Source organism: Arvicola amphibius, chromosome 15 (assembly GCF_903992535.2).
Source record: "Arvicola amphibius chromosome 15, mArvAmp1.2, whole genome shotgun sequence".
NCBI lineage: Eukaryota > Metazoa > Chordata > Mammalia > Rodentia > Cricetidae > Arvicola > Arvicola amphibius.
This window is the reverse complement of record NC_052061.1, coordinates 43,153,962-43,224,932: the sequence shown is the minus strand read 5'-3', so window position 1 is coordinate 43,224,932 and position 70,971 is coordinate 43,153,962. Positions and strand designations below refer to the sequence as shown.

The 70,971-nt window shown below is 50.0% G+C and overlaps 1 protein-coding gene and 1 long non-coding RNA gene across 2 annotated transcripts; one reads left to right on the top strand and one right to left on the bottom strand.

The window, feature by feature from the left end:
- Positions 1-12,951: 12,951 nt before the first annotated feature.
- Positions 12,952-70,025, top strand: Pkd1l2 (polycystin 1 like 2). The gene is made up of 32 exons (XM_038312686.1): positions 12,952-13,033; positions 14,094-14,204; positions 18,436-18,583; positions 22,292-22,521; positions 25,137-25,541; positions 26,126-26,203; positions 26,984-27,033; positions 29,398-29,515; positions 30,457-30,664; positions 33,460-33,577; positions 34,329-34,470; positions 35,773-35,949; positions 38,777-38,922; positions 39,488-39,679; positions 40,743-40,874; positions 42,361-42,543; positions 44,306-44,430; positions 45,932-46,058; positions 47,398-47,529; positions 48,344-48,563; positions 49,976-50,169; positions 51,225-51,455; positions 55,283-55,384; positions 55,680-55,858; positions 57,512-57,658; positions 58,590-58,789; positions 59,595-59,809; positions 61,332-61,548; positions 63,390-63,618; positions 66,257-66,461; positions 67,912-68,005; positions 69,732-70,025. Exons 3-32 carry the CDS (start codon positions 18,495-18,497, stop codon positions 69,932-69,934), a joined length of 5,088 nt encoding a protein of 1,695 aa, XP_038168614.1. The 5' UTR covers positions 12,952-13,033; positions 14,094-14,204; positions 18,436-18,494; the 3' UTR covers positions 69,935-70,025.
- LOC119801921 lies at positions 15,716-18,986 on the bottom strand. Its single transcript, XR_005283324.1, has 3 exons — positions 18,773-18,986; positions 17,890-17,966; positions 15,716-16,287 (listed from the first exon to the last, which is right to left on the bottom strand). It is a non-coding gene; the product is annotated as an uncharacterized LOC119801921 (long non-coding RNA).
- Positions 70,026-70,971: the final 946 nt, after the last annotated feature.

The following is a 70,971-nucleotide window of genomic DNA, read 5'->3' as shown; positions in this document are numbered from 1 at the left end:
ACCGGGCTAGAGTGTCTGTGGGCCTGGTCATGCTACACTCTCTGAGCCTCCTTTTCCCTCACTATGAAGTAGGGTGCAATGTCATGGGAATCCCAAAGCCCATTATCTTTTCTGTCTTCTCTTAGAAAGCATTTCCCTCTGTCCCACATTTCCAGGAAGTCCCTTGATAACCTATCTCTTTTTGCTGCTGTCACGTCCAAACACATGAGTCCACGCCAGAATTATTTATTCCAGGCTGTGAAAGCGGTATCCTTCCTTGTACAGGTATCTGGGATGCATCAACGGATCAGGGGAGAAATGACTCTACTGGGGGAGAAGGAGGAGCTTCCGGTTAAAAGATAGAGGACTTGGGTTTGAAACTCAGCCTGAGATTTAGTAATTGTGGCCCTGGGCGTAGTGATATTTCATTTGTATTTTAATAAATAAAGCTTGCCTGAAGATCAGAGAGTAAAACAGCCACACTAGTTAGCCTTACAGACCAGGCAGTGGTGGCACATGCCTTTAATCCCAGTAGCCACACTAGTTGGCCATAGAAACTGGGTGGTAGTGGTGCATGCCTTTAATCCCAGCACTAGCGAGGATTATAAAATGGAAGGAGACAGCTCTCAGTCTCATTCTGAGATTCCTGAAGGCAGGATTGCCATTTCAGACTGCGGTCGAGGTAAGAGCCAGTGGCTGGCTGCTTTACTTCTCTGATCTTCAGGTTGAACCCCAACATCTGTCTCTGGTTTTTTTTTATTAATTGTGCTACACCTGGGAGAGCAAGATGACTCAGTCTGTAAATGCTCTTTCCTCCAAGTTTGATGACCTGGGTTCAATCTCCAGGACCCCATGGTGGAAAGAGAGAACTGACTCCAACAAGCTGTCCCCCCGCCTCCGTATGTGCCCTGCACATGTACACCTGGGAAAGGAGGATAAAAGCTGAATTGACTGCTTATTACCAAACAAAATTCATACACAAATATCGCAAGACAAAATGGGGAATCCAAACTGAGTCACCAGCAGTCACCGCCGCCCTGTGTGTGTGTGTGTGTGTGTGTGTGTGTGTGTGTGTGTGCATGTGTGTGTCCCATTTCATGGGACAACCTATCCCACAGGATGGTTTCATGAGGCTAACATATAGACATGGCGGGCTGGGGAGATAACTCACCTAATTCAATGTCCAGAACTCGTGTGAAACCAGGCAGTAGTGGTGGTGCATGCCTTTAATCTCAGCACTAGGGAGGCAGAAGCAGGCAGATCTGTGTGAGTTCAAGGCCAGCCCGGTCTACAGAGTGACTTGCAGGACAGCAGGAGGGGCAGAGATAGGTGGATCCCTGGGGTTCACTGGCAAGCCAGACTGGCCTACTTGGTGAACGCCAGGCCAAAGAGACCCTGTCTCAAAAATCAAATGGAACCTCACCTAAGATTGATTTCTGGCCTGTACATCCATGTACTCACTCATACATAAACACATACATGTTGCTAAAATTCCTTCCATGAGGGAGATGCCCACAATGGGGCTGTTTCACCCTTATTCACTCTGGGGAGCCAATGAGTATATCAGACTGACTTTCAGAGCATTGGGTGAGGGATTACAGTTACAGGCAGGAGGGTGGGTGACTTAAAGTGGCCACCCTAGAAGGTCTGTCCTCAGGGTGATGGAGCTGTCTCCTCTAATCCCCACCTACATCTTTCTGCCCTTCTCAGAGACCTTGAGACCCTGTTCAGTTAGGGCATAATTGCACCCAACTGGTTGGGAGGGGTGGCTGGATACTCAATTGAAGGTGTCCCAACCCTTCCTGTCCTCTCCTTCCAAGAAGGGACATTGACAGTCAATAAGCCCAGCTGTGATAATCTTTTTGGGAGCAGGCCCATTCGGTGGCAGTTGGACTCAGAGGGTAGTCCTGTACAGCAACAACAACACACAGACACACACCCACACACAGACACACACACACGCAAAGTAAAAGTTGAAATCAACAAAAAATACAAATTGTGTTATAAAAAACCCAACAGTCTTATTTTGCAACTCTGTATCTCTTGCCAGAAGTCATGGCCCATCGCGAGTGACTGTTTCCCAGTAGGATATAGTGTTATCATATCTAAATTACTTTGCAGTTTTCCAATTAAGTTAAGTTCTAGATGGTGCTGCTAATTAGCTGGGGCGATAAGCTGGGGAGATAAGGTCCACATCTTGGTTTTCAGGTTTAAAGGTGAAAGGCAAAGTCCCCGCAGAGGCAGCAGTGGCCCCTACGGAAGAGAACACCGTGTGTGGCACACGGTAAGTATTCTGTAGCTACACAGTGAACAGACACGCGTGGATCTCATCTTGCTGTGGCCACTGCACTTGGGTCCTTGGGTGTCCCGTACAGAGCACCCCAAACTGGTCAGCTTAAAACCAGGAAATGACCTTCTGTTCTGGAGGCCACACACTGGAGATCAAGGTGTCAACAGGGCTGTGACCTTTTGGAGGGCTTTGATGATTGGCCTTTTTGTGTCCCCCCGGTTCTGCCATGTGTATGCGATCTTGGTGGTCCTTGGTGTATAAATGCAGCGCCGACACACAGGGACGGTGTGCCTCCATGTCCCTGTGGCGTTCTTTCCTCCATGTCTTTATGACCAAGTTTCACCGGTAGGGCTCTGGTCACTGTGCTAGGGCCCATTCTACCCGCCATGGATCCTCATCTCAGCCCTGATACCATGGCAAAGCTGGCTCCAAATGATGCTGCACTCAAACGGGCGACCATCCAGCAGATCTTTTTGAGGGATGCAGCTCAACCCACGACAGTGAGGAAGCAAAGACAATGTAAAAATGGATGAAGGCAATTCTAGATTCATCCTCACAGCCAGATGTTCTTAGCTTCTCCATAGCTCTCTCCTGTCCTCTTTGAGAGCTTGCTGATGCCTTCGAGTCATGCCAAGATGGAAGAAGATCAGGCTGCTCAGAGGACGGGAAAGGAGAGTCAGTTAGCTCTCGTAAGACCTTAGTAGGCCTGGGGGGGGAGGGGTCAGTGTTGGAGCTGTTCTGGAAAAAGAGCATGGGTACACAAGGATTTGAAGAGACAAAAGGAAACAGCCTGTCGAAAGGCTGGGGTGGGGCTGTGCAAGACAGACCACTCTGTGGGGGGTAATTGGGGTGCCTGTAGGTTACGTGGGTGCTGGGCTGCTAACGAGAAGCAAGGCTTTGGCACTGTAAGGTGCTGCCAACCTCCACCTTTGTCACATTCCCTGTCTCTGAGTGTGTGTGTGTGTGTGTGTGTGTGTGTGCGTTGCACACATGTGTGTACAGGTAAAGACCAGAAGACAACCTTGGATGTCATTCTTTAGGTGTTCACCACCTTTATTTTTGAAACATGGTTTTTGTCTGACCAGAAACTTGCCAATTTTGCTAGGCTTGCTGGCCAGTGAAAGCCAGAGCTCTGCCTCTCTGGCACTTGAATTACAAAATCCTCACCACATCCAATCACTGTCTGATTGGTCTTTCAAAGTCCAGGTTACCCTGTGAAATCTGCCAGCAAACACATGCCAGCAAGCCTGAAGGGTTCATCTCTACACAGAGGTCTTAAAAAATCACAAAGCCAGGCAGTGTGGCACACACCTTTAATCCCAGCACTTGGGAGGCAGAAGCAAGAGGATCTCTGTGAGTTCGAGGCCAGCCTGGTCTACAGAGCTAGTGCCAGGACAGGCTCCAAAAGCTACAGAGAAACCCTGTCTCGAAAAACCAAACAAAACAACAGCAACAACAAAACCACAAGAGGGCTAACGGCTCTCAGCCACCAATGGCCTGAGTGTGTCCTCTGGAAGAGAGAGACAACTCCTGTAAGCTGTGCTCTAGCATTCATATATGTGCTATGGTATGTGCACACACATGCACGCGTGCATGCACACACACACATTGCACTTACTGTCCTAGAACCCACACGGTAGTTCATCACTACCTGTAACTGCAGTTTGAGGGGATCTGATGCTCTTTTTTGGCATCTGCAGGCACCAGGTAAGACACAAGTGTAAGCAAAACACTCATACACACACAACCAAGATATGGCTTCTTTACATGTAAAAAACAATCAAGCGAATTTCACCCATCATTCCAAGGACTGAGGTTGGTACTCGGTGCTCCTCAGAGATGGTTCCCAAATCTTGAATCAAAGAAAACAGGAGGGCACCCCAAACACTGCCCCGCTGAGAAGCATGCTTCCCAGGACTAACCTGCCAGGGGGAGTCTTCAAGAGGGATTGGTGACCCAAACCACTAGGGGAGGTTAATTAGTTTAAGTGGAGCATTGAGTTCATGGTGAGAATCACAGGGCATTCTAGCCAGGTCCGTGTGTCCCAGCTCTGGCAGTAGGCCTGTGTGGGTGTGTTACTCTGTTCCCTGCCAGAAACAGCCCCCAAAGAAGGAGATTCCTCCAGGAGATTCCACGAGCGGGCATTGTGACGTTAAAAATGGCCTTTAGAAGATGCTGTCTCTAAGACGTTGCAAATGACAATGGCAAGAAGGGCTTAATGACACATTGTGAGGCCCATATATAACTCAGCCTGGCTGGGGCACGCCTGGCTCTGGAGCTGTGTATGGGCGTGCCTCAGGTAAGTCTTGAGGGGGTGAGGTTGTATTAAGTTCCCTTTCCCATGGCTGTGATGAAATTCCTGGCAAAAGGATCATGGGGAAAGATGTGTCCATTTTGGCTCACAGTTGGAGGGGTGGGGAAGGCGTGACTGCAGCAGCAGTTGGTCACATGATGACCACAGTCAGGAAGCAGAGAGAGGTGAACATTGGTGTTCAGCGAACCTTCTCCTTTTCATTCGGTCCTGGAGCCCAGCCAATGGGACGGTGCTGCCCACATTTAAATTGGGTCTCCCTCCCCTGTCAATCAACCTAATCTAGATAATTCCTCCCAGATACAGCCAGAGGTTTGTCTCCTGGGAGATTCTAGACCAGTCAAGCTGACACTATTAACCGGCACACAAAGTAACTGCCTGCCAACTCTGGCTGGTCGTATTGCGGTTTCCTGAGAGATGCTGACTCCTGATCGGTCCATTCTGTCACACATGAGGAGGGAGGCCAGGAACGCCAGTGCTTGACTGTAGAAGCCTCCATAAGGATGAAGTTAGGGTGGGGCCTGACAGAGCCCTGTACAGTGCCCGAGAGATGGATCTTCCCAGGGGAAGGGGTTTGTTAAAGATGTTTGTGGCAGTGTTTCCTAGACAGCAAAGCCAAACAACGAGCAGGTGAACAAGAAACCCATACATACAAGCAAGAGAAGAGAGGCTTGGGCATTACCATGGCAACAACTGTGACTTTGATATTTAATAGCACAAAGAAGGCTTGCAGACTGTGCTGGATGGAAATGCAGAGCACAGTGTGGGACACACACACTCGTGTCTGTGTAGCACCTATTCTCAAGAGCACATGTACACGGATCCCCCTCCCTGGGAGGCAAACATCTTAAGGGTGGGTGGGAGACTCCCAAAGATTCTATGATCCATAAACAGGTTTCTGAGGAGGATCCACCAGTGGTTTCTGGGTCTCCTCCCACATAGATTTCTTGCAATAAATCCTTACTTGTGTTGCCTCTAGGGGAATGAAACCTTGGGGCCATGGAGCGCACATGTTATAATGTTCTTTGTGTGTTTGTGTTTTCTCATGCACATGTGTGTGGAGGCCAGGGACAACGTTGGGTGTTGCCCATCTCTTATTTTTTATCCTTTTTAGACCAGGTTGGAGTTTTCTCACTGACCTGAAGCTCAGGAAAATAGTCTAGACTGGCTGGCCAATGAGCCCCAGGTGTTTGTCTGCTTCTACCTCTCCAGGGTTGGGACGATAATGATGTAGCACAGGTGCGCCTTTTTGACACAGATGCTAGGGACCAAGCTCAGTCCTCATGTTTGTTGGCAAAGCATTCCATCAATTAAGCCATCTCCCCAATGCCTCTTTGGAGTCCTCTTTGGAGACCCAATGTTCCATTTAAAGCAAACATACTTTCTTCTTTCACGTTACTGAGTCCACCGACAGGCTCAGATGGCTGACCGGGTCCCTAGAAATAAGCTCACACGAGGCCAGTTGTGTCTTGGTTTACTAGAAATGTGGGCCTCAAGGACACAGAGGCTAAGGGACATTGAAAGCTGATAAATGCCCCAAGATGAATCCCAAGGCTAGTAGCCTACACTTTATCAGAATTCTAAGAATCTGGAAATGGAATTTAGCCTGCAGATTTTCATGTGCTGTCTGAGGTCCTCAAGCTCATCTCATTAGGAGTATAAACTAAGCCTTTACCCAGGAGATATGCTATCATTGCGTGCAGCCTTTCACATAGTTTACTGATGGAAGTCACCAGAAGTTTGGCCTCTGCAGATAACAGGCCAGTTCTGCCCAGTCTGAATTCCAGCCTCTGAGTCACCCAGTGACACCACATCCTGCCCTGCTCCTGTCTCTGTCCCTCCTCCTGTGTCTGGCAGCACCACTCCTAGGATTCTGCGAGGTTTGAAGAAATGGGGGTGGGAGGCAAGGATCTGCCCCAGAAACTGACAGCTGGGGTCAAGCGGACATCTGTTTAATCCTCCAACGAGCCAGTCACAGGATAGATGAAGTGAAGCCCCACTGTCCCTCCCTGTAAGGGTTGCAGAGACTTAAGGAGAGCAGTATGAGGTGTGTCAACAGTGGCTTGGGCTGGGAGCTCCCAAGGACAGTTATGAATGTAGCCCAGCACAGAACCATAAGCTTTGGGGCCAGGGAGATGACCTGAGTTTGATCCCTAAAACCCATGTAAAGGTGAAAGCACACACACACACAGAGAGAGAGAGAGAGAGAGAGAGAGAGAGAGAGAGAGAGAGAGAGAGAGAGAGAGAGAGAGAGAGAGAGAGAGAGAGAGAGATGGAGGGGTGTGACAAATTCCTGTTTTAAAGAAAGATGGGGCGGCAGAGAGCTTGGCAGTCAGGAAGACTCTTACAGAAGACCGGTCCATACCTCCCATCTTGTTGTAGGAGTGCTCGATTAAATCTGCACACTCCCACATCTGGATTATTGCAGGAGTTCTGGGGATAAAACCCAGGCTTGTGTGCTTCTGCTCTTACACACTGAGGCAGCTCCCCAACCTTGGGAATGTCGTTTTTGAGTTAAGCCTTAAAGGGTAAGAGGGTGGGCAGGAAGGGACTGAAACATTGTCAGAGGCCAGACTAAGCCTAAGCAGAGCCTTGTGTACAAAGATAAGATATTTAAATTTTAGCCTCAGACCCTGGACACTTACCAGATGACTCAGGCGATGGTTGAGGATGGGTAGGTCTGAGTTTTGAATAAAAGGTTATAGGATGACGTGAAATAAATTTTGCAGGGATGTTTTATCCTCAAGGAGGTATAAGTGATAGCATGGTGAGTCAGAAGGGGACCCGTATGTGCCATCAGATTCCGGCCACACCAGGGGAAGTTATCATCTGGTCACAGATGCTGCTCCACACAATGGGATTGTATACGGGTACCACTCCGCATGGGTGCCATCCATTACTAACTTTCATGACAGTCTTATCGCAAACCTGCCACATGCTGATGGCTTTTCTGGAAACACTGGGCACTCAGGTAATGGCACAAACAAATGAACAGTAAAGAATCTGTCAAACAGATATCATAGCAACTTTGTCTTTCTCTGGAAGCAACTGGAAAATGAATAGGTTTTTCAAACAGGCATTGAATGGAGTCGTGTGAAGCCAAAACGCAGACACATTCATCCCGAGTCATTTGTCTCATAAACAAAAGAGTTATTATTTGGTGCAGAGAGGAACTGGAAGACAGACGGTGGGTGCTTGTGGGGATGGCAGAATATGAAGCCGTGAGGAACGAGTTCCATGCTGCAACTCCTGCAGTGGTCCCAGGATGAGCTCGGCTCGTGTGCTGCTCCTGGGGCTCGCACTGAGCACTGGGGCTGCTGTGGCCAAGTTAGAAGGAAGCCACCTCTGCTTAAAGAGCCAGGTGTTCTTCAGAGATGCTTGCTATGAATTTGTGCCGCTGGGGCACACCTTCCATGGGGCCCAGGGCTGGTGTGAAGGGCACGGAGGCCATCTGGTCTTCGTTCACGATGAAGACACCCAGCAGTTCCTGCAGAGGCACATCACTCGGGACAGGAACTGGTGGATCGGACTCACGGGAACTTTGGCACCCAATGAGACTATGGCTGGTAGGTGCTGGGTAGCGGTGTCTGATGGGAAGCTTGTGCCAAAAAAATTCTTACCTCTTCTTCTCACCCAGAACCCCACAGGGCAAAGGAACATGTCTGAATTTTTGTGCTCAGGAGACGCTCCTCTTTAGCTGTTTGGTGGATCATGTAAAATAATTCAGGGACAGTAACTAGCACAGAGATGGTCTGAAAACATCTTGTACTCCTTTTGTTCTGGGCTTTAGGCTCTCTAGGGCATGGCAGAAGCCCGGGGAACCTAAGGCAGATACAGATGTGTTTCTCTGCGGGGAAACCTTCCCTGGAAGGTTGTGAGTCTTACACCTAAACAGTTCCAGCCATCTTCTCAAGGCTCTAGAAACTTCTGTATGAACTCTACCCATACCCAGACACATCTACAGACACCCTGCCCAGGAGTCATCTACCCGTGAACATCATGGCACACGCTGGGCTATGCATTTTGCCACACCTAGGTAGCATCGCCTTTTATGGTTTTTTGTGATGGGTGTCTAGTTATGTCTGAGTGTTCAAAACTGATGAAGAGAACACACCCATGCTCTGGTGTGTGAAAGAGAGGCATTCATTGGGCACCCATGGTATACTAGGAGCTGAGTTAGGGAAAGACCTCCACAGAGACTGAGCACCTATGGCATGCTAGGGGTTGAGAGAGGGAGGCTAAGCGGGGACTCCTGCAGGCCAAGCCCTCCTGCACTTTTTCCCATTGCAGGCCCTGATACCTGGCTGGACTCTACTAATGTGAATTACAGCAACTGGCATGGAGGACAGGCCACACGCACCCCAGGGACCTGCGGCTACATCAGGAGTGGCCCTTCATCTCAGTGGGCTGTCTTGAAGGACTGCACCCAGGCCTTTGCCTTTATCTGCGAGTTTGGTGAGCTGGTCCTGTGGGGGTCCGCTTCCTGTCCCCCTCCCCCCGCTTCCTGTCTGCCTGTCTTCTTCTGCTTTTAGTCACCCCTGCTCTAAGCTTCTCTCTTTATTGACCCCCCCCTCATCTCTCTAGCTTCCTACGGTCTTTCGATCTCCTAACTCATCCTCTCCCTTGGGTCTCTTTTCTTTTCTCTCTCTTCACTGTCTGCCTCTCTGGGTCTCTCCTCTCCCTGTTCAAACAACTTGCTTGCTAGGCTTCCTCTGTAACCACCTCATCTGTTTGGGACTTTCTTCCTTTCCACCTCTGGGTCTCCCCCACCCCTGTCTCTGCCTGTACCATTCTCTGTATCTCCTCGGGTCTCTCCTCCTCTCCAGTTGGCCCCACTACCACTGCATCTTTGCATCTCACCATCCTAGCCCAGCACGTGCCCAGCTCATTGTGTGCTCCGAACTTGTCACCTCCCTTTGTTGCAGGGGTTGGCCGCAGCCTGGCTTGTGAGGGCCACAACGCTACTATGCACTGTGGCTCGGGCGAGGTCATCCAGGTCCAGGATGCTTTCTACGGGCGCCAGACCCCCTATTTCTGCACCCAAGGTGTATGGCCTCCATCAGACCTGGAGGGGGAATGTGGCTGGGTCAGCGTCAAGGATGAGGTGGCAGGTAGGATCCCAGTGCCCCACAGCTCTGCCTGAAGCAGAGAACAGTTGCTGGTCTTCTACACATGTCAAACGGTCCTGGAAGGGTCTGATGTTCTTCAGATATGGCATGGGCCTCCTTCATGTGGGGAAGCCAGTTAGTCTCTGCCCACGGCACCAAGTCCTTGAACAGGACACTGAGACAGGCCCACCACGGTCATCCAACCAGCTTCTGGGGCAGGAAGGCTTCTGATCCCCTACCTGTCCTGGGTGCAGAGAACATCAACTTAGTTAACCCACTCTTTAAAGTTACAAAATCTTTCCACCCTACGGAAAGATTAAAGAGAACTGGATTGTGAGGTTTATGTCTGTAAACCTTGCAGCTGGGATATGGTGACAAGAGGACTGGGAATCCTTCAGCTACCTAGCAAGTTTGGGGCCAACCTGGGCTATATGAGACCCTGTCCCAAGCAAGCAAACCAGCAAAGAATGAACAATATTGGGATAAGCTCCAAGGGAGACACTTCCCACCTTTGTCAGATCTTAAGACCATGTAACATTGTAGCATTAGCTTAAGGTTTACTCATGAAGAATTCAGCACAGCGTCAGGGCTCGGTCATGGCCTCCCCGGCCAATTCCTGCTGGATTTTTGGTGTTTACCAATCATACACCTGGTCCCTCAGTCCTGCCTTCCTTCTGTGCATCCCTAACCCTGTGTGTAAATGGCACTGTTTTCTATGCCATTCCACAGCACATTTTTTTTTAACTGTTAGCTTTTTGCAGTGTTGGGCTTAACATTGTTTTGTTTTTGAGATGTGTGGCCCCTCTTGGTTCTTGTTCTAGTGTACTTAGTTTGCCTTTTATATAATTCTTCTACTCCTTGCCCAATCCCCACACTCACACCATGTGTAAAGGTCAGCGGATGACCTTAGGTGTCATTTCTCTGGGCTCATCTACCTTGTGTCTCTTGAGACACAGTATCTCACTGGTCTGGAACTCATTGACACTACATGAGACTAGACAGTGAGTCCCAGGAACTTGCCTGTCTCCACCTCCCCAGTGGTAGGATTATAAATTTGTACCACTACACCCTATTTTTTTTATGTGGGTTCTTGTGAACTAGGGTTCTTGTGTTGGTACAGTGGGCACATCTATGCCTGGGTCATCTCCCCAGTCCTTAAAGCAGAAATTTCTGATGCCATCTCCCACATATGTGGCAGTTTCTCCAGGGCTCCCTCCCTAAATCAGATTAAATCTCCTCAGATCCCTACTTGCTCCATCAAAGGATTCAGTTGCAGGGCTTCCTGGAGCTTCCCGAGGTTTCCTTGTGAGGTCTCCAGATCCTCCCAGGACATCGGGGAATCTGCTGAAGTGACCACTGTCCAGACACCAGGGAATGGGAAGGCTGGTAGCCTTAACTCCTCAGTTAATGAGGACACAGCAGCGAGTTGCCCAGCCTGGGAGCCCTGTTAGCATGTCTCCTCTGAGGATCTATCTCTAACCAAAGACCTGTGATGATTGTGGGGTGCAGAGTACTCTCTGGGCCTCCTCCCTCTGAGGAGATCAAATCTCCTCTCTTGGAATTTCCCCTGCTCCACTCCTCTTTCCCCCAACATGTCCACCTTATTGTCCTTGCCCCACCCCCAGAGCTGGCACACGGTAGAAAATACAGAATCAGCTTGTAGCTCTCAACCCCTATCTTCCAAACTCTGGCACTCCTGAGCAGCGTCCTCCAAGATGGAAGGACCTCAGCTGGACAGGCTGAAGGAGGCTTCCTCCCGACAGCATGCTGCAGCTGGGCAGGCTACTACCCCAAAGGTTCAGCTGTAAGTTTTGAAAACATGATCCCCACACCCCAGAGAGGGCATTGGGAGGGAGACCTGGACCCTACTGGGAAGCGTGAGAGAACCTGGCAGGGCCCCAATATCTGATTGCATTTGAGTGCCCGATCACTCAATCAGCCAGTGGCCAATAAACATTTATTGAGGACCCATAGTGCCATGCACTACCCTGGACTCTGTAGCGATAGGATGGATCAAAGAGCTCAGAGTCCAGAGGGGAGACAGATAAATGCTGCCATGGAGGGGAGCAAAATGCACTGTGCATTGACTCATGTAAAACATGTTTGATATCTGCTACATGCCAGCTGCGTGTGGAAGACCCAAGAGTGAGCGGCACATTTAAAATACTCCTTAGGCCTTTGGAGACTAGCATCTAGGGTCACGGGTACACACGGGAATATGTGACTAGATGGAGGGACATCACCAACTAGGCATCCCTGAGAGTTATGCTGAGAGCTGGGAGCATGCTCAGTGCAGACTCTCTGCCTAGCATGTGGGAGACCTTAGATTTAATGATCAGAAACAGCCGCCACAGCTCCCCCACCCTGGCAAGTCGCAATTCAAAGAAGCAACACTTACGTTTTGAGTTGGGTGCAGTGGTCTATGCCGACAGTCCCAGGAACTCAGGAAGTGGTGACGAGAGGATTGTTTGAGGTCAAAGATTAAGGTCAACCTAAACGGCAAGGTGAAACTCCACCCACCCCCTCTTCAAAAATATGAATCAGTCAGATGTGGTGGTGCACTCCGTTAACCTCAGCACTTAGAAAGTAGAGGCAGGTGGGTCTCTGAGTTCAAGGTCAGCCTGATCTACACAAAGAGTTCTGGCCCAGCTAGGGCAACCTGGTAAGACCCTGTCTTAAAAACAGGAAAGCATAGAAAGGAAGGAAGGAAGAGAGGGAGAGGAGAGGAAAGGAGCAGAGGGGAAGAAAGGGGATGAAAAAGAAAGAAAGGGAGGGGAGGAAATAATTAACCAATCAATCAACTATGTTAGGTCATTCAATAAGGGGGTTTTAATCCAATTTTCCAAAGTCCTGGAAGTTCTGAGAAACTAGACTGCTTCTTGCATGCCCCTAATCCCCAGAACTGTGGGTGTGATGTGCTGGGGCTCAGAAAGTGACACGCGAGACACAGGGACTCTGCAGATGTGCTTAAGGTCACACACACCAGGCCTCTATCTCTGGACGGAAACAGAAGGAGAAGCCAGTGAGGTTCCAGATGTGAGCAGGGCAGCTGCGAGGCAGCTTGAAGAGGCCTCACTCAGGGATGAAAGAGACACTGCCAGCATCTGAGGACTGGATTCGGCCTCCGAAATGGTATTGGCTACAGTGTTTCCCAGATCCCCAAGAATGGCAAGCAGCCCAGCCCAGTCCAGCCCACCCAGATTTCTGACCTTTAGAACAGAGAGACAAGAGCCTGTGTTGTTCTGAGCCACTGTTTGAGCAGCCCGAGATGAACATGTGTCCGCCACATGTGCTTGGACTAGGGAGTCTGGGAAACGAGATTGCTGTAATGCGTGACAGAGTCAGGTGAGGAGATGTGTGGGCGAGGACAAGGGCCCATTGACTCCCCAGGGGAGCTGAGAGGTGAGAGGCTACCAGGAAAAGAACAGGTGCTCGCCTGGGGACCTGGGAAGGGAGTATGCAAAACTACCATTAGAAAGAATTTGGTGGTACAAGGAAATCCAGAATGCCTGGTATGTTTCTGGCACACAGGGAGGCCGGAGATCCAGCCAAGGAGTCCAGAATCCCACCCCCCAGGGATGTATGGAGGCTACTGCACTGGTTGGGGGACCTGGAACTTCGTTGTAAAGCCACCCCAAGCTGCTGTGAGGGCTTGTGTCTAGAAGACAGACAGGAAGGCTGCCGTATGAGACCTAGGCAGGGTAGGCAGGCAGCACAGTGGAAGGTTTGAGGACTGGAGAGATGCTAGATGCAGAAGCTGGCCTGGTGGCATTGCTCACTGGTTCAGGATGCTGTGATGTTGTTGCCTTGGGACTACTCTGGGTTCCGAGGTACATAAGGAAAGGCCTTGTGTGGTGGGCATGTCAACATTGAGACCTCGGACTTGGGGATCAAATTCCTGACGTTTATTCTCTAACAAGTATGTAGGTCAGAACCCAAGATCAAGGTATCAGCAGGGCCCCTGAAAGCTGTGAGAGAAGCCTTCCCAGCATCCTCTAGCTGTATTCTGGTGTTCCTTGGTGTCCTTGCTTATGGGAGCATCATTCTCTGTCTCTACAAGCTGTAGAACAGAGAATCGTGGCCCCTCGGTTGTTTGGAACCCCATGATTCATATAGTGAAGACAGGAGGAATCCCCGCCCAGCATGGTGTCTGGAGACCGAGGGCGGGTAATGTGTCTTGCTGGCTAAACAACCGCACACACATTTAAATACGTCACACCTTAGAGAAAACACAGGTGACTTTCCAGTCCTCTTAGTTCTTAGCCCGGGGCTTGCAACGGCCATGTAGTGGCCATGTGGTGAGTAACTGAGCGGGTGAAGTAACTCATCTGTGATGCTCTGCTGAGCTTATGTCCTCTTGTCTCCCACACCGTTCCTGTCTCCGTGCAATGTGGATGCCTCCCAGGTCAGTGTCAGGGGCTGCAGGCATGCCAGGTAGCAGCAGATGGGACCTACTTTGGAGACCTGTGCCCCACCCAGGGCAGCTACCTGTGGGTGCAGTACCAGTGTCTGGAAGGTGAGTCTCCAACTGGGTGTGGCATGGGAATTTTCTTTTTATGTCTGCTGTATGCCAGTCTGGAACTCCCCTCCCCACGAGTCAGATCTGCTGTGTGCAGACAACTTACCCCACAACAGCTTCCCCGCGACCAGACGTTCCTGACTCCTGGCCTGCTCCTTTGGGGTCATTTGCACACATGCACGCACACAACACACACACACACACACACACTTCCTTTTAAAACCATTTCTTGAAGCATGATTTGTGTGTGTATGAATGCTTTACCTGCATGTATGTATGTGTGCCACATGCATGTAGTGCCTGCACAGGTCACAAGAGGGCGATGGGTCACCTCGAATTGCAGTTACAGATGCTGCCAGCCCACCATGTGGGTGCTGGGAAATGAACCCAGATCCTCTGCAAGAGCCACAAGCGCTCCTACCCACTGAGACATCGCCAGCCTTAAAATTGAAATATTAAAAGTAATGAAATAACCCACGTTATCATAATTTGTAAAAAAAATACAATAAAGAAGGGAAACATCCTACCCTTCAACTTGAAAGCCCTATTCCTCCTAAGGAAACACTATTAATTATTGTGAGAACGTTTTTCTCTACTTTTTAAAAATGCTTGTAGACATGACTATGAGTGATTATATATGCATTTTTAACTAAAATGTAATCATATAAGACATTAATTTACAACTTGGTTTTTTTCATTTTATTTTATTTCCTGGAACTCACTCTGTAGATCAGGCTGACCTCAAACTCACAGAGATTTTGTCTTCCCAGTGCTGGGATCAAAGGTGTGCATGGCCACCACTGCCTGGCTTTGTTTTCATTTTATAATATGTCCCAGACTTGTTTCTAAGTCACTTCCTTATGCTTTAAATGGCTGCGTCAGATTCCAGCATTTGCCTGTGTTGGAGTACCCTTATGTGTGGACATGTAGCCTGCTCCCTGTTTTTCTCAGTTTCTTTTTACACTGCAAAGTCCACCATTGTGCACACCTCTTTTTAAAAAAAAAAAAAAACAGTTTGTGCCGTGTGCTGGTGGCGCACACCTTTAATCCCAGCGCTTGGGAGGCAGAGGCAGGTGGATCTCTGTGAGTTCGAGGCCAGCCTGGTCTACAAGAGCTAGTTCCAGGACAGGCTCAATAGCTACAGCAAAACCCTGTCTTGAAAAACCAAACCAAACAAACAAAGAACAACAATAACAACAACAATAACAAAAAACCCCCACTTTGTTAGCCTCCTCTGGTCACCTTCACCCCCGTTCTCTTTTACCCCCTCCTACTCTTTCCCACCCTCTTTTGCCTCCCCAAAAATCCTCCTCCACGTTTATGCCTTTACATTTTGGGGGAAGGAGCGGCTTGGTTTTGTGACCCACTGAGTTTAACCAGGGCCTTCGGTGTGAGTGGAGCTGTGGTGCTGTCCACGGAAGCACGGGCAACTCAACAGTGGCTATACCACCTGGGCGACAGTGTCTCCCCTCCCCCAGCCGCCTTCCCCTGTCCGTGGCTCCCTAGTAAAGGGTGCGGCCCCTTGAGCCTCCCCCACCCTATGATTGGATGCTGCTCAGACCCAGTGTCGTGCAGGCCGCTGCTGCCGTGCTTGTCTATCTTGACGTGAACTTAAGATCATCTTCAGAGAAGAAAATAATCTTGCTAGTAGTTGGAACGCTAAGTGCATTTTAAGAGGGCTGGGAGACAGCGTTAAATCACCCTCCTGAAGAGCTGCCTTAAATCACTTCCCTACACAGAAGGATGAGGACACCAGTTTCCCTTAAGGGTGAGACACTGCATCGTGCCATCCTGTGACAAATGACTCAGAAAAGCAACTTCTGCCCAGGGCGTGAGCCACAGGGACCTGCGGGGGGGAAAAGATGAGTCAGAGCTGGCAGGGTTCCAGCGGCATCCGGCAGAGCAGAGTTGAGGCTGGAGGAGGTCAGGTACAGGAGGAGAGGGTGGCAGCCGACAGGCAGGCTTTACCCATGGCTTCGGTTGGCTGGTCTGGGTGAAACAAGGGGGCGAGTTTCCCCCTCTCGGTGGTAGAGAAGAGCAGGGCATACGCTTTGGCATCTCCTTCTGTTTGGTGGCTTTGCTAGTGGACAAAGAGTGTCTTTTGTCAGTCACCGTGTGTGTCACTGAAGCGTGTGTCTTAGGGCAGATGTGTAGGGTGTGGCATTTCATCCTGTCCCTGTGAACCAGTGTGTGCTGTCCAGAACTTTCCTGTGATTCATGAAGACAGAGTCAGTGCCCCCGCTCCCCTACACAGGGATTCCAGCTCTACACTGAGCACCCCCCACGGACCCCACTGTACCCCAAGCTCCTCCTCACGGGTCCCACTGCATCCCCTCACGGGTCCCATTGCACCCAGAGCACCCTCTTGAGGACCCCACTGAACCCCTCACGGGCTCCACTGCACCCCTCCCAAGCCCCACTGCATCCCCTCACAGGCCCCACTGCACCCCTTCACGGGGTCCCACTGCACCCCAAGCACCCTCTCGCAGGACCCACTGCACCCCTCATGGGCCCCACTGTACCCCAAGCTCTTCCTCACGGGCCCCACTGCACCCCTCACGGACCCCACTGAACCCCCTCACGGGCCCCACTGCACCCCTCACGGGGCCCCACTGCACCCCTCACGGGCCCCACTGCACCCCTCACGGGCCCCACTGAACCCCTCAGGGCCCCACTGCACCCAAGGCCCCACTGAACCCCCTTCACGGGCCCCACTGCACCTCTCAGGGCCCCACTGCACCCCCTCACGGGGTCTCACTGAACCCCAAGCACCTTCTCGAGGGCCCCACTGCACCCCTCACGGGCCCTACTGAACCCCCTCAAGGGCCCCACTGCACCCCTCAGGGCCCCACTGCACCCCCTCACGGGCCTCACTGCACCCCCTCACGGGCCTCACTGCACCCCCTCACGGGCCCCGCTGCACCCCAGCACCCCTCACAGCTGAGAGTGAGAGCCTGGTGGCTTTCTGCCTCCCTCCCTAGTCTTCACATTCACAGTGTAGTGCCCAGGCACAGAAAGATGGCAGTGCACAGGTTAGCAGAGGGCTGTTTGGAGCCCCAGCTAATTCTGCTTCTCTCACCCCACTCCACCCCACCCCACCCCACCCCACCCCAGCTTTTGAAGTTCAAGTCTTTTAAAGTTTCATATGCAGTGGCTTACAGCAACTCATTGGCTGCCTTAGCCAAGTGGATTTTCTTGCAGGAGCGTTTGCTTTAGGGGCCTTAGCCATCGTAAAGTAGATCTGGATCCTGGGTGTCCTGGTTAAATAAATTAGGGTGCATTATGCAGCTATTGAAAAGGAAAGCACAGCCCTAGGACTGTCACACAGACCCATCTCTGATCCATTAGGCTAAAAAGTGCCCCGTGCTGGAGAGGAAACAGCTTGTACCATCGGTACAAATAAAGGAGCATGCGCGCGCGCGTGTGTGTGTGTGTGTGTGTGTGTGTGTGTGTGTGTGTGTGTGTGTGTGTGTATGCTTGTGTGCCTGAAGCTCTCTCTACAAAGCAGCCCAGGTGGTGGCAATGGCTGTCACTAGGCAGCAGAACACAGGTCTTGAGGGCTGTGTGTGCTTTTAAGGACTGTCACCCTGTTGGTGGAGTGCTTGCTTCTTATGTGAGAGGCCCTGCGTTTGATCCCCAAACCACATATATAAACCAAGGCATAGTGGTGCATGCTTGTTACCTCAGCATCCAGGAGGATCCGAAGTTCAAGGGCTCCCGCAATTACATATTGCGTTTGAGGGCTCGAATATGTAGACCCTGTCTCAAAAATAATGTTAAAAAAATTAAATGTAAAAAGTCCGAGAGATACAAACTGTAGAGGCTCTTGCAGCCTGATGACCTGAGATTGATCCCTGAAGGCCACATGGTAAAGAGAGAGAACTGATTCTTGCAAGCTGTACATACATGAACATGCATGTTTGTGTATGGACACATGCTCATACACACATACATACACACACACTAAACAAATAATAAATAAATCTTTCAAAAGTAAAAATAATCAGAAGGCAGAGGCAAGAGGATCTCTGTGAGTTTGAGGTCAGCGTGGTCTACATAGTGAGTTCCAGGTCAGCCAGTGTTATGTGAAGAGACCCTATCTCCAAATTAAATAAAATTAAAGGCCTTATATAAAAATAAAGGCCACATGGATAGAGGAAGTGAGTCTTGAGCAGAAACCCACGTCTGTGATTCACAGATTCACAAAGCATCTTGCTTGGGTCTGCAGGCCTGCGGCTGGTGGTGCCCATTGAGAGCTTCATCTTTGACAATGTCACCATCTCCCTGATGTGGCTCCTTTCTCCCTACACTGGAAACCTGACCTGTGTACTCAGCATGGGAGATGGCCACACGTTTGACCCCTACTACCCTCCCAGGTAAGAGTGACCTCTGATCCTTAGTGAAGGTTGTATTGATCAGCTTTGGCCGCATGACCAGCCACCTCCAAACCTAACGACTGGATCCGTTCTTTTCACTTCTCCTGGTTCTGGGAAGGGCTGAGCAGACCTCCCTGCTGGGCTGACCCTGCGGGTGGCAGCTAACCAAGAAAGGCCTCACTCTCTTACCTGTCCCAGGGTCGACTGGATGTCAGCCGAGGGCCTGTGCTGTTCATCATCACAAGGCTGGCCTGGGCTTGATCCCAGTGCTTCAGGGGCTTTCCAGAACTGAGAATTGAGCGTTGTGAGTGATGGCGAGCTTTTTTCTGTCAGAGCAGAGTGATAGCTAGCTCAGCAGTAGGATGCTGCCGGGCACCGTGTGTTCAGGCTCTACCACCACATTGGGAGGCATCTCCACCTGCCTCTGACCACCTGAGCTTTGTCACAGGGTCCTGGTTTGCATCATAGTTCAGCCACTCCCACCCCCAGCCCCAGTCTGTGTGCCTCGGGCTATGTTGTTTCTCTCCAAACCTGAGTTGCTTTGTCCACCAACACAAGATAATAGGGCTGGTGATAGCTCAGGGGTAAAGAACCTGAGTTTGGTTCTCCAGAACCCATGTAAAAAGCAAAAGACAAAACCCAGCCAGGCACAGTGGTCTACCCTGTCATTCCAGGGTCATGGAAGCAGACACAGGAAAATCGAACTAGCCTACTTGATGAATTCTGGGTTAATAAGAGACCCCTGTTTTAGCCAGGTGGTGGTGGCACACACCTTTAATCCCAGCACTTGGGAGGCAGAGGCAGGCAGATCTCTGTGAGTTCGAGGCCAGCCTGGTCTACAAGAGCTAGTTCCAGGAGGACAGGCTCCAAAGCTACAATGAAACCCTGTCTCAAAAAGCCAAAAAAAAAAAAAAAAAAAGAGAGACCCCTGTCTTTAAAAAAAAAAAATAGGTGAACAAGACCTGAAGAATGACATCTGAGGCTTTCCCCTTATACACACGTACATGTGTGCATGCATGTGTGTGCACGTACATACATGTATGTGCATGCAAGTGCGTGTGTGTACATGCACGTGCCATGCCAGCACATCAGCAATGCTTTCTCCCTGACACCTGTCTGGGCCGCAGCTCTAAGCAAAAGTGACTCACATTTTGTCTCTTTTAAGAGAAACAGACGACAACATGTCCCTCTGCCATCACCCCGACGGAGCGATCCAATTTCATCTGCTTTCATAATTCGTTGGACTTTGAAATTATCCAGCTCCTCCGGTCATTTTCATTCATACGAAGACGGTCCCTTCTCATGCTTTCTTCATTTCATTCATACAAAGACGGTCCCTTCCCATGCTTTCTTCATTTCATTCATACGAAGACGGTCCCTTCCCATGCTTTCTTCATTTCATTCATACAAAGACGGTCCCTTCCCATGCTTTCTTCATTTCATTCATATGAGGACGGTCCCTTCCCATGCTTTCTTCATTTCATTCATACGAAGACGGTCCCTTCTCATGCTTTCTTGGTTTTGCCAGCAGTATTAGCACCCAACTCGCAGTATGGATGATGACATGATTTTTGTTCTTGATTACATAGAAGCCAAACTGTGCAAATACCACTGTGCTTGCCTCCCCCTCTTCTCCTTCCCACTCCCTTCTTCTCTCCTTCTTATTTCTTATTTGTACAAAGATTTATTTATTATAGAGGGTCAATGCTTGTGCCATATGCATGTGTGGAGGTCGGAGGACAGATTTGAGGAGTTGGATATCACCATCCACCACATGGGGTCTGAGGATGGAACTCTAGTCACCAGGCTTGACAGCGGGTGCCCTCAGTCACCAAACACCTTGACAGCGGGTGCCCTCAGTCACCAGGCCACATTGTTGTACCTCTTTCTCTCTCTCTTTTTTCTTTTCTAGATAGACTCTCATTCTGTATTCACTGTGCACCCCAGGCTGTCCTTCTAATCCTCTTGCTCATACCAAGGGCTTGAATTATAGGTATGAGCCACTATAAGCATTCCCATTTATTTATTTTTTGCAATGCTGGGTTGTGGTTGTGAACCCAGGGTCTCATACATGCTAAGTTAGTGTGCTACCACTGAATTGAAGCCTCCTAGACGGGCTTAGCTGCCTATTCGTCTAAGAGGTAGAAACTTTAAAACTGAATCCCATTCCTACCATGGGCTGAGGATAGAATTCTGCCTCATGGAGAGTCAGCCTAATAAACCAGAGGATTCACCTTTGGAAGCACCCATTTGATGTTCTTGTTCATACGCACGGCAGGCTGTTTTCTTTCTCTGTCCTGGAAAAACTCCTCATATCTGAGACTGTATTATGGGTATTATGGGACAATTTATATAAGGCCAACTTTATCCAAGCCCGGAATTGGATAACTGTGTGCCCCCTACTGGTGCAACTGGGGATTGACTGTTTTTCTGTCCCCACTGGGAGGTAGGTGCCTCTATATCTGGAATGTCTTGGGGTAACAATTGTGCTGAGAAAATGCCAATACACAAGGAATCAAGAGCCTTGGGGAGGAGGAGATGCACACAGAGCACTGTGAGCCATTGGGAAGGTGATGCTGGGGAGTGCTCCAAAGCTGCAGTCTTTTGTGTTCGGGTGCAGAAGCAGAGGACCTAAAACAATGTTCCCCAACCTCCCTAGTGCTGTAACCCTTTAATACAGTTCCTCATGCTGTGCTGACCCCAACCATACAATTATTTTCGTTGCTACTTCGCAACTGTAATTTTGCTACTGTTGCGAATCGTAGGGTAAGTATCTGTGTTTTCCAATGGTCTTAGGAGACCCCTGTGACAGGTTTGTTTGAGCCCAAAGGGGTCTCCAGCCACAGGGTGAGAAACTCTGCTCGAGGTGAAAGGGACTGGGCCTGATGGAGCAGATCACACCCTGCAAGCCGCCCGCTCTCCTTGCTGCTCAGGGGTCTGAGGGAAGATGAGAATCCTGGAAAGCCCCACAGTGAGCTGGTCAGGAACAGCTGGTAAAACTTTCCCATCCAGGAGGCTTTTCCTAGGAGATGGTGGGTAAAAAGGACTTGTGGGGCCTGGAGAGACAGCACAGCCAGTAAAGATCTTACAATTCAAGCATGAAGACCTGAGTTCGATCCCTAGCACACACATAAAATGCCAGGCATGAGGCATGCTCTTGAAATCCCAGGACTGGGAGGATGAGACAAGAGGATCCCTGGAGCTCACTGGACTCATGAAGAACACCACCCAAGGTTGACCTCTGACCTCCACACACTTGCACACATGACACACACACAAATAAACAATAAAAAAGTACTTGTTTTCAAAGGACTGGCACTGACATTTTCCAAGACTTACCAATGCTGTTCCTATTTCTGAGGTGCTGCTGAGGTGTCACAATGTGGCCTCCCCTGACACAGAGAGCAGAGTGTGGTATGTGACATCTTTTCCTTTCAACTGAGACTAGCCTCAAAATCACTGTGTCAGAGGACGGTCTTGAACTTCTAACCTTCTGCCTCCCTGTGCTGGGTGCTGGATCACAAGTGTGCATTATCACATCCAGCTCATAATGGAGTGCTGGAGATCAAACCCAGAGCTTCACACAAGCTAGACATGTCCTCTCCCCACCGAGCGACACTCCCGGCCCCCCAACTTGCCTTTGCAAAGCATGGGAGTTGTGAATGCATGCGTGACTGCTGAAGCCTGTGTTCTCCTTGCCCCTCACAGTGTGGTCAGTCATGTGACTCACCAGTTCACCGCCCCTGGGGAGTTCACTGTGTTCGCTGAGTGTACAACCAGTGACTGGCACGTGACCGCTCAGAAACAGGTGGTGCTGCGAGACAGGAGGGAGCTACCTCACGTCACCGGGTGCACCAACCTCTCCGGATCTGGAGCCAGTCTTCTCTGTCAGGCCGTCTTCGGGAACCCTCTGTGGATTCAGGTGGATCTGGATGCAGGTGAGTCTGCAGGATGGAACAGGTTGAGGCAATGGGAGGATCAGTCTCCTCTGAATCGATCTAGCGAACTTGAGGCTTCAGTGCCTTAGCTACCATCTGTTCATTTATTTAATGCCCATGGTGTCTTCATTGCTCTAAGTGCTTGACCTGTAATGTCCCACGCTATTAACCTATAATAGACTCCATGTTAATTTGCCGGAAGCCAGAAGGTTAGTGAGTCATTGAGAACCCCCACCTCCTCAAGGCTCTTTCTGCATGTCCACAATCCCATCTGAGAAACAGGACCTCCGTACCACCTCCCACTGGGGGAGTTTCAATAGGAAGAGATGAGCCTGGGAGGGCTGCCAGCTGGGCCCAAACCCATCTCACACAGCCAATGGCAGCAATGAGTGTGGCACCATCCTGTGGCCGTGAGGCCTGGCAATAGTCAGCTGTACACATTGATAGAAGCCTGTCGACAGTTCTGGCTAGGGTCTACTCAGATGGGACACAGTGTCTTCTAATTACTTCAGAGGCCATTTTGATTGGTTACAACATCTACTTTGATCAGCCGAGGTTTCCACCCTGATTGGGCACAGCATCCATTCTAATTATTAGAGAAATCACTCTCGTTTGCCACAGTTTCCACTATTTCTCAGCACACCCGTCCTAGCTGGCTGGTGCTTAGAGGGTTTCCATTGCTATTTTAAGTAGCCGTCTCTTCTGTCTTACTCACAACAGCATTTCCCCACAAGCACAGTCCAGTTGGAGATCTGAGCTCAGCCCTGTTGACATAAATTATGCAACATTGATCTAGGATGATGGTGATGGTGATGATGGTAGTGATGATGGTGATGATGATGGTGGTGATGGTGATGATCATCAAATGAGGAAGGATCTGACTCAGTTTGACCTCCTTCACTCGGACAGAGACTTAATGGGACTATGACAGGCTATGACACAGCACTCATGAGATTTGTTTCTGCCCTTGTGTGCCTATTGCCTTATGAAGGCTGGTATGTGCAGCTGGGGTAAAGTAAAATAGTCTTTCATTGATTTATTTAGTCATTCTACAAATATAATTGCGTCAGCTCTTTGCCTGGTGTGGGGGAAGCAGGAATACAAATGAAATTTAAAGAGCCTGCTCCTCCAGGGTTTTATATTATCACCACCATCACCAAATGATCATCACCACCATTACCATCACCGTTATCATCAACACTGCTTCAGTAAGGATTCCTATAGCATCTAATTGGGGGATGACTTACAGTTTTAGAGGTTCAGTCCATTGTCATCATGGCAGGGAGCACAACAGCATGCAGGCAGATGTGGTGCTGGAGTAGTAGCTGAGACTCCTACATCCTGCAGGCAACAGAAAACTGACTGAGACACTGGGCATTATTCTGAACATAGGAAACCCCAAAGCCCACTCCTGTATGGATGTACTTCCTCCAACAAGGCTATAGTCACTCCAGCAAAGCCACACTTCCTAATACTACCACCTCCTATGAACTTATGGGGGCTAATTACATTCAATCAACCCAACCACCATCACCAAATGATCACCACCACCATTACCACCACCAATACCTTCTCTTCCTTCTCCTCCTCTTCCCCACTTTTTTTCATCCTCATCCAAATAAGAAAGGCATTTGGCTTGACTTCTGCTGAAAAGGATAGATACCATGTGGTTGCATGCATCGTCACATTTTCAGACAACTGCCGTGTTTGGCGTCTAACTAGGACAGTCATCTGCAGACTGCCGGAGAGGACCCACTCGGCAGAGAACAGGTTAAGTTGCATAATGATCGGTCCCAGGAGGTCATCAGTAGATGTTGAAGGAAACACATCCACCTGCTTTGGCTGATAATGAGACTTGAGGTTCATTCTCATGAACAAAATCCCCATGTCTGCCCAGAGACGTCTCTTTGTCAGCTTCCCACCCCAAGAGTGTCCCTGTCATTTAACTTCTATGATCAAGGGTATAAATAAATAAATAACAATGGGTCTGGGGCTGCAGCTTGGTTGGTAGAGTATTTGCCATCCAAGAAACCCTGGGTTTGATGCCCAGCACTATATAAACTGGGCATGGTGGTGCTTGCCTGTGATCCTAACGTTTGAGAGATTCAGACAGGAAAGTCAAGAATTCAAGGCCAGCCTCTGCTACATGGTGAGGTCAAGGCCAGCCTGGACTAAATTAGACCCTGTCTCAAAAATAAACAAAGTAAAAATAAGCAGAGTTGCGTGATGGTGGTGCACACCTTGAATCCCGGCATTTGGGAGGCTAAGGCTGGTGGAACTCTGAGTTCCAGGCCAGGCTGGTTTACAGAGGGAGTTCCAGGACAGCCAGGGCTAGTCAGAGAAACCCTGTCTTGAAAAAATAAAAAGAAAAGAAAACAATCAAAAAATAGGAAGACCCAGAAAGTTTTAAAAAAATTAAAAGTCACTTATTAAGTCAATGTTGAGAAATAATTACAGTTAGCATTTAGGAAATGTGGTCCATCCTTAGATATTTCTTTGGACCCATATCTTCATGTCTACCGCAGAATCTGACATCAGAGATCAGTCTGAACTCTCTTAGAATGCTAGCTGCATAGTTGGTAACAGGCTTCCTGAATTTCCCTTACCCCTCCTAGGAGCCGGGGTGACTTATGCTGTGCTTTCGGGTAATATAACTCTGGCTGAGTTCACCACGCAGAGGGGCTTGAGACCTTACAATCTGACTCTGGACAGAGACACCCAGGAGCTGCTGGGCCCTGGGAAGCACCATCTGAACATCCAAGCTGTGGCCAACAGCACCGCCTCTGCCCCCTCTGGAAGCATCACTATCCACTTGGTGGAGCTCCTGTGGGGCCTGCAGGCCTCCTGGGCTTCCGACCACGTGGAGCTTGGGTGCGACCTGGTGGTCAATGTCTCAGTGGCTCGTGGTACCCTGGAGGAGGTGACCATTGAGGTGGCAGGACTCAATGCAAACTTCTCGCAGAAGGAAGAGAGTGGTGGGCAGTCATCCGGGACCTACCATGTGGCGATTCCTGTTGAAGGTACTGGGGTTGGTAACTCCCCCTTCCAGGCCCCCCCCCTTTTTTATATTTCTGATTTGGTTCCATCAATTTTTCAGTCCTGGGTACAATGACGACTTACTTGGTGACCCTACCCGAGACCCTCCTCAGTAAAGGAATACATACTGTCTGCTACCCTTAGAGTTCCTAGCTGTCTGTAGGTGCTCTCAGCCTGGACGTTTCTCATAGTTTATTTTTAATTCATAGGGAATTTCATATATGGATATAATATATTTGATCATACTCGATCATCATTTTTCTTTTAGTCCCCTCCCAATGCCATTCCTTGTCACAGAGTAACATTCTCTACCTGAGATTGTTAAGTGTCTATGCTGTATTATCTATATTAAGTGTATATGTCTATATTAAGTGTCATGCTCCTTCACCTGTGTTTCCCCAGAGCCTTGCCCCAGGCCTGGTGTATAGTAGGATTCTTCAGTGCTTAAGAGGCCCTGAGATTCCAGGGTTGCCCTCAGGCAACCAGACAGGAGCACCTGGAGAGAGCTGTCTCCCTTGCGTCACAGAATTGTGACAATGTCAGTGACTCTTGTCCCTTTGCATTGCAGGCACCTTTCTGGTCACCGTGCGTGTGCGGAACGCTGTCTCAGACTTGAGCTCGGACGTGGGGAACATCACCGTCACAGGCAAGGCCTTTGTACTCTCAGGGGTCCAGGGCACTGAACCTGCCTGGAGCCAGACAGGGCTCTAAATACAGGGTCCATTCCACAGTCTCAGAACCCTCCGGGTGCTCTGGAGACACAGTCACAGAAAGTACCAGAAGAGCTCTGTGCTTAACGGTACTCCTCAGACGGTGCGGTGATCAGGCGTAACATTCATACGGTCTCAGGCATTCTAACAGAGAGACATCCGAAGAACATGAGGCAGGCTGAAGCCTTTGTCACCTCTCCTGTGATGGCCTGAGGGTGTGGCTCAGCGATAGAGTTCTTGCTTAGCACACAGAAGCCCTGAATGCCGCCCCCAGTGCTGCAAAACAATAACAAAAACATACAAGAAAAGGGCTGCGGAGGGGGCTCAGTGGGCAAGCTGGATGTGCAGGTGTGAGCACCTGCGGTCAGAACCCCAGCACTCAGGCCAAAGTCGGGTGAGGCAGCTGCAGACCTGCCACCCACTAACTGAGCCTTGTCATCTGTGGGTCTATCACCTGCATGGGGCTCTCCATGTTCCTAGGACCATTTACAAAGACATCTTAGGGCACATTCAGCATGATCTTCCTTCGTTTTTTCAGAGTTCTGTTTTCTTTTGTTCTGTTTTTGAGAGGAGTCTTACTGTATTGTCTAGACTTGCCCCCTCCTCGACCCCAAGCTGGGACCTTATATGCCACAACCCTTGCATGACTCTGACTTGACAACTTCTAACAATATTTTCTACTAAAGCTTAATGCTTGTTCTAATTTATGTTCACAGCCCCTTCCAGTCTCCAAGAACCATCTGGAATAAATGCTGAAGCAAAGAATGTGAGTTTCTTTAAAACATTTAAGTTCACAAGAAAAGACATCCAAGCACTGTGCTTTAAGTTTGGGGTTTGGAAAGTTTCTCTACTACCTGGCCCCACAACCGTTCAGTTCCAAAGAAATACACAGAGGCTTATAGTAATTATAAACTGAATGGCCAATTAGCTCAAGCTTATTATTAACTAGCTCTTACATCTTAAATTAGCCTATAATTCTTGTCTGTGTTTAGCCACATGGCTTGGTACCTTTTCTCTGTGAGGCATCCTCATCTTGCTTCCCCTGTGTCTGGCTAGTGATTGTATCTCTGTCTTTCCTCTTCCTAGAATTCTAGTCTGTCTACCCTGCCTATACTTCCTGCCTGGCTACTGGCCAATCAGTGTTTTTTATTAAACCAATATGAGTGACAAATCTTTACAGTGTACCAAGGTATTAACCCACAGCAAGGATACTAACAGGACTCCCAAGAGTCTCCAAGCTGTCCTGCAGTTGGAAAGAGGCCTAGAAATAGGTTCTCTAACTATAACAGGGTTAGGCTGTAAAAAAATAAGACACTGAATCATGTAGGTAGACCTCAGGAAATAGGTAGCACATTTCTGAAAAAAAAAAAGAGGTGAAATGGGAAATCATGAGGGAAATTAGAAAGTATTTCTAACTAAAATCCTAAAGGCAGTACGGTTAATCCACATTTGTGGCTGCAACCAAGGAGGCATACAGAGGGAAATTCTTAACCATTAGCACTTATTTTGGGAAACAGGCTCACATTCTTTCGTGTTTACGCCAGAGTCTTCAGTTTCTTCCCCTTGACACTGTTTGTGCACGTATTTACTGAGTAAGAAAGACCTACCGTGCAGCTGCAGGGTTCACGAATTGACCTTGGGGCTAAGGGCATGATGTGGGAAAGGCAGGTGTGCTCTCTGCCTTCGGGAAGCTCAGAGGCGGACACAGGAGAAGAAGGAAGGGGCTGAGAATTCTGTAAATGGCTACCCAGAGCCCATCATGTGTGCTGATGGCGATGGCCGGAGTGTGGTCTCCCGGATGTGCCCGGAGGTGACTTGAGGACTGAGCGGATGGATCAGTGGGTAAAGCTCTTGCTACAAGGTGTAAGCGGAACATCCACTCACAAGATGGAAAGTGGAGGCCTGTGAACTCGCGGGAGCTTGACAAAGGCCAGTTAGCCAGGCCTATGCAGTGGAGACGGAGAGCCTGGCTCTCAAACAAAGTGAAAGGTCGGGACTGACCCCTGAGGTGTCCTCTGACCTCCACACACTCATGGCGTGCACAGCCCATCAGAGGGCGCGTTCCTTGTGTTACTCCGGATCAAGGTGTGGACAAGAGGATCCATAGCTGAGTTGTTTAACAGGGCCCAGCAGCAATTACTCCCAGAGTTCATTGCGGTCCCACTGATTCCTCTCCGGGAACTGATACAGTCTCTGCTGTTACCCAGCCAGCACTCTCTCCTCTTCCTTTGGATGCTTCTGGGAGACCATCCCGAAGGAAGCTTCCCTGACTCTGTACAGGGAAGATGAGGCAACCCTGGGAATCAGATGCTAGCAAGTTCTCAGAGGGACAGAGACTAAGAACATGGCTGAAGGACATAGGCTCGTGACTTCCTCTGAGACTCGGCTGGCCCTAAGGCCTGTATTCTTTGCAGTTTTTCCTTTCTTTGTGCGTGCACATGCGTGAGCCTGCGGTGATCAGAGGCCACCAGGCGTTGTTCCTCGGGAGCCGTCCCCTTTGGGCTTGGTTTGGTTTTTGAGGCAGGGTCCCTTGCTATCCTGGAATTCATCACGTAGTCTAGTCTGGCTTGCCAGTTAGCCTCATTTCCCCGAGGCTGGCACTATGAGCACATGCCACTGCCCTCAGTGGGCTTGAGGGCTAAATTCGGGTCATCACCCTTGCAAAAACCTTACAAACTGAGTCCCCTCTTCTAAATCACTCAAGGAATTCTTACCCGATGCCTCCACCTTCCAGTCTCCCGCTTCCTCTAACTGAACCCCCTCTACCCAAGCACGGGGTGAGCTCTGAGTTCTAAGTGTCCTTTCATGTCCCTGTCTTTCCTATCCACCTTAAGGGCAACAGCTGGGTCTCTGTTACGGCATCTCCAGTCATTAGCACAGGACCTGGCTCACAATGACCTCTGTCCAAGCCTACACTGGAGACAAAGCTATGTACCCAGGGAATCTTAGGAAGAAACCCCAGGACAGAAGGCCATCCAGAACTTTCTCTGCTCTGAGCCTCACCCTGTGGCCTCTGTCAACACACACCGCTCGGGGGTGGAGGGTAGGTTGGCGGCAGCACTCTACAGTGAAACTGAACCATAGTTCATAGTTCATAGTGTTGTCTCACCCGTGGTTACGTCCTCTCCAGGGAGACGAAGGGGACAGGAAGGTGTTCACTGAGCCTGAACTGTACGTGGATCATTTTACAGACGTCACGCTGAGCTGGCCAGATGACGACCCAGACTTGGGCTTCCGCTGGTCCTGCGGTAGGTGGGGTACACTCTCCAGCCAGTCCCCTATCATTGATGTGTGAGCATCGTTGGGCTTGCCAATGCTCATCTCCATCGGTCAATCATGTCTTCTTCATCTGACACAACTCATGCCTGACACTGTCAACCTGTGTGTGCCAGAGTGTGAGCCACAGAAATGGGAGTGCAGGAGGAACAGCAAGCTAAGGAGGGGTGGTGGCCCCAAAAACGGGTGACAGGGCCATGAGGGGATTTAAAAACAGTAACACAATGTAAAAGCCAGCGTGCTTTGTTAATTGACAGCATGCGCTGGCAAATCCTGATAAGTCCCGTGACCATAAAGTCCTGCTCTAACAGAGTCATTCTCTCCTAACACACAACACCATAAACACACATACACAAACAAACACACAAACATTCTACACACAGTCTTGATCTTCTGTGGCTACTTTCATAACTCAAATTTCTAAAAATGGAGTAACTGAGGCTTATGAGACAGCTCAGCAGGTAAAAGTGCTTGCTGCCAAGCCTAACAACCTGAGTTCAGTCCCTGGAATCCCCAAGGTGAAAGGGAAAAATAGGCTCCTTCAAATGGTCCTCTGCCCTCCACATGCATCCATGACATGTGTGCTCATGAATATGTGTGGGCATGCACACAAACACATACAAACATGTGCATGTATGTATAGACGCATGTATGCATGCACGCATATGCTCACGCCCCTAAAACCAAAATAAAATGGGAAAACTGGCAGTTGGACACTGTGGCTCAGCCCTGCAACCCTAGCACTTAGGAGGCAGAGGCAGGAAGATCATCTGTTTGAGGCTGGATCAGGCTGTGCAGCCAGACCGGGTCTCAACAAAACTGAACCACCACCCCCAAAGCCTAACTAAACCACAAAGCCCATGGTGTGTCAGACTCAGGGGTGCTGTGCCTAAGTGTCTGCTGTCTCTCTCAGGACATTGCTGGGCTCAGTGGAATGACTGTGTGGAAGGGCAACTGCTCCACACAGACCAAAGGCGGCTGGTGCTCCCTACCTCCTGCCTGCCTCCGCTCAACTCTGCTGTCACCCTGCACTTGGCTATCCTAAGGGGCCAGGAACTGGAGAGAGAGACAGAACAGTGCCTCTATGTGTTCTCTCCCCTGGACCTCAGGCCTCAAATCAGGTGAGGCGTGTGGGCGTGTTCTTCATCGGGGGTGGGGCTTGCAGGACGGGTCTCACCTGGGCTCCCATAGGGACGGCAACCTGGGGGTCAGCAATAAATAGCATGAAGGGACAGCAGAGGTTGATGACAATGTCTTCATCCAGGGGACAGAGAGGGCCTCCCATAGGAGGTGGAGCTCAACAGAGACTTGAGGGAGGAGTGTGGGCAGGGGGAGAAAGAGAGAGGCAGGGTCTGGCAGGTCATGCCAGATTTAGGTCTTTGACCAGGGAGTCTCTAGGGAAAGCTACCTGTTTTAGGGTTTCTCTTGCTGTGACGAAGCACCATGACCAAAGAACAAGTTGGGGAGGAAAGGGGTTTCCTTGACTTACTCTTCCACAGCACTGTTCATCACGGAGAGAAGTCAAGACAGGAACTCAAACTGGACAGGGTCTTAGAGGCAGGAGACCATGGAGGAATCCTGCTGACCGGCTTGCTTCCCGTGACTTGCTCAACCTGCTTTCTTATAGAATCTAGGAGCACTAGCCCAACGGCAGCCCCACCCACAGTGGGCTGGGCTCTCCCTCGTGGATCACTAATTAAGAAAATGCCCTGCAGGGGGCTGGAGAGATGGCTCAGCGGTTAAGAGCCTTGCCTGCTCTTCCAAAGGTCCTGAGTTCAATTCCCAGCAACCACATGGTGGCTCACAGCCATCTGTAATGAGGTCTGGTGCCCTCTTCTGACCTGCAGGCATACACACAGACAGGACATTGTATACGTAATAAATAAATAAATGTTTAAAAAAAATGCCCTGCAACCCTAGATCTTATGGAGACATTTTGTCAATTAATGTCCCCTCCACTCAGAGAACTCTGGTTTGTGTGTCAGGTTGACTTAAGACCAGTCAGCATACTGCCCTACATCTCTCTGAGAAGCAGGGACATGGCCACAACTTGCTTTAAAACATTCCACTAGGCCGGGAGGTGGTGGTTCATGCCTTTAATCTTAGCACTCAGGAGGCAGAGGCAGGCAGATCGCTGTGAGTTCGAGGCCAGGCTGGTCTATAAGAGCTAGTTCCAGGACAGGCTCCAAAACTACAGAGAAACCCTGTCTCAAAAAAACCAAAAATAAATAAATAAACAAATAAAATTAAAACATTTTGCTGTCAGGATAGAAGGGACTTCAGGGAGATGGTTTAGCATTTTGTAGGAGTCAAGGCAGGAGCTTGAGGCAGCTGGAGCTGATAGCCAGGTCCCTGCCGAAGCAGATGGCTCACTGTAGTCAGAAACTGATTACAAAAAGAGAAAGCATCCTCCTTTAGGTGTGAATGAACAGGACTGAAGGAATGGCCCAGGTGATCATGCGAGACTGCGATAGGGTGGGGCAAGCCATCACTCCTAGGACTGCAGAGGTCAGAGGGGCAGTGACTAGAATTCCCTGTGAATGGCAGCAGGTGGAGCGGGACAGAAGATATGACCTTGATCAGACGGGACACCAGTTCTACCACATTAGCCTTTTGGTAAGCAGTGAAAAATAACCTCCTGGTCTCCTCAGATCTCCTGGGACCACACCAAAGCGTCCCACTGGCAGGACCCAAGCAGAAGCCTGAGGGTGGAAGCTGAGGTATTGGCTCTACAGAGAGAGCTGGAGAACGGTCTGGAAGGGGCTGTAGCCCGCCAGCATGCTTGTACTTGACAGACACTGACAAGAGGAGAAGGGAGTTTGGAGGACCTGGGGATGCAAAAGACAGGCAGCGGATGACCTCTCGGGTTCCACGGAGGGGCAGGACACTATCTGGAAGGCTCAGGGAGCTGTAGAGACGACAGCTTATTTGATAAAGGGCTGCACAGGCATGAGGACCCAAGTTCACATCCCTAGCACTCAAGTGAAAAGCCAGGCCATAGCACCATGGCTCTGTTAAGTCCAGGACAGGGGAACCAGAGACAGGGGGGGGGGGGGTCCCTAGGCTTGCTGGCCAGCAGGTCCAGCCAAATGAGTGACCCTCAGGTCCAGTAAGAGAGTTGTCTCAAACAATAAGATGAAGAGAGAAGGGAGCAATGTCAATCTCTGACCTCCATATGCATGTGCATAAAAGTACACACCACACACATACACACATACACACACACACACACACACACACAGAGAGAGAGAGAGAGAGGGAGGGAGGGAGGGAGGGAGGGAGAAAGAGAAGGAGGGAGGGAGGCGGGAGGGAGAGGGAAAGGGAGAAAGAGAGAAACACAACAGAAGGCCCTGGGATTTGGACCCAGACACACGGAGTGGCGTCAGCTGGGACCAATCATGCATGTCCTCCGAGCCTGGCAAGCTCACAGTGCTCTAGGGGTTCTGACATGTCGCTCTCAGGGCGGCTCTCATTATTCACCATATGTGTGCCACCTGCCACTTTTATCAACACCAAAGAGAATCTCAGAAGTTATCTGCCTTTATCCACTTCCTCTACAGCTGAGGAAACCAAGACTTATAGGTCCAGTGACTCACACAAGGCGAGCCTTCCTAAGTGACAGGGTCGGGACTGGAAGCCGGAGTTCTGTCCCGGCCTCCCCTCCACATCGCTGCAAGTGGAGTGGCCTGGGAACCTGGCTGTACCCTGACTCTCTTCACCTGCCCGCAGACCAAGGCTCTGTCCTGGTTAGGTTAGGACATTGGCGGCTCTTACTTCATCTTTCATGTCCCAAGCTCTCCACAGACTCGAGAACTGGCAAAAAAAAAAAAAAAAAAAAAAAAAAAAAAAAAAAAAAAAAGACTAAGCAAATGGTCATGAACGGGAGCTTTCTTTCTTTACTCTCTGTCCCTTCCAGCTGTGAGAACTGCCGGCCAGTGAAAGCCGACCAAGACGTTTTGCTCACAGTCACTGTGGGCGATGAAAGTCCAGTGGCCACGTTCAGCTGGTACTTAGATGACACCTCATCAGAGAAGGTGAGCTGTCACAACCACTCAGTAAAACTGAGTCCTCCGCAAGGACCAGTCTCACGTTGCATGCCAGGTCCTGAGCCAGGGTGGTCAGGAAGATTAGGGGACATGCTTCCAAGGGGCCCGAGGGAATTCTAACAGGTGAATGGATCCAAAGGAGCCAAGTCTGTGGGGAGGCAGATTCTGTTGCCCTCGGCCAAAACCACCTGCAGGAGTCTGATGGCCTACAGCTGATGAACAGGAAAGCCTAACAACCTGGCACCCATGCCCCAAAGACCTGCGGCACACCTCACATGACCGAGGTCCCTCAGGGCCATACCAGGAAGGATGCTTCTTAAAACTGCTTGCTCTCACTCCCTTCTCTGCCCTGTTTACTTGTCGGTTCCCTGGGGAGTTCACCCTCCATATGTGACTTGCTCTTACACTCCTCCTCAGACTCCTCCCTCCACTAGTGACCTGTACACACTCCTCCTCAGGCTCCTCCCTCCACTAGTGACCTGTACACACTCCTCCTCAGGCTCCTCCCTCCACTAGTGACCTGTACACACTCCTCCTCAGGCTCCTTTTCTGGGAATCTGACCTCAGACAAGAGACAAAGCTGGAGACTGACTATTTACTGACCCCAGGGTAGCAGAAGAGCCTGCCATTCATTCCTCAGAGAGAAGTCTGTCAGGCCTGGGGATGGAAGCCATGGGACTGAGGATGTCCAGGTTGCTACCCCACAGACTCTAAGGCCCTCGGTGCTGTTCTCTTTCAGGCTGAGCCCCTCCCCGATGCCTGCAGACTCAGAGGATTTTGGCCGCGCTCGCTGACCCTCCTTCAGGGCGACTCCTCCACGCTGCTACTGAACAGCAGCCTCCTGCAGACCTGGGGACCTGTTGTTCGGATCCGGGTCACAGGTGAGAAGTGGCCACCCTACCTCCTGTCTCAGAAACAAGACAGACTTGAAAAGGCTAAAATAAGAAGCTTCATGGACGAGGGTGCGGGCTTTCTACTTAGGAGAGTTCGGCAAAGAATTTGACTTCTGATTGCCTCAGTTTCCTCACGTGTAAAGCTGGGGTGACAGAAATACCCACCCTGGGTTGTTAGCACACAAGACGGTTGGTGGAATGCCAGTGAGGCAAGCTGGTCACCCTGTGTCACCCTGTGTCACCCTGTGTCAACCTGTGTTTCCTACCATAAGAAGCCAGAGTTACTCATTGAAAATCAGCCCAGTGCTCAAATAGAGAGTCACAAAACAAAGATGGCTACACTTTTTCTTTTTAAAATTCTTTTGATGGCTATGCTTTCTAAGAACACATTTTTTTTCCCTCAGTTTCCTGCTAGGACTGCAGGCAAGTACCTCTTGTGCTGCCTGTGGATTCTGTGTTTTTTTCTAACGCAGCCCACAGAGCACCCACAGCCAGACAAGCAGAGGCACTGGTTCAGTGGACGCTCCTGCCCCACCTCCGGCCATCTCACCGGAGTTAGGCTAGGGCGTTAGTGGTAACCAATTAAGATTCTCCTTTGCAGCTGGGTGGTGGCGCACGCCTTTAATCCCAGCACTCGGGAGGCAGAGGCAGGTGGATCTTTGTGAATTAGAGGCCAGCCCGGTCTACAAGAGCTAGTTCCAGGACAGGCTCTAGAAACTACAGGGAAACCCTGTCTCGAAAAACAAAACAAAACAAACAAGATTCCCCTTTCCTCCGCTCTAGCAGCCTTGTGTTCTTTTTGAACCAAGTAAAATGGCACATTGCTGCAGGACAGATGGGGGCTCATAGTTGAGGGTGTGGGAATGGAAAAAGACAGCTTCTGGGTAAGCTGCTTATGAAGTCACTATGAGGAAGTCATTATTGGTTCCACTTTACAGATGACGGAGGTCAAGTCCAAGGCCACTTGGACAGTAAATAGCAGAACCAGAATTCCAGCTCCATATCCGCCTGAGTCTCTCTCTCTCTCTCTCTCTCTCTCTCTCTCTCTCTCTCTCCTCTCTCTCTCTCTCTCTCTCTCTCTGCCTGTTTTCTCAAAGTGAGCCTCATGGACTTGCATTGGGGACAATTGTTAGATAGGAGTATTTTGGGGCCTACCCCAGAATCTCCAGAAAGATCAGAGGGTTCAGGGCTGCTAATAATCTTTGTTTAACAAGCTCCCCAGGTCATCCTGAAGAGGGGCTAAGTTTCTGGACACACAGTCCCCTAAGTACATGACTCTTCCCTTCCCAGCACTGACCAGCCATGCCTATGGGGAGGATACCTACGTGATTAGCATGCTACCTATACCGGAGGTGCCCGCCTGTGCGATCGTCCCAGAGGAGGGTACTGTCCTGACGAGCTTTGCTGTCTTCTGCACTGCCGCCACAGCCCCGGGTCCCCTGGAGTACTGCTTCTGTCTGCAGTCAGGTATCAGCTAGAGATGCTGCTCTCCCTCAGCCCCCAGGATCATCTTCTCCAAGAATGGAGATTAGCCCTGTCCGGGAGCTGCAGTAGAATCTATTCTAGAATGGAGAGACTGGCAGGATGAGGGACTCCGAAGTCTTGGTCCTCCCCAAAGCCCTGGCCCAGCCATCCCATCAGAAAGACAGCATCCAACAAGCCCAGAGGACACACTGACTTTGTCCCGGTATAAGATATTTGACAGGGTTAAATGGATGAAGAGACCCAACAGGTATGGACATACCTGTTCATAGTCTTATACACACCACACACTCACACACACACACACACACACACACACACACACACTCACACACACAAGAGCAAATGAGTGAGCCAGAGAGGGAGGCACTGCAGAGGGGGCACTGCACCCCTTTAAAAGTCAGGAGCTAGAGCTAGCTTGGAAGACAGGGAAAGATCTGGTTCATAGAACCTTCAACACTTTCATTGACCCCAATTTGTAAGTGGCAGCAGAGAATGACCATGTCCCAGGACAAGCAAATCTCAAAGAACTTTTTTTTTTTTTTACGTAGGTTCTCGGAGGGTGACCATCCAAAACCCTACCTATACTGCATGACACCCCACACGGTCAGCCATGCCAGTCACGACAACCACACCACAAAGAGCAGTGAACATGAAGAGAAGGGTGGTTGGGGCAGCTCTCTCCTTTTACTGTTCCATTTTGGTGGCTGCTGGTTCTCCCTGTGGCCCTGGGCATCTGGGGATCATCACAGGAGCTCTGTGTGGGCCTTAGTCCAAGTGAAACTTTCTTCCAAACTGAGGCATCAGGAGTGGTGCTGGCACACTCCGCAATATCCTGCCCCAGACACCACGCGACCTAAACAGTGTACTTTAACTGGGAAAGGTGGGTGGAAGCCCTTCTAGGGAGCGCCGTCTTCATTGGATGGCCCATCAAAGAATGCGCAAACACTGGGCTGTTAAGAAGGTCATGGCTGGGTCTGAGCGTGGAAAGGAAACGGACACCCAAGCGAGGCAAGTAGTCCCCTTTGTACTCAAAGGGAGAGGCCAGATCTCCCCCTTTGTCTCATCCCCCGTCTCACACAGGAGAGCAAGACGGCAAGGAAATGTGATTGGTCAGCGCTGGCTGACTGTTTAATTGCAAGTCAATAGCTCCATGATTGTCTGCACACTGCCTGCACGATGACTGGAGACTTCCGTGATGTGCGGGTCTCCTTTAAGAAACAAAAGATAGCCATCCATTCACTTACGTTTACAGCATACAGACTCCAGACTCCAAAGGCCACGCTGTGTTCTGGGTGCTAGGCTTGTAGCATTGGACACAACAGAGAAAATCCTTAACTTCATGATCATTAACATCTAGTGGCAGAGACAGCTGGCAAACCATGCCATGTACCAAGGGGGCATGGTCTGAGACATAGCAACTGGGAAGTAAGTTCTCTGTAAGTGCAGTGGGGCAGGTCGGTGGCAGAGTGATTGTCTGGAGGGCTTACACGTGGGAAGTGCCGGAGTCCACCCCCCACACTGTAAAACCAAACCCTGAACCAACACTGACACCAAGGGGGGTGACTTGTGTCTACAATCCCACCCAGCACTTCAGAGGCTGGAGTAGAAGGATTGCTGTGAGTTCAAGACCAGCCTGGGCTCCATGGTGAGTTCTAGGCCGCCCTGGACTACAGACTGAGACAATGTCTCAGAAAAGCAAACCAAGAACAACAGAACCCTCCCCTCCAAGCAAATACCAACAAACAAACAAACAAGGGGCTGGCTTGACGGCTCAGTGGGCACAGGTGCTTGCTGCTCTGGACTGGGACTTGAGTTTAACCCTCACACTCACATAAAGGTGGTAAGAGAGGACCAATGCCATGAAGTTATTCTCTGCCCTCCGTATGTGTGCCGTGGCATGTGGGTATAAACACACACATACCTCTCTCACATCACTCACATACACGCATAGCACACATCACGTACACACTTATGATGATTAAAGCAAACAAACAAAACCCACCCACCTAACTCATGTGGCTGATTCCGAAGGCCGTGGAGTTTTAGGGGCTGAGTTTCTCTTCTCCCTGCTGCTCTTCCTTTCTCTCCCCCTACTCCCAACCTTTTCTTTTTGTTCGTGTTTTAATATGGTTTTACCACATTGTAAAAACAAAAACACCAAAACCAAAACAAACCCGCCTGGGACTGGAGAGTTGGCTCAGTTGTTAAGAGAACTCGTTGCTCTTCCTGAAGACCCAGGTTCTATTCCCAGCACCTACATGGTGGCTCACGACCATCTGTAGCTCCAATTCCAAGGGATTCATCACCCTCCGCTGGCCCCTTTAGGGATCAGGCTTGCGTGTGGTACACATATATACACGTGGGCAGAACAACTATATACATAAATTAAAAATAAAATTTGGACTGGAGAAATGACTCAGGGGTTAAGAGAACTGGCTGTTCTTCCAGAGGCCCTGAGTTCAATTCCCAGAAGCCACATGGTTGCTCACAACCATCTATAGTGGGAGTCAATGCCTGCCTCTGGCGAGCAGAGGAACGTGCAGACAGAGCACTCATTTAAATAAATAAATTTTTAAAGACTAATCTTTAAAAAACTGTTTTAATTTAACCACCACAAAAAACAAAAACCCACTTGTAAACAGGGAGAAGGTCCTTCAATTTTTCATACACTTTAGGGTAATGATTCTACAGGTACAGAAACCAGTGGATTCCCAGAATGGCTGCCGTGCTGCCAATAACTGAGGCTTCTCTGGCCCTGTGACCAGGAGCGGGTTCTGCCCTCCTAACTGCTTCATTTCCACTCTGCCAGGTTCCTGCCTCCACTGTGGCCCTGAGCCAGCACTCCCTGCTGTGTTCCTACCACTTGGGAAAGAGAAGGATGGCTTTGTCCTGACAGTGGTCATCTCTGTCACCAATCAGGCAGGGGACAGACAGCAGATCCAAGTGGCAGCTAAGGTGGGTGGTAGCCATGGCTGGTGCTTCTTTCCTGGGAAATGCCTTCACCCAGCTGAACCTCAGGAACCACGAGGCTTGTGGAGGCAGCCGAGGGCCTGGGTGATGAATCGCCTATCCACTCATTCCTTCCACAAATATTTACCGAGTACTCACCTGCCGTGTGCCAAATCCTGAGGATACAGCCGCAGACACATGCCTTTGTATATCTTATGACTTAGTAGCCAGAGTATGGGAAAGTCCTGGGAGCAGGGGCGAGTTGGAGCAGAAGGGCGGAGATCAGAGGACTGAACTCTGGGCCGAGCCTGGAGAGGTCTCAAGAGAAGTTCATGGCTGGGAGGCAGGTGCAGGTGGGGGATGGGTAGGATAAAGAGGGCAGCTGGAGGTGGAGTGTGGGTTTGCCCCAAAGATGTAGTGCTGGAAACCATCAGCTGCCTGGTGCAAACGGTCGAGGTGCCCTCCAGTGCCCGAGAGCCTTTACGAGGCCTCCTCTGCTCCCAGACCCAGGACTTTAGGATCCAGTTTCTTGAACAAAGACCATTGAGTCTGTTTCTGGTTTCCTTGTCAGGTGGGCCGTGGGAACACAGGTAGTGACTATGTGACATTCCAGGCTACTGTGGCAGAGAGAATCTCCTCAGCTCTGCAAGATGAGCACAGCGGTGACCAGTTTCTACACTTTGTCAAGGCTGTGTCCTCTGAACTTAACCAGGAGGACCAGAGCCCAGGCTCTGGGCAGCTTAGAACGGAAACCAAACGGAAGGTGCGTGAAACAAGTCCTTTAAAATCTACAGGCGACTTCTTGGGGCGGGGGTGGGGCTCATGAATCAGAGAAGCCTTGAGTGTCTCCCAATGGTCACCGTCACTTCCTGCTTTAATTCTTCCAACAAGTGGCATAAAAGTGAAGAAGATATCTTCTTTATTGGTAACCCACTTTCTCTGCCCAACACCGTGGAGTCACAGCCTTCTGGAAGCTGAAGGGGATTCGAGAGCCACACTGCAGCTCCCTCATACTAAAGATGACTGGAGAAGGAAAGTGTCAGGCATGCCTCTGGAGGCTGAGAACTTTCTGGAGGCTGTAGGGGAGAATCTGCTCCTTAGTGTTTCCAGCTTCTAAAGGTCTCGTCAGTCCTAGGCTCCTAACCTAACCCCCTTTTCCGTGTATGTGTACGTGTGTGTGTGTGTGTATGTGTGTGTGTGTGTGTGTGTTTACATAGGCTCTAGGCAATGAAGCTTAGTCTTCATTCTTTTTTTGTTTGCTTTCGAGACAGGGTTTCTCTGTAGCTTTGAAGCTTGTCCTGGAACTCACTCTGTAAACCAGGCTGACCTCAAACTCACAGAGATCCGCCTGCCTCTGCCTCCTGAGTGCTGGGATTAAAGGCGTGCGCCACCACCACCCAGCTAGGTCTTCATTCTTGCATACTAAATATGTAAGTCATCAAGCTACCAACATCCCCTTACTACGTTTTTGAAACCCTCCCCTCTCCATGCATCCTCTTCCCACCAATGCACACAACATTGTACCACTCCCACCTGTAGCTGCCAAAGGATCTCCCCACGTGAAGGCGCTGGGCTGAACCATATCTTCAGAATGATTTTGTCAAAGCACCTTTTTCTTTTTCTTTCTTTTTTTTTTTTCTTTTCTGCAAGGCAACATGGTCACAGGTTTCAAAGATCTTTTGGCCATTATCCTGCCTGCCATGCCTCCAAGTCCACAGAATCCAGATGAGCCCAGTCATTCCTGGGACCCCAAATTCTCCTGCAAGGCCTTCATGGAGCCTTTGAAATTATCTTTCCCTTCCTGGCCTTTCTCCCTCTGTGCCAAGGTCAGAGAGCTTGTGCTGAGATCGCTGTCCATGCTCACCATTGATCCAGAGAACATGCAGAGGGTGCAGGGTTTGGCTGAGGCGCTGAGAGAGGTGACCCGCCGTAGCGAGGAGCTCACCTCGGTGGCTCAGGTGAGAATTTCCAGTGGCCGGGCTAGGCCAAGGCACACATTCCTCCTTGCTCTGGGTGTGGCAACCCATTAGATGGAAGAAGTCCCTCAGTTATTGTGCTGTCCTTCATGGGTCCACAACCTGCCCCAGTGCCTCACTCTGGGCTTAAGGCCCATTTGCTATCCACTTGTGGGCACCAGCGGGAGCACCTGTATCCTAGTCACCTTAGGTCCCAAGTGTGTGTTCAGATATGGCTGCTGACCTACTGTGTGTCAGCCTACCGCACAGCTGCTGGCTCCTGCCTTGCTAGCCTGGGGTCTCCCTGATTGCCACACTCCCCCCACCTACTCCCATGGCAGGGGAGTCACACAGTGACTCTTGGTGAGGAAACCCTGAACAGGACTAAGCCCCAGGTAGCAGGCTCGTACCCTCTGTGTTGACCTCTGACCCTTCCCTCTCTCACTTCCCCACTCCTCTAGAAAGTTCCCTAGGATCACCTTCGAATCAATCACTCACACTCAAACGTTTGCTTCAGGATCATCTTCCTGAAGGTTCACAGCCAAGTACAGCGTCCCCAGGGTTATGGCAGCCCAGGGTCAAAACGAAGTCACAAAGCCATGGAGAGGGAGAAGCACCCTAGTCCTGTCCAATTGCTCTGCTGGGAGTGGGGGGCGGCGGGATGGGGAGGGGGCACTCTCCTCACAGATCCCCTGCAAGACTGGAACTCTTCCAGGGCCCTGTGCTGTTGATGAGACACTTCCTGCGCCCACCGCGTCTGCTCATTTGTCTGTTTCATGCACACCCCGCTAGCCATCCCCAGCTTCCCACATCTGCGCATTTGTGCTTACATTAATTTGCTCATTCTACAAGTGCTTCGCGAATGCCTTTGTGTGGGGGCCACTGTTGAACTCACTCACACGTGGACCTGCCCTGGCGGTACTTCCAGGCTACTGGAGCACCTAGACATGAAACAAACAATCTCACAAACACATAAAAACATTGCAAAACTGGGATGGTGCTATGTCCAACTATCTACCGTCCTCCCACCTTCGCGTCCTTTCTGCACCCGCCCACCCTCCGTACAGGCATCCTCTCTGTCAATCTCTGACCCGTTCTCCATTCCCCCACACGGTTTTCATCACCCACCCTCAACTCACCTGTTGTCCACCTGTCCTCCATCTATCTGTCCTCTATCCATCATTTTCCCTGTATCCATTTCATGCCCCTAGCCAGGAAATGTTACCAAATGCCTGTTATGGCTTGGATATTATACAAAATACTCTGGGAATGACTCAGAGGCAGACCGGGTTACTCTCCCAGAAGAGCTTCAATCCCAGGAAAGAGGGAGGAGCCAGTTTGATGTCAGGCTGCTTATGTCAGGCCCTGGTCTACTTCTTCCCTGGCTTCGGCCTCCCGTGTACCACCAATTCCAGAACATTCCATACTCTCTGAATGGCCCATCCCAGGCAAGGACTTATTCTGTTTTTCCTTCTTTGGGTGAGGCCAGTGGGAGGCCAGTCAGGTCCTGCAGCATGCAGCTGAAGCTCTGTTGACAGCCAGTGCCAAGGTTCATCCTGAGGATCAGAGACGCCAAGAAGCCATCAGGGCCATGTTTCAAGCTGTGGGAACCGTACTGGAAGCTTCCCTCAGCCAGGGATCTGAAGAACCTAAGGAGGCCAACCGCAGCCAGGTGGGTGTCCTGGACCAGAGGCAGGCCCTCACCCACACTGTGTGCCTAGCCTGTGCTTGGGTTGCGAGTGGATCTTTCTCGACAGACGACAGATGCTGGACGGGTGCGTAGGTTACAGTGCTTCTTGGGAGCTGGGAGGAAGGTTCTCGAAAGCAGAGTGTGGGCAAGCACACAGAACAGGGCTACAGCACCCAGTGAACCCTGCCTGTCACTTGGAAGCCAAGTCATCCAAGCTCCTTAAGCCTGCTTCCCTCATTTGTAGCTGGAGCCAGTCTGACTCACCCCCATCCGCTGCCCATTGCACGGCTTATCTGAACCATTTTGCAAGTTTGGGGAGTGTCCTGGCTCTTGTATTCAAGCAGACAGAATGTCTTTGGGAGTCAGCCTCCTAGGGCAAGAAAGGAGGGATAGGTGTGGCTTCCAGAGTCACTGGTGGGCCTTGGGAGTACTGGCTCTCAGGACTGTATCATGGCAGATTTAGCCTAATTTAACAACAGCTGCTCCACAGCCCTTCATCCCATGGGCTACCTTTCCTATTCAAAAATAACCGAAGGACAGCCACATGCAAAGACGCAAGGTCATCCTCTCACATGTGGCCACATGTTTCGATACTAAGCAGACTCCCGTGCTCATCCTTACACACTCATATATCCACATGTTTCACAATTACATATGCACAGCCACACAGGCACATGGCCATACACTCGTGCACATACCTGGAAACCCCCGAACACACATACTTCGTACCATCAAGCACATACATACAGGCATTGATGTACATCCTCATATGACAATGCAGTGGCACATACACTCTTATGGGTAGTGTCAACCAGACAGTAACTTGTCCATGCACACTCCTACATACTTAAACATATGCCCTCAGATCATCTCCCAAATTCATATACACTCATGTTTTCACACACTAGTGCTCACACTGACTTACAAGTACACACTCAAACACATACATACATACATGCAGTCACATCTGAAATACAGTCATAGATACACACAAACACAAATACACAGACGCACAAACACACACCCTATTAGGTCCTCTGCTAGGTCCTAGCTCTAGCTTTGCTTGTCATCATGAGAATGTGTCTAAATTTTTTTTAAACATTTGTTTATTTGAGGGGCACACATGCCCCAGCATGCATGTGGAGGTCAGGGGACAACTCATGAGAACGGATTCTCTCCGTCCACCATGTGGGGCCCTGGGATGGAACTCAGGCCATCGGGTTTAGTTTGAGGGAATCTTACCCATTGAACCAACTAATTGGCACCGGATGTGTCTTCTCTGGGGGTCTGGATGGGGTAGGGAGCTGAGCTTGCCTGTGGCTCTTACCTCTCCTGGAGCAATATGTGGGCCATGTGTACACACCTGCAGGACAGAGCCACACAGCACAGTGGCTCTTCATATGGACCCTGGAGCCAAATTTCCTGAGAGCCTTCTTTCACCTCACCAATATTTATTTGACTTCCCACATCACCTCTTCTCCGTGTTCTCTCCTCTGCCCTTCTGCCCAGGGGATGGGAAGCACCTGCCTCACAGGGCTGCTGTGAGGACGGAGGAGCCCCCGGGAGTCAGACAAATGCCTTGGACTTCTTGTGGGTGCCTGCTCTGTCCATAACCTGCAGGGCTTTTTTGTCTACTATTTCCCTGTCTTCTCCCAGTCCCTGCTAAGAGTCCCACAGTAACCGGGTGACAGCCGCCAAAGGGGCCTGTGGTGACGTCCACAGCAATATTCTGCTTCCTTTCCAGGCTCACATCATGGCCCAGCTACTTCAGGTTGTAGATCATTTGCAGACTGCCCTCCTGCTGGGGACATTGCCAGGGGGCCTTCCAGCCATCCTAGAAGCCCCCTCCATCTCTGTGTACACAGACAGGTACTGAACTGCGCTGTGCATGCCCAAGAAAGTTGATGCCCTAACCCTCATACTGAACTACACGAGGCAGGACCCAGAGGCCAGTCTTAGGGCTGAAGAAGTACTGGGACCAGGCTTGGTGTGGGGGTGTCATGGAGTCTTTTGACCATGGAGATGTTTGTTTGGGACAGAATAGGAACTGTGGAGAGCTAAGCCCAGTGTTAGTCGCCTGAGTGAATCTTGAGAAAGTCCCAGGAGAACTGTGCAGGTAAGGGGGCGAATGAGTGGGACCACACACGTCATCCTCACTGTGTCCTGGGTGGTCCTGGCTAGCTCGTTGTTTACAGAGAGCCTTGATGATCCCAGACAAACTTGCCTGGGAGATTTTCCCAGGAAGGTTTATCTCAGTGAGCACTGATTGGGGCTTTGGGATACTTCCTGTTGTGTGTGTTTTCCATGGAAGTTACTTTGAAGTATTTATCTATTTATTTGTTGAGATTGGATCTCACTGTGAAGCCTTGGCTGGCCTGGGACTAGATATGTAGACCAGGCTGGCCTCAGAATTACAGTGGTCGCCCTGCCCCTGGGTTTATAGGCATGTGAGCTACCATGGCCAGCGGGGAGGGTGTGGGGGTGGTAATCTACTTTAATTCACCCAGATATAGAGACAGAACAAAGAAATAATTCCATATTTAGTGGGGTTAGTTACAGGCAATTTATGTGTGGGCCACCATTGAAGGAAAGAACCCCACTTCCCAGCAATTATTACTTGCTTATATATTCTTAGGAAAGGAAAGGGCCTTATGTGTCCCCTGAGCCTCACAAGCCTTGTGACCTTTTTAGTCCTTCCACAGCGGAATGTTAATAAGCCCAGTCTTGGAGCTGTTAACTAACTGATCACAGCTACTCTGACACAAGATAATGAAGATCATGTGAAACCCAGGGGAAACACACACACACACACACACACACACACGCACGCACGCACGCACACGCACGCACACACACACACACACACACACACACACACACACACACACGCACGCACGCACGCGCACGCACACACACATACACACACAGGAGGGGGGTTCCCTTGTTACGCTCTAGTCCTCAGCTCCTCAAACCAGGGTTGCTCTCTTCGGTCCCAGTGACAGATTACATTAGCAGTATCAAGCTCTGAAAACAGGTCCCGGGTCTGGGGGGGGTGGGGAGGGTCACAGTCAATGGTCAGAAAAGATGGGCCTGGAGCTCATAGCTTCAAAGGTCAAGGTAGGTAGTGGGGAGAAACGATTCACCAGCCATCTCGAGTACTGATGCTATTCTAGGGAAGCAGTTCGAAGCAATTCTGTTTGTGCATGGACCTCCAGTCCACATGGGGGTACCAACAGCATTTGATGAGGATTCTGTTTGAAAACAGCCATCTCTGACAGTAAAGTGGAGCCCCACCTCCTCCTCCCAGTGCACATGGGGTTCTTCCTCCAACACGAATTTTCTTTTCTCCCGATTCTCACCCTGTGGTCAGAATACAGCCACGGAGTTGGCAAGGCTCTTCAGTGCACACTACCACCGCTGACTCTGTAACCTTCACCCTGCCGGCCGCCACCTCCCTTTGTCCCGTGGAAGACAGCCAGGAGCCTGTGGACATAAGGGTAACCCAGCAATGCCTCCTCCGAGACAACCTTCGTAGTGCGCAAAGTGCTGGCCCTTCTGCTTGCTCACTGATGATGCTAGCAGCCCCAATCCGTTAGAGAGGAGGTCCAGTACCTCGTCCAAGCCATAGCCAGGAGCACAAGTGAACTCAGACCCCATAGCTCTGGACACCCAAATCCATTTATTCCAGTGGGTTGCCTGCTTCCTCCAGCAACCTTGGCTTCATGAGTTGTTGTGGAGCAGGCTCTCCAGGCTCTCATCTGTAACTCAGACAAAGACCAGGGTCCCTTTCATCCCAGATTAAGGCACATCTGATTCTCCTGAATGCTGGCGAAAATAGACCAACATTTTTCTCTTAGATACTGGTAGCCATGGGGCTGTTTTTAGGATACCTGTAAGCATGAGTTTCTAATCTGTAGCTGCTCAGTCCTTTATATAAAATGGTGTGGTAGCCGGGCGATGGTGGCGCACGCCTTTAATCCCAGCACTCGGGAGGCAGAGGCAGGCAGATCTCTGAGTCTGAGGCCAGCCTGGTCTATAAGAGCTAGTTCCAGGACAGGCTCTAGAAACTACAGGGAAACCCTGTCTCGAAAAACCAAAAAAAAGAAATAAATAAAAAAATAAAATAAAATGGTGTGGTAGTTATAAAAAACATATGCACAGCTTCACATGTACATATATACACATCATATACATAACATATGCAATATATAATATATAGATAGGTAGATAGATACATACATACATACATACATACATACATACATACATACATACATAGAGGGGGAAGGGAGAGAGGGAGCAAGGTAGGAAAGGAGAGACTCACTATATAGTATTGACTGACCTGGAATTTACATTGTAGATCTAACTGGCCTTGAATTCACAGAGCTCTGCCGACTTCTGCCTCCCGAGTGCTGGGATTAAAAACACTGCTACCATGCTCTACCTCTACCTCTGCATATACTTTGAATAAAGTCAAGGTTGCCTGTAGCAGTTGGAACAATGTAAACGCTATGCAAACAGCTAATGAAAACTTGTTACTTTAGAGAATTGGTAGCCACACAGGTGCAATTTTCTTTCAAATATTTTCAGTCCACATTTAGCTGAATCCACAGACATAAAACTAAAGAAATGAAGATCTGACTATATTGACTCTTGGGGATGAAAGACTTGCTGATTCCGCAGGGCCAGCCCTCTGAGACCACATCTCTGAAAAGCACAGGCAGGCTTCTTCTGTATCCACCCGCTAGAGCAAGGGCTACTCACCCACTCCCAGGATCACACAGGGGCCTGGTCCTCTCCTACCCCTCTTCAGTGCTTCTTGCTCTTGGCTTTCAGATGATGAGTTTCTCACGGAACCCCTTCCCTTCCCGAAGCCGATTTGATGTCAGCGGAACTGTTGGCGGACTCCGTCTGACCAGCTCCAGTGGCCACCCCATTTCAGTGAAGAACGTGACACAGAATATTGAGGTAGGCTCTGGGGTGTTACCAGAAGTCGGGTGGCACTTGGCCTCCTCTTCAGCTTGGTTTGGGACCAAATGGACCAGCTGTGAAAACAATGGTTAGAAAAATCACCCAAAGTACCCCTTACCTAATTAAACATAGCATTCTACTTAAGACCATGCCTATGTGGCCATTCACACATCTTCAGTGTATGACAGCTTTTCCTGGGAATTTAAATCTGTTAGGTGGAATTCTAGTCATTGCACAAACCAAATGTTCATTTTAAAGGCACACAATGCAGCCTTCAAAATGCCCGTAGGTTTTCTTTGAACTTAAGCAAGAACACTAACATCCCAGGCTGCAATGGACACTTAGATTCCTTGAAGAGTTTACAGACATTCCTAGTCATCTGCCGTTTTCTCTCAATGACTGATCAAAAGTCATGCAGGGAAGCCTCCATCCTCATTCATGCCTGCTGCGAATGTGCTATCAGGGACTTGGCAGATAAGATGCAGTTAAGGACCTGGAGATAGGCATTTGAGTCTGGATTGCTCAGGGGCCTAGTGGAGCCACAAGGGGCCTCGGAAGAGGGAAGCAGAAGGGGGCAGTGACTGCTGTTGATGACACAGAGAGAGGCTGGGGTGATGGGAGGAACAGACCGGAAACCTAGGGCCACAGGTGACCTATTGAACTGGGAAGAGCGGGAAGACAACCCCACCGCCATTGAACCTGCTGCAGAGATCTTCCTGTCTACATCAGCCCTATGACACCACAGGGCTTTAAATGCTCATTGCTTGCCCTGCCCCTGTATCTGGCTGTAATTCTTTGTTTCTGAAAACAGATCCTGTTGCCGCGGATTTCAGAACACAGCGAGCCGACGATGCTGAGCCTGGCCACCCCAGAAACTCTGAGGGTGAATATGACTGCCAGGGAGGCAGCTCTAGGGATCCAGCTGCACTGGGGACCCGGCATCCCACTCACACTCAGTCTGGGCTACGGCTACCACCCCAATGAGACCAGCTACGATGCCCAAACACACCTGCCTCCTGTGGCTGCCACAGGTAGTCGGCTTCCTTGGCTGTTTCTTGAGGGGCTTCCCGGGTGGGGCCAGCTTCCAACTAAGGTGTCAATGAAAAAAAAATCAAAGAGCAAGGCCAGGGAGATGGCTCAGTCATTAAAATATAAGGATCAGAGTTCAATCCTGAGAAGCCACATTAAAAAGCTTGATGTGGTAATCTATGCCTGTGATCCCAGTCCTGGGAGGGGGAGGATCGGAGACCGGAGGGCCCCTGGGGCTCACTGGCTGCCAGCCTCACTGAATCTGGATCTGAAGTGTGGAGAGATGGCTCGGCAGTGAAGAGCACACATTGTGCTTGTATGGGTCCTCATCCTGCATGCTGAGTGGCTCACAATCCCCCTTTATTTTTTTTTTTTTTTGGTTTTTTCGAGACAGGGTTTCCCTGTAGTTTCTAGAGCCTGTCCTGGAACTAGCTCTTGTAGACCAGGCTGGCCTCGAACTCAGAGATCCGCCTGCCTCTGCCTCCCGAGTGCTGGGATTAAAGGCGTGCGCCACCACCGCCCGGCACAATCCCCCTTTAATTTCAGCTCCAGGAGGATCCATGCCTCTGGCCTCTGTGGGCACCCACACTCACATACACACATCCCACCCCACCCCCCAGTGCACATAACTGAAAATAATAAAAATAAATCTTTTTTTAAAAATAAAATAGGGTAGAGAAGCCTTGAGGAAGACGTACAGTGTCAGCTCCTGGTCTCACACATGTACACATGTAGTATGCGCGCGCACACACACACAATTATTTACTTAAAAAGCAAAGAACAAATTGCTTGCCTTCTTCAGTAGCTTTCATGGGCTAATGTTATTGGTGTTGTTTGCCCCCTTTAGGTAAACATCTAGTGCATGGCATGGAGATGCAGATGAGCCTACAAAGAGCTTTCTAGAGCCAGCTGTAGAAATAAATCTCCACATTCCAGATATGAGCAGAGAGGGTCTAGCCAGGTGCACAGCTGTAGAAATAAATCTCCACATTCCAGATATGAGCAGAGAGGGTCTAGCCAGGTGCACAGCTGTAGAAATCTCCACACTCCAGATATGAGCAGAGAGGGTCAAGCCAGGTGCAGAGCAATCCCAGCACTTGGGAAACTGAGGCAGCAGGACCAGTAGGGCCAGTAGGGCCAGCCTTTGCTACATAGCAAATTTGAAGGTAGCCTGGGCTACATAAGACCCTGCCTCAAAACTATAAAACAAATAAAAAAGAACAGAGAAGTTCAATAGCCAGTCTGATATCACACAGCCAATAAGAAACAGTTATGATCCCTTCATGTCCTGCCGTGCCCCTGCACACTGAGCAAGGGTCCTCCTGGGATAATGGAGAGATCTTGAGGTCTATGTCCCTGCCATGTCACCTTGGTGTCCTCTCCTTTCAAGAAGACCAGAGCCTATTTCTTGCAGGTGAGCTACCCACATGGATCCTGGGCCCAGAGGACCTGCCCTTTGGGGAAGGAACCTACTATTTGAGAGTGGTTCCCAAGGATAACCTGGAGCCTGCCTCTGGCAGGGACCTCACAGTTGGCATTACCACCTTCCTGTCACATTGTGTGTTCTGGGATGAAAGCCAGGAGACCTGGGACAACTCTGGGTGCCAGGTAAGGCAGACAAGTAAGCTGGGGAGGTTAGGTAGGGTGTGTCCACTCTTGTAGGGTTCCCATTTGAGCCTCTGGTGCAATATCTCATGCTTCTCCATGGTGATCTGCGTAAGTTGTTCCTGTGCTCGGAATGTCCTCCTTGCCTTCAACTAAGCCCATTGTCTTGAGAAAACTTTATGGCCCTGACTAGATCAGATTTCCTGCTCTGAACTCCAATACACTCTCCCCATGTCACCCTGCTTGGCAGTGTGGTCCCCCAACCTCTCCCCAGGAGCCAGGAGTGCTGGAACAACTGATCACGGAATAATAGGACTGATTCTGATGGCTGCCCCCTGTGCATGGGGCACGGCAGGCCAGGGTACCACTTCCCAGAAAATGACCTCAGCTGTGTCCCGTGTTCACCTTTCCCTGCATTAGCTCATCAGCGTCTCAGATACCCCAGGAGAGCTGCAATGTTCCCGTTTCACAGGCAATGAGGCAGCGGGTCAGGAAACTTGATGGACTGCCCGCAAACCTCACACACATTGTGTGGAGGGCCTGTGCCTCAGAGCACATCATCACTGGCCCACATAGCTAGTTCCAGGACAGCCGAGGCTACATGACATGCTATCTCAAAAACCCAAAGCAGAATACACAACAAATAACAAACAAAAACCAATCCCCAGCACAATGAACGGTAAATAATCTTCTCTGAATTTTAAAATAAATTTTCATTTTCATTTGTGTGTATGTCTCATGTAGCCCAGGCTAGCCTTGAATATATAGCAGGGGATAACCTTGAACTCCTGATCCTCCTATGTGCACCTTCTGATTATGGGGTTTACAGGTGTGTGGCACCTGTAATATCCAGTTTATGTGATGCTGATTAAACCCAGAACTTCATTCATGCTAGGCAAGCTCTCTGCCAGCTGAGTCACATCCCAGTCCTAAAGACATGTAATGTCAACCAGAGGATGGCTGAATCTGTGGATCCGAAAACCGGGCTGAGTGGGGTCCACACTGAGGTGTTCATCATTTTTCTCCATTTCCAAACATTGTCTCTTTGGGGTTTACAGGTAGGTCCACGAACCACCACCTCCCAGACACACTGCCTTTGTAACCACCTCACCTTCTTTGGAAGCACATTCCTGGTGATGCCCAATGCCATTGACGTCCACCAGACTGTGGAGCTCTTTGCCACTTTTGAGGACAACCCAGTGGTGGTTACCACAGTGGCCTGCCTCTGCATGGTCTACGTGCTGGTGGTGATCTGGGCCAGGAAAAAGGACATACAGGATCAGAGCAAGGTGAGGTGCTGGGTTCCTGGGAATGGGAGTAACGGGGACTGTAGAGGACAGAGCCCAGGGGTTGCTCCAGCCCTTATGACCCTTGGGGTCATCTCAGGCAAGCTGGCCCCTTATTCTAGCACTTACAAAACATCCCTTTTCATCAAATTATCAGGAAGACTGTGCTATTTATCATTAGCTGAGTACTCACTAAATGCCAGAGACAACCGTATTTATGTTCACAGCAGCCCACAGAGGAAGGTACCTCTCATTGGGATGGGAGGTCTCAAGGCTACCCTTGTGTCCGTAATTTGTCAAAAAGACTCAGAACTCAGAACAGCAGTTGAAGTAATGGGGATGGTTTATTATCTTGGTTTGTAGGTGTATGTATGTGTGAGCCTGTGTGTGTAGGTGTCTATGTGATGTACACGCATATATGTGTGTGTGTGTACATACATATGTGTGTATGTGTGAGCCTGTGTGTGTAGGTGTCTATGTGATACACATGCATATGTATGTATGTATGAGTCTGTGTGTGTAGGTGTCTGTGTGATGCTCATGCATATGTATGTATGTGTGAGCTTCTGTGTGTGTAGGTATCTATGTGATGTACATGCATATGTATGTATGTGCATCTGAAGGCCAGAGATGACATCATGTGTTATTTATCAGAAATCGCCCCTCCTTAGCTTTTGAGACAGGGTCTCTCACAGGGACCTGGGGTTCACCAAGCAGCCCAGAGTGACTGATCAGTGAGCCCTGTGGACCCCCTCTCCGTGCTGGGATTAGACCTGTGTATCACCATGCCTGGCTTTTCATGTCGATCAAACCCAGGTCCTTATGTTTGTGTGGCACTTTCTAACCTGGCCCACCTCCCCATGGCTGATACACCAAGAGGACTCAGTTGAAAGAAACAGACAGAGAGAGCTGACTTGACCTGTTCTGCTGATGTCTGCAGATGGTGCTTGATTGTCCTTGAGATGACACCTAGCAAATATTGCCAACCACAAGCTCACCCAAGCTTTGGTGTCATGGGTTTGATTGGGAGTTGGGCACGGAGGTAGGAGTAGCCAGCCCACTTGACCAATCCTGGTGATGCAGTCTCCAGCCTCAAATACACAGTGTGTCCTGAAGTCCCAACATAAATCGCATTGTCCTCATAGACTACGTGGCTTGGCCAGGGCTTCTGGTATCCAAAAACTGCCTTATGTAGGATACACAGGAGTCACCTCTAAGGTGACGATGAGCACAGACTATGAGGACAACCTCCCATTTGTTTGTTTATGGGGTGTGTATGTTTACTTTTTAAACTGTGTCTTATGTAGCCCAGGCTAGCCTCAAACTCGCTATGTGTCTGAGGCTATCCTCAAACTCATGACAATCCCCTGCCTCAGCCTCCTGAGTGCTGGGATTGCAGTATGAATCTCCTCACTTTGTCCCACTCCTTTCTTTGGTTTGGACACCTCAAGTTCACTGAGCATACCCTGGATTTCATTCCACCCATCATCTTAAAGAGAAGGCGACCAGGGATCAAGAGGTCAGCTAATTGGCCTGAAGCTGTTAGAGGGGAGCTAGATTTCATCTTAGATAAGGCTCATGGCTTATACATGAACCAAGCAAAAATCTATACAAGGAATCGTTTGCAACGATAATTATTAAAGTCATATGGAGCACAGGGCTGGCCTTCAGGAAGTGTTTGTGGGCGTCTGAGGGAATGCAAGGGCGCAGTGTGGCAGAGTCGGGAGCTATTCATCTCTTGCTCTCTCCTCCCTGGCGGCACCACTAGGAATGCCAATACAGAAAGCAATGTTATAAAGTGACACTCAGCATTCATACTGCTGTCTTTTTTTTTTATTTTATTTTATTTGTTTTGTTTTTTTTTTTTTCCGAGACAGGGTTTCTCTGTGGCTTTGGAGCCTGTCCTGGAACTAGCTTTTGTAGACCAGGCTGGTCTCGAACTCACAGAGATCCGCCTGCCTCTGCCTCCCGAGTGCTGGGATTAAAGGCGTGCGCCACCACCGCCCGGCCCTGCTGTCTTTTTAAAAAAAAGATTTATTTATTTATTTATTTATTTATTTATTTATTTATTTATTATGTATGCAACATTCCTTCCATGTATGATTTCATGCCAGAAGAGGGCACCAGATCTCATTATAGATGGCTGTGAGCTACCATGTGGTTGCTGGGAATTGAACTCAGGACCTCTGAGCCATCTCTCCAGCCCCTCATACTGCTGTCTTTGATTCCTCCGTGAGACAAAACATTGATACCTAAATATAGGGTGGGGTCTGGCGAGACAGCTCAGTAGGTAAGAGCACACACTGCTGGGCCTAGTATAGTGGAGCACGCCTTTACTCTCAACACTTGGAGGCAGAGGCAGGAGAATCTCTGAGTTCAAGGCCAGTCTGGTCTAAACAGTAAGTTTAGGCCAGACAGGGATACATAAGGAGACCTTGTCATGAAAATAGCAATGAAAACAAAACCACAAAAATGGGGCTTGAGTGATGGCTCAGTGGTTAGGAGCGCTTGTGGCTATCCCGGAGGGCGTGAGTTCAGTTCCGAGTACCCACATGGTGATTGGCAGCTGTCTCTAGCTCAAATAACTCCTGTTCCAGGAAATTCAATGACCTTGGAGGGCACCAGGCACACATGCATGCACATATAAACATGCAAGCAGACAAACCACACATACACATAAAACAACTTAAAAAAAGCACATACTGCTTTTGTAGAGGAACCAGCTCAAGATCCATTCCCCAAACCCTCATCAAGCAGCTCCCAACCACTTGTCACCCCAAGTCCAGAGGATCTGATGTACTATTCTGGCCTCCTTGGACACAGTGGCCATATGCACAACCCCCCCCCCAACAAATATATACTTATAACTAATTTTAAAATACAAAAGCTGGATTTAAGGACACACACATATAATCTCAGCACTCAGGAGGCTGGGGCATGTGGCTCTCTATGAATTCAAGGCCAGCCTGGTCTACATAGAGAACTCCAAGTCAGCCAAGGTAACCTAGTGAGACCCTGTATCAAGAAAAAAAATTATATATATTATATGTGTGTGTGTGTGTGTGTGTGTGTGTGTGTATGTGTATAAAATAAATCTTAAATGCCTCAGATTGGCTCCCAGTAAGCAAGCTATAAAATGGAGTTAAGGCCGGGGTAGGGGTGTTTTCTAAGAGGAACCTTCAGGGTGAGCTGGGGGAGCTGGCAGGATGGTTATATAGCAGTAGAGCCCCGCCAGGCCTTAGAGACCTGCACTGAGCTGGGCTGGGCTCTCCAGGTCTCACTCACATTCAGACACCTCACAGATGGGTTATTGCCTGTCAGCGGCCACAAAAGTGTGCCCTGGACAGAGAGAACCACATTCTTGGCAGCAGAGCCTCGGCGGCCAGTGTGAGCCTTTCACAGGAAAGAGAGCTGAGCAGTGCATCCCAGAGGTCACCCCAACCTCCCCAACCCCCCTAGCTCCAGCCACTTGATGCTTTCACTAAAACATCTCAACATTTCATTCCTTCTGAATCCCCTGGGAAACAACTGTATAAACAGTGGGCTCACCACACCAAACACTGAACATTCTCTTTAATGCCAAGCTCACTTCCAAGTTAACTCCATAGGGTCACACTTACTAATGAAAGCACTTTGGGCTTCCTGGCTTTTGCTACTATTTTTCTTGAAGCCCTTCTTCCCACAAAGGACAGTTCTCACTGGGTCAGATAATAATGAATGCCAGTTTGGTTTTGCATGTTAATTGGCATTTGTTGCCCAACTCATTCTTAGCTGCTGGGTGGTGGGTGAGCCCACTGAGTAGGGTCCCCCAACACTGTCCTTCTGTCTAGGTAAAAGTCATAGTGCTGGAGGACAATGAGCCCTTTGCCCAGTATCACTACCTGGTGACGGTCTACACGGGACACCGACGAGGGGCAGCCACGTCTTCAAAGGTTGGTTGGTGGGTGTGTCTCTCCCGGTGTGGTGTTTGCTGTCCTGTGGAGTGTCTGGCTCCAGAGATTTGAATTACTGTGTACTCTACTTGTTTCATGTATATATCAGAGGAGAGAATATCCTTTCGTTTAAAAATATCACTTTGTGCATTGTGTGTGTGTGTAAGAGTGTGAGTGTGCATGTGTCTCATGCCTAGTTTTGTGCAGTGCTGGGCTCAAGCACAGAACTGCCCAATCCTGGGCAGACACTGCACTGACTGAGCTACAGCCCCAGCTTCTGGTCTCTGGGTTCTAGGTGACGCTCACGTTGTATGGCTCGGATAGAGAGAGTGAGCCCCACCACCTGTCAAACCCTGATGCTGCAGTTTTTGAGCGAGGAGGGGTGGACGTCTTCCTGCTTTCCACTCTGTTCCCCCTGGGAGAACTGCAGAGCCTCAGGCTGTGGCATGACAACTCTGGGGACCAGCCATCATGGTGAGTTGGGAGAGGGCAAATGACCAGGCTGGGGCGAGGTACCCATTTCTTGGCTTTTGTGAGCTGCTATGAAAACACAGAATGGCTCTCCATGGCACAAGTGGGGTAATCAGGCTCAGAGAGGCTCATGGTCCATATGAACCAGACCAGAAGAGAGGAGGGTGAGGTCCAGTCCTCGTGTCCAGCACTGGCCCACCCCGGCCTTTCTACAGCTCCAACTCAAGACCTGTCCAAGGTCACACACAGCTACAAGTTCAGAGCAACGGCCTGTCCATCCTTCCCGAGACCAAAACGGGTGACTCGGACAAATAGTGTCGCTGTGACCGGCTAGCTATTAGGGAAGGAGACGCAGGAAGGGTTCTGGGATAGCATGGGGTACATAGTGAGCTCCGTGCCAGCTTGGGCTACAGTGTGAAACTTTATCCCAAAAATGCTGGGCATGGCAGGTGTGGTAGTATACACCTTTAATTCCAACACTTGGGAGGCAGAGGCGGCTAGACCTCTGTGAGTTCAAGGCCAGCCTGGTCAACATAGTGAGTTCCAGGGCAGCCAGGGCTACATAGAGAGACTGTTGGTATATTAAAAAAAAAAAAAAAGACACTGGGTGTCGTACACCCATAATTCCAGCACTTGAGAGGAAGGATAATAGTAGTTCAAAGTTATCTTTGGCTCCACAGATAATTCAAGATAAGCCTGGATTATACAAGTCCCTGTTTCAAAAAATAAAAGGGCAGCACTTACACTGCTTAGGTTTTAGCTGTTTTGACAGAGGGTCTCACAATGGAACCTGGGCTAGTCTTGAGGTTCTGGCAGTCTCCTGTCTCAGCCTATAAGGACTGGGCTTAGAGGTAAAGGCCACCACACCCAGTTTACTGCTGTCTAACTCACCAAATTCCCAGGAAGCAGACTCCGAGAGGCAAATGACCGTGTCGGGTGTCTATTAAAGGAGCCCTAGTAGTGGCACCTGGGGAGGGAGGCCAGGCCTCGGATGGGCAGAGGGAGGAGTCAAGTGTGCTGCAAGCCAATGACAGCCCAGCCAACTCTTGTGGATCCCTGAAGCTGTCCCAAGTTGGATCAAAATATCCTGGTCCTGAGTCACTGGATGCCAGTCACCCAGGAAGGCCATGGCCTGGACATAGGTGGAGCTGTGCTTATAGAAACGAGGGGCGTGGGTAGAGCATAGTGCCGGCTATATAGTGAGCACCCAGCTTTGCCATCATGGCTGTTCCTATTGGCCACACAATGCCAGAAATCCTGCTGCTCGCCTGTACCTCTCGATTCAGGTAAGAGGACATCTTCTGCTCTGAGGCTTCAAAGCAGCTTGCTGGAGCACACCCTCTCACTTGGCTTCTCTTGCTGATGGCTGGGTGTCCTGAGTAAGGGGTTCAGAGGTTTCAAATGTGTTCCCCACCCCCGCTGCCCTGCCCCTTCTCTGCGAACAAGCAGTTGCCTTCAAAGCTGAGGTGGCTCTCTCCCGGCTGACCTCCCCCACAGGAGGCCAGATGTTACTCAGACACCAAGGGAAGAGCATGCATGTGCCTTTTCCAGGTACTCCTGTTCTCTGGGCTCATTTTCTGAAGGTCTTATCCCTGTGGTGTCCCAGGGAGTCCCAGCCCCATGCCTAGTCCTCAGAGCTGCATCTCCCTCCTCCAGGTATGTGAGCCGGGTGCTGGTCTATGACCCTGCTGCGGACCGCAAATGGCATTTCCTCTGCAACTCGTGGCTGTCCATCGATGTTGGCGACTGTGTCCTCGACAAGGTGTTTCCTGTGGCCACAGAGCAAGACAGGAAGCAGTTTAGGTACTTCCCTTCTGTCTTTTTTTATTGTAGGAAAATGGCCTCACAGCCCAGGCATGCTAATGAAAGCATATTTCAACCAGTGGCCCAGGCATCTGAGAATGTGACACCTATGGCCCAAATGTCCTGTTGGAATGAGGGCACTAGGCAGGCCATGCCTCCTATGAGCCAGAAGTGTGTTTTCAACTGGTGAGGACCGGGAAGCAGTCACCTGTATCACCCGATAAATGTCACGGGATATTTTCTGTTATTAACTGTGATGGTTTGAATGGTGTGGTGGCTAGTTCTATGTCAGTGTGACACAGGCTAGCATCCTTTGGGAAGAGGGAAGCTCAGCTGAGATAAATGCCTCCACCAGACTGGCCTGTGCGCAAGTCTGTGGTGTGTTCTCTTGACCTGTGCGCAAGTCTGTGGTGTATTCTCTTGACCTGTGCGCAAGTCTGTGGTGTATTCTCTTGACCTGTGCGCAAGTCTGTGGTGTATTCTCTTGATGATTGATGTGGACGGGCCCAGCTCACTGTGGGCAGCAGCACCCTGGTAGGTGCATTGTCAGAGGGTTTGTGCCCACTGAACCAACTTGCTGGCCCCGAAACGTGCTAAATCTTCCAGGAGAATCACAGATTGCTCTTAAGAGACCAGTCCCTGCTGGGCGGTGGTGGCACACACCTTTAATCCCAGCACTCGGGAGGCAGAGGCAGGCGGATCTCTGAGTTCGAGGCCAGCCTGGTCTACAAGAGCTAGTTCCAGGACAGGTTCTAGAAACTACAGGGAAACCCTGTCTCGAAAAACAAAAAAAAAAAAAAAAAGAGACCAGTCCCTCTGCTTACCTGTCTCCCTAAGTGCCTCTCTCTCTGTCTCTCTCTCTCTCTCTCTCTCTCTCTCTCTCTCTCTCTCTCTCTCTCTCTCTCTCTCTCTCTCTCCTGCCTGCCCACAGCCACCTGTTTTTCACAAAAACCTCCACGGGCTTCCAGGACGGACACATCTGGTACTCGGTCTTTTGTAACTCTCCTCGGAGCAGCTTCACACGCGTGCAGAGGGTGTCCTGCTGCTTCTCGCTGCTCCTCTGCACCATGCTGACCAGCATCATGTTCTGGGGTATCCCGAAGGACCCCGCTGAGCAGAAGATGGACTTGGGTAAATCTCAGTCTTCCCTCTGATGGCTGGGGCTGGTGGGTACCAGTCTCACTGCCCCAGCAATCTAGAGGAGGTTTTCAGTTTTTGTTTGATCGGTTCGATATTCTGAGACAAGGTCTTGCTTACACTATGGACCAAGCTGGCCTCAAACTTACTCACTACCATTACAGGTGTGCACCACCATGCCTGCCTTGTCTTTGTGTCTTGTGTGTATATGTGCATGCACACACGTGCACATTCAGGTGGAGTTTAGTTATGGGTATTGTTCCTCAGGAGTCAGTCACCTGATTTTTGCAGACAGGGGCCTTAAGCTTGCCAGCTGGGCTCTGTTGGCCGGTACAATGTCTCTGGGATCTGCTTGCCCCACCTCTCAGCACTGGGGTTCCAAGCAGGTGCTACCACACCTGACTTTTTGCAGTGGTGCTTGGAATTGTGGCTTTCTGGTCCCCAGGCTTGCATGCTAAGCACTTTACAGACTGAGCTGTCTCCTCAGCCCCCTTGATTTAGTCTTCACCGAGACCAATTCAACGTGGTTGGCCATGTACCTATAGAGCTGACCTTAGCCTCTGGCCCCTGCAAAGAGTAACCTGAGTCACATGGCCCAGGCTCTTGGTAAACTGCCTTGTCAGGGTGGACTATCTGGCTTGACTCACAACCCTGGGTAAGCATCTAAAGGCTTACAGGTGACCTCCTAGGCGTTGTGCTTGGTTGGTCCTTCACTATGTAGCTCCCTTCTGCTGAGAGTGGGGAGGGGACTGGATTTTGGGCCTCTGCCTCCATTTGGCCTCTCCCCTCCTTTCCCCAGGCAAAATTGAGTTCACTTGGCAGGAGGTGATGATTGGGCTGGAGAGCTCCATCCTTGTGTTTCCCATCAACCTCCTGATCGTCCAGATCTTTCGGAACACCCGACCTTGGCGCCCGCTGGAAAAGGATGAGAAGCAGGAGCAGGGACCCTCCAACCTGACTCCTTCACTGCAGCCCACAGAGGAGGGACTTCTGACACCTGAAACAGTGACCAAGGCATGTCCTCAGCCTCAGTTTGTCTATGAATGGAGGGACTCTCTAAGCTGGCAGTAGAGGAGTGCAGGCTGGTGCCTGGGGCCTGGCAGCCTGGATTGCCTGACAATCTCAGATGCCAGGATTCACCAGCTGAGAACATGCAGACTGCCATGCATATCCCGTACATCATATGTGTAGCACACAACGCCTGTCTGCCCTCTATGCACTACCATACAGTTTGCGAGCTTCGGGCAAGGGGCTGGAGATTGAAACACATACACAAAGACACACGCAGACAGAGACATGAACTTCTAGTCGCTGGTAAGAAGCCCTCTTATTGAATAGCACCACGGAAGCTTCTATACCCAACACAGGCAGGTGGGTCAACAGGTGAAAACCTCATCCCCTGATCCTCAAGGCCAAGGCAACACGTGCTCAGGAAGCAGAGCTGGTAAACAACTTTGACACAGCTTTCAGTAGCTCAAATCAGAAGGCCAAGTACACATCACAGCCGGGAAGAGCAGCTGGAGGCCAGGACTCCATCCAGATGGTCCTAACACATATGTGTTCATGCAATGCACACTTTTTGAGCATCTGTTATGTGGAAACTCTGTTGCTAAAATTCCTTCCCTGGGGGAGACATAAGCAATATCCACCCTCCCCCTTGGCTCCAGTGACAGACTAAAGTGTGAGGCCAGCAAAGTTCACCTGGGGAAGCCAGTGAGTTCATTAGGCTTCCTTACAGTGTGATCGATGGTGAGGGGTGACAGACAGGGACATGGATGGCCTTAAAGCAGCCACTCTGGAAGGGCAGCACAGCAGTTAACAATGGCTTCTTCATGGCTGTGCAGATGGAGCCCCCTCCCCCTCCTACCTTGCCAATCTCTTCTAGCCCCTCCCCCTTAGGACCATATGCAGTTATGCCAGAATTGCATGAGGTTGGTTGGGAGTGGAGAGCCCTGTGGCCCTCCTTGCTCCTCCTTCAACTAGGGAAGGTAAATGGTCAACAGGCCTGCTGCTATGCTCTTTCGTGAGCAGGACCAGAAGAACTGGCAGTGTAGTTCTAAGGATAGCGCTGTATTGAAGAACACCCCTGCCCCCCAAGGCTAGAAGCTCATAAAAGAGACACATTAGCCAGGCAGTGGTGGTGCACACTTTTGATCCAAGCACATGAGAGGCAGAGATAAGTGGATCTCTGAGTTCGAGGCCAGCCTGGTCTATATAGTGAGTTCCAGGACAGCTAGGGCTGTTACACAGAGAAACCCTTTCTTGAAAAACAAAACACACACACACACACACACACACTTCCCCTACACTCGTGTACTTGATCTTTTATAGACTATTAGCTGTGTGCAGTCATTTGAGTAATATAGCCTGCAATGGTTCCATTCAAGCCCTAGGAGAGAAATTTTCATGTGCAGATCCTTTCTCAGAGCTACAGTTTAAACATGGGTCAGCAGCTCATGGCACGTGCCCTAGGCTCCTATGCCCCAAACCCTGGTCTGCAGGTCATGGTCCCTTGCCTCACTGGCCTTTCTTGCAGGGTGTACAGACTCTCCTCTGCTCACTGTTTAAAGCTCTGAAGGTGCTGCCCCCAGCTTCGGGCTGGGATACTAAGAACCTGACGGACATTAACTACCTCCTGGCCTTAATGGAAGACCTCGTCTGTCCAGAGGGCACAACAGGACAGGGGTTCTGGGAGGAAATGCTAGAGAGGGAGGACCCTTGCACCTCCACCCATGGGCCTGTCCATCTGAAAGGTAAATCCTTCCCAGGAAGTAGTCCTCTGGAACCAGGTGGTCCGGGTGGGAAATCAGGACCTGGCCTCCATCTCCCAAACACCGGGCAGCGCATACCAGCACACCCAGCTTCACGCTCCTTCAGAAAACGATTTCATTTCTTATCGTACGTGTAAGGTCACGTTTTGATATCAGAGGACAATTTGTGTAATTGGTTCCTCTCTACGATGTGAGTCACAAGAAGCAAACTCGGGTCGTCAAGCTCTGCAGCAAGCATCTGTGTCCCCTGAGCCACCTCCCTGACCCTTGTTTGGTTTCTTATTGTAAGTATGTCTCTTCTGCGATTTAGAACAAACAACAAAAAGAGATAAATATTTTCTTTTAGGCTGGTGTGGCGTGAAATCCCAGCATTTGGCTCTCCAGGGGTGGAGACAGGAGGGTCAGAAAAGAGGTCAAAGTCTTTCTTGGCAACATCAACAGCTTGAGGCCAGCCTAAGATCCATGAAGCACCATCTCAAAGGCAAAATAATCACAATAAAAATCAGTTTTAGAGGAGCTGGGCATGGAGGCAGGGCTTGATGGGAGAGCATGACTGATCCCTGGGTTCTGTCCCCAGCACTGAGAGAAATAGTTGAGAATCTGAAATTTCGACAAACCAACTTTAGAAAAACAGTAACGCAGCCGGTGGGTAAAGACGCTTGCCCCCACTCCTGACAACCTGAGGTCAGTCTCACCCACACAGTGAAGGAGAGAATCAGCTCCCCCACTCCTGACGACCTGAGGTCAGTCCCACCCACACAGTGAAGGAGAGAATCAGCTCCCACAAGCTGTCCTCTGGTTTCCACATCTACCTGTGGATGCACGAGCACACACACCAGGTAGATAGAGAGCGTCTTAGTCAGGGTTTCTATTGCTGTGATAAAACACCATGACCAAAAAGCAAGCCGGGGAGGAAAGGGTTTATTCGGCTTACAACTCAGAATTGCTGTCTACAGAGTGAGTTCCAGGACAGCCAGGACTGTTACACAGAGAAACCCTTTCTGGAAAAAAAATCAAAAATTAAAAATAAATAAATAAATAAATAAGTGAACAAATAAGTAATTTTTTAAAGACGTGAGAACAGAAAACTTTGGCACTGGGCAAAACTGGGCGTAAATTCAAGTCTGAACACATAGAAGGAAAAGACTCCAGATGGGGAGTAAGGTGGCTCAGCGGGTAAAGAGACTTGCTACCAAGCCTGACAGCCCGAGTTCAATCCCCAGGACCTACATGGTAGAAGAGTGTCTCATTAGCTAGGATTTCTATTTCTGTGAAGAGACACTGTGACCATGGCAACACTTATAAGGAAAACATTCAATTGAGGGGGCTCCCTTACAGTTTCAGAAGTTCAGTCCATCATGGCGGGGGATGGGACCCCCAACAAGACCATACTCGCTCCAACAAAGCCACACCTCCTAACAGTGCCACTCCCTGTGAGATTATGGAGGCCAATCACATTCAAACTACCACAAGGGGGGACCTACTCCTGAAAGCTGTCCAGAGAGAGACAGACGGACAGACAGAGACAGGAGAGAAGAGAGAGATAATAGATAAATAAATGTAATTTAATAGTCACTTATAGTCATTGCTGAAGCAGGGCACATGGGAAAGCGTGCTGTTCTCTTTGTAAGTAAGGACTTCTTCAAACTATCCCTCATAAAAAGCCAAAATGCCCTAGCTGGCTATTTGAGCCCAGCCTCTATGCCTCCGTTATCCTATACCCGGCTTGCGGCAGGTGAGCTCAAAACTGCCGTTACTGTTTTTATTGTAGCTGGCCCATTGTCACTCAACACTCTTTGGTCACTTTCCCCCTTGTCTCCCAGAGAACACATGGCACCCCAAGCCCAAGCTGGCAGGGAGTGGGCTTTGGAGGGACAGCATCTACAGACGGTGTCTCTACCTTCAATTGGAGCATGTGGAGAGGGAGCTGCGGCTGGTGGGGCCCCAAGGCTTCCTGCATCAACAGAGTCATGCCCAGGCCCTCAAGCAGCTGCATGCCCTGAAGGGCCACCTCTGGGGACAGCCTGGCACCCCAGCGATAGCATACGCCAGGTAATCTACTTCCCTGGGTGCCAAATAGACACCTGCCCTCTCCTGTCTGGGGCTACGGGCTGGGACACCTTGTCTAGCCTTGGGAAGATGTCCTCCAAGGCCAGGAAGGCAGAAGGGGTGGACCCAGGGCTCCCTCGAGTGCTCTCAAAGCCAGCAGGGGTCCAGGGCTCTACATGCTGAGAGATCCTCAGCCTTTGCACAGAACTTTGCAGTTCATGACCATATTCCTGTCACTTGCCCACATGCCTGCCATGCTGGAGCGATGCCTCGGTCTCTGAGAGCCTTTGTTTCATGGTCGGATTGAAATGCGTAGCTCCTAACTCAAACTTAAAGGACATTTTCTTTTTTATTTGATTCTTATTTGTTTGTTTGTTGCAATCCTAGAGGTTGAACCTCATCCTTGTGCATGCCAGGGAATCTCTCTGCAATTTTTTTTTAATAATTAGTAAAGCTGGGTGGTGGTGGCGCACACTTTTAATGCCAGCACCTGGGATGCAGAGGCAGCAGATCTTCGTGAGGTTAAGACCAGCCTGGTCTACAGAGCTAGTTCCAGGACAGCCAGGGCTACCCAAAGAAACCCGGTCTCAGAAAACAAACAATCAGTCAACTTGAAGACAGGTTATTTAATGAAGGAAGTTGGTGTGCCAGCTTGAGGGACATAGAAAGTTCAAGGCCAACACCTGAGTGTCTTAGTCAAGGTCACTACTGCTGTGATGAACACTGTGACCAGCGACAGGCTGGGGAGGAAAGGGTTCACTTGGCTAACACTCCCACTTTCCATCACTGGGGGAAGTCAGGACAGGAACTCAAACAGAGCAGGAACCTGAAGGCAGGAGCTGACACAGAGACCATGAAAGTGTTGCCTACTGTCTTGCTCCTTATGGCTTGCTCAACCTGCTTTCTAATAGAACCCAGGACCACCAGCCCAGGGATGGCACAGCCCACAAAAGGCTGGGCCCGCCCCCTTCCATCACTAAATTACGAAAATGTCCTACAGGCTTGCTACAGTCTAGTCTTTTTGTTTTTTTGTTTTTCGAGGCAGGGTTTCTCTGTGTAACAGCCCTGGCTGTCCTGGAACTCACTTGCTAGACCAGGCTGGCCTCGAACTCACTGAGATCCACCTGCCTCTGCCTCCTGAGTGCTGGGATTAAAGGTGTGGGCCACCACTGCCCGGCCACTACAGTCCAGTCTTAGGGAGGCATTTTCTCAACTGAGGCTCCCTCTTCTGATGACTCTAGCTTGTGTCAGGTTGACATAAAACATTGGGTTGTTTTGTTATTGTTGTGTGTTTGTTTTACCTGAACTTAGTGTCTGTGCCCCCAGTTTAAGTGCCTGCAGAGGCCAGAAGAGGGCATTGGGTGCTATAGTTATATTGTTATATAGTGTGGTTATATTGAATGTTATAGAGCCATCATTTAGGTGTTATATAGAACCCAGGTCCTCTGGAAGAACAGCCAGTGTTCTTAACCACTGAGCCCCATCTCTCTAGCTCCCAAATTCCTGTTTTCTTGTTGTTCCTGTTGTTTTGAGACAGGCTCTCTCTCTCTCTCTCTCTCTCTCTCTCTCTCTCTCTCTCTCTCTCTCTCTCTCTCTCGTGTGCGCGTGCCCTGGGTGTTCTAGAACTCACTATGAAGACCAGGCTGGCCTCAGACTTACAGAGATACTCCATCTGCCTCTGCCTCTGGAGTGCTGAGTCTCCCATGCCTGGCTCTGCGTTCCTTTTTAATTCTTTTTTATATTCTTTCAGGTTTTATGTATTTTAGTCATATATGTGTTTATGTTTTTAGGAGGACCTAGAGGCTAGAGGAGAGTGCTGGACCCTGTAGAGCTGGAGTTACAGGTGTTTGCCAGGCACCTGGTGTAGGGGCTGAGATCTGAAAAGTCCAGCCTGCTGCTGGAGAAGTGCTTTAACCACGGAACCATCCCTCCAGCCCGATCCTGAGCAATTTAGTGTGTGTGTGTGTGTGTGTGTGTGTGTGTTTGGGATATAGCTCAGCGGTAATAAACTCACCTAAGATGCTGGCTGCCCGAGGGCTGTCTTTCCATAGCTCACACAGCACATAGTTTTTGATGGTCAACAACAAAAATCGTGAGGTGGAACAGTAGTATGATAATTCAATCAGAAAATGACTCTTCTTGAGAGACATTCTGAGGTAATCGAGGGTGATTCTGGATTACGTTTGGAATGTATTTTTAATATTCTCCCTCCTCCAAAAGGAAAAAGGAGGGTGTGGAACAGATGGAATATACCAGACAAGATAGGGACAGTTTTTGAAACCAACTGATGAGTGCCTGGGGGTTGCTGGCTCGAGGACTTTTGTATGACGAAACTCTTTTCATAACAAAAGATTTTCCAACCACATAGAACCAGCCTTCTAGGCTTGCTGTAAGGGACTGCCTCCTAGCCAGCACTGGACAAATGACAGCCTAGAGAACAGCTCTTTCAGGAACTGTCCCCAGACAGCACTGACCAAAGGACTGAACAACTCTTTCAAGCAGGTACAAATTCCAGAGGAGAAGCAGATGGTCAGAGGTTAAGCTGCCTGCCCAGGGTCATGTGGAGGACGAGAACAGAACGGGGTTTGAATGTGGGTCTTTGGGTACCACCCTGACTGTGTCTGTCTGTCCTCCTTTGCAGCACTCCTCGGGTCAGCAAGTCCCCTCGCGGCCTGCCCTGGTGGTGTGTCCTAGTGGGCTGGCTCCTGGTGGCAGCCACCAGCGGGGTGGCGGCCTTCTTCACTATGCTGTATGGACTGCATTATGGAAGGGCCAGCTCTCTCCGGTGGCTCATCTCCACGGCTGTGTCCTTTGTGGAGAGTGTGTTCATCACTCAGCCCCTGAAGGTCAGAGCACCCCCCTTCAAAGTGGCGGCCCATGTCCTTTCTACCTCTACCCTCTTGGGACCAGTTCCTTCTCAAGCATAGCTATTATTTCTTTTATTTAACAAACACATGAGACGCTCTGTAATGGCCCCAGAGCAGGGATAGTGGAGATAGTCGAATAGCCCAAAGGACTTGTCCCTTAGTTGTGCTGAGGAGCTAGTACTTCCTAATCACCATCACCCTGAGGACTCTGGGAAAAATCTATGGGTGAGAAATCATAAAGCTTGCGAAGCATGCTCAAGGTCCTGGGTCCCCCCGCCCCAGTACTTCCACCAAAAACATCACAAGTGTCTCTAGCCCATATGTGTGTCTATATCTCAGTCCTTGGAATCTTCAGATTCCGAGAGAGGACAGCAGTGTAAAAGACTGCTCCCTTCAGAAACTTGCTCCTATTCCTGAGACGCAAAGTTATGTGGGAGCGTATTCGGCTTAGATACAAAGGGCAGACTTGGAACTAGTGGGGAGCAGGGACAGATCTGCCTCTGGAAGGAGTCCAGCGGTTGGCAGTCATCAGGGAACCAGGGGACTGTAAGAGGAAAGTGACCATTAAGGGACTCTGTAATGTTTGGCTACTTGGTTTAGAGACAGGATCTTCCCATGTAGCCCTGGCTAGCCTCCCATTCGGTATGTAGTCTAGACTCACTTTGACTTGATGGCAATCCTCCTGCCTCAGCTATTCAAGGGCTGAAACTACAGATATGCACTGCTATCATAACCATCTACTGGAATCTTTACTCCTGTAGAACATCTCAAACCTCCACCCTCTCATTCTACTCTGAATTATATGTATAAATTTATTTTGCCTAGCCCAAGGTGGTCACAAACTGTTTAATTGAGGTTGGCCTTGAACTTCTGATTTCCCTTCCTCCACCTCCCTGTTGCTGGGATTCCAGGTGTGTGCCCTCCTGCTCTGTTGATGTCGGATGCCAGAGGTCACATCAGGCCTCTGTGCATGCTACGCGAGCCCTCAGCCAACTGAGCTATACCCCAGTCCTGAATGGTCTTTCAGATAAAGCTCAAAGGCTTCTGTGACAATTCCGCCAGCCAAGGCTAGAAGACTACACAGAACAGGGTGTGTCCTGTGCGTTCCTATCCAAACCACAGGATCTCTTTTGCTGGGGCATAGCAGACACAGAAGCTGCAGGCTGTCTCAGCTGATGCAGGGGTACAGGGATGGGAGGAGGTGGAGGCAGTCATTCTTCAGAGTTAGACGCAAGAGATGCTCTGGGTAGCAGGGTGGCAAGTGGGAAGTTCCAGGAAGTTTAGAGATGGGTCAGCCTTCCCGATGGGTAGCAGCCCTCCCTCCTCATGATGACCTGTTCCCACCTGACTGCATATCATCACCCAGTCCCTATCTCTCAAACCTTGGGAACTCCCTGCAGGCTTGGACTCACACAGGGGTGATTTCCAGGTCCTGGGTTTTGCTGCTTTCTTTGCACTGGTCTTGAAGAGAGAGGATGATGAAGAGATTTTGCCCTCATTACCAGGACATCTATCTGGCCCAGGTAATAGGTCCCTGGTGTGTGGAGACAGAAGTCCGGCAAGGCTGAGTCGGCCTGCAGAGAATGTCTATGGGGTGTCCTGGGACTTGGGCACTCCCCAGAACTCATCCCCCCACCAGCATCCATGCAGGATTTGTCAAACTAGCCAGGCAAGAGACACCCTTCCCAGTCCCCTGAGCAATCTTTTTCCTTCCCTTCCGTCCTTTCTTTCTGAGAATTCAGCATAACCCTTTGGCCAGGGGTGTGCCCTTGGGGATCAGGCAGGACCCTTTGACCAGGGGTGTGCCTATGCAGGCTGTATTATTCTTTTTAGAGATAGAACCTCACATAGCCTGAACTGGCCTTGAACTTGGTATGTTACTGAGAATGACTTCGTACTTCAGATCACACTACCCCAGGCATGTACCACCAAGCTAGTTTATGCGGTGCTGGTACAGAACCCAGGGCAAACACAAGCTAACAAGCTAGGCAGGCTCTCTAATAAAGGAGCTACATTCTCAGCACCAAACCAGATACTTCGTTTGTTTTGTTTTGGCTTTTGTTTTTTCCAGACAAGGTTTCTCTGTAGCTTTGGTGCCTGTCCTGGAACTAGCTCTTGTAGACCAGGCTGGTCTCAAACTCACAGAGAACCCCCTGTCTCTGCCTACCAAATGCTGGGATTAAAGGCGTGCACCAACCACCACTGCCCGGCTCCAAACCAGATTCTTCACCGAGATGTGGCTTCCTGAGATTTTAAATGAAAATAAAGCATTCAATTCGCTTACGGGTGGGCTGCAGAAAGTGGCTGTCAATTAGATTTCTGGGACAAAAAGTCTGCAGTCTATAACCAAGGGGCCAGACTGTCCCTGTTTTTGTTTTTTTTTTGTTTTTTTGTTTTTTTTTTTTTTTGGTAAATAAAGATTTATGGAAATAGCTATGCTGACCCTGGTGTAAGAGACCCCTGGTTATTCCCCTCTTCCCAGGGAAGCTCTCAAAGGCCCTTGAGAAGAGCTCTTCTCAGACAGATGAGCAAACAGAACAGAATCAATAACTGACCTCAGCCTCAGGGATGATAAATCAGGAGCCAGTGTGCTTGTCAATGTGCAGAGGTTCACCCCGTCCCAGGCTTGGAATCTTCCATTCTAGGAGAAAATCTGACTTTGCACTTCCTCAGAAAGCCCATTTCTCAACAACAACAAAAAAAAAGGTCACCTTTCTCATCAAAAGAGCAATTTCTCTCTGAAGAGATACCAGCTTCCAGACCCACCAGATAGACCATCATTTATCTGTGATTCTTCAAGGAGAGTTGGCTGTGTTTCAGGCAGTGATGGCTTCAGAACATAATTGACATAAAATTCCTTCCCTGTTGGATGGAATTCAGTGAGTCTAGTAAATTTAGAGGGTCGTGGAACCATCATCGTTATAATTGAGATTTAAAATATTATTTCATCCCCCAGAAGGGCCCCTTTGTTCATTTTAAGTCTGTCCCCAACTCCATGCACATCCCTGGGCATGGTGGTACTGGCCGAATGGAATGGGTCACAACCCCTGCAGGCACAGACCGGTGGGGAGGTGACGGGGAAGCATGTGAATGCATAAGCAGACATCTAAGGAGGCCTGACAAGGCCAGGGCTGGAGAGAAGACCCTGCAGGCTTCCTTAGCTGTCCCCTGAGGGTACAGGAAGGAAAGCCTTGAGCCATAGAGGACTGCCCTTTCAGCCATTCTTCTGTGTGTGTCCTGTGTCCACAGGCTCCTATGCCTTGTTCCGAACACAAAGACGCAGCAGCAAGGATGCGTACCAGCCTCCCCTCGCCACTGCCATCGAGACGATGAAAGCCACTCGCCTCAAGGAGCAGAAAGCATTTGCACTCATCAGAGAAATCCTGGGTGGGCAGTCTCCCACACCTGTATTCTCAGCACATCCTGGAGCTGACTTGCAGCGTGTCCTTTGATGAGCCTCTTGCTGCCCCTAGGCCTCAGTTCCTCTTCTCCCTTTTGCCTGAAATCCCTCAAGCTCTTGGGATGAAGTCTGAGCTCCCTCCCAAGAGCTTGGAGATCTTGTCTTTTTCTACTTCCCATGTAGATTAGATCCATGTATCCAGTAGTGTGACTTTAGAAAGAACCCCATTCTCCATTGCTCAGGTCAGGGACTTTCAAACCCTGGTGTTTGCCTGATTCCCTCCCCCCCAAGCAGATCTGTGTAAAAACCCAACAGTCCCTTTCTATGCCTGTAACTCCCATGCCACTACAAGACGGTATGTGAGCCGGGAACTAAGCTGGAGACTTAAAAACACACATAGACAGAGACAGACAGAGACACGGATACGGGTCATCCTTGATACAAAATGCCAAGAAATGCCCAGTTTATCGTGCGCAGCGGAAGCTTATATAGGGATCCTTAGCCACGCCCAACTCTCGGGATATTTCAGCTGCAGACTCATCAGGCTCAGAGCAGCTGCAGGCGAGGTCTCGTGCTTAGAGCAGCTGCAAGCATGGGAAAAACAAGCTGCTCATGGGGAATTCAGGGTCCAGGAGCTCCCAATAGCTCCCAACAGATCTGGGTGGATATATTTCACTAGCAAGGTGATCCTGGGAAGGCAGGTGGGGAGGCACGTGCACTGGAGAGGGAAAGAAGCCAAGAGTCAGTGGTTTGGATCTGCCCAAAACCTAGGGGAGAATGGGACCCCCCACACACACACACAATTATCCTGTGCATTATCATCATTAGTTCTCATCCAGGCCCACCATGGGACTGTGCCTGCATGGGTGGTGGTGCCTCATGGTGCAGACCCCAGGGCCATGCCTGTTGGTTCTGGTTCAGTAGGAACAGTCTGCACCCGGGATGAATTGTTGTCTGTCACTATCTGACCCAAATCTTCCAGCCATCCAACGCCTCCGACCTGTCTCCAGTAAGCAGGTGAATGCCATGAGCACAGGGACCATATCTGTCTGCGCCAACACTGTGTTGTCAGCAATGCAACAGGACAGG

What these genes read in the sequence shown, in the direction of transcription:
- Pkd1l2 (XM_038312686.1), top strand. Translation starts at nt 18,495, where the DNA reads ATGTGGCTCCTTTCTCCCTACACTGGAAACCTGACCTGTGTACTCAGC. An exon ending in GACCCCTACTACCCTCCCAG is followed by an intron (nt 18,584 to 22,291) that starts GTAAGAGTGACC and finishes TGCCCCTCACAG; the next exon opens with TGTGGTCAGTCATGTGACTC. An exon ending in GAACGGAAACCAAACGGAAG is followed by an intron (nt 39,680 to 40,742) that starts GTGCGTGAAACA and finishes CTCTGTGCCAAG; the next exon opens with GTCAGAGAGCTTGTGCTGAG.